Below are 51618 nucleotides of genomic sequence, written 5' to 3'. Positions count from 1 at the left end.
GTGGAAAAGCAACAAGAGACCAAAACAGATCTGTGCAAATTTCTTGGTATCGACAGACTCTTTTATGAACATGGTATGAGTAGTGTGTTCGAATCGAGGGCGAAATTGCCTAGAAAAATTATCGGAGAGGGATGGGTTTCACTCGAGTTTGGCGGCCTACCTCCACCGTTGCCAAAGCCGCCAGATCCAGATGTGTTTGTGGTGAAGAGTGGATTATCCTCTGGTTTGATCGAACTGGCACTATGCCTATTGCTGCCGAAAATTCCTCCCCAAAAGAGAGTGTCTGATGCATGCATTAATTATCATGTTTCACACCTTGCTCTGTCACTCTACTTCAAGTTATGGGACCCTGGTGGACAGTTATGTTATCCTTCACCTTGAGGACAAGGTGAGTCTTTAGGGGGGGAGTATTGTTAGTAATAGGACTCCTAAGGGCAGAAGTTATAGATACTAGTGGTTTATTTAATAATATTATAAATAAGTAACTGTTACTTGTCTGCAGTAATTGCTGTCTACTAGACTTCTATGTAACAGCTATAGGACTTAGTATTATAAATAAGATGCAGAGGAAAAGAAAGGCATTCAGGGATTGGGATAAAGGTTAGGTAGGGAGAGACCAAGCTCTCGAATTCTTGGAGGGGAGAGAACCAAGACTCTCTAATTTCTTGGGATTATATTGTAATATTACTATTAGTTTATATTTTGATATCAGTTCCTATCACATTATTTTTTACTTTTAAAACAGGGTAAGGCTGCGTACAATACACCAAATGGTGGGACCCCTTCCCGGACCCTGCGTATGCGGGAGCTTCAGTGCACCGGGTTGCCCTTTTTTCATTTTTTTTACAAACAAAATTCTTCCATAGGTTTTGGTAAAGTTCAGTTGAAGGAGGAAACAGGATCATATTACACATTTAATAGTTCAATGAAAATTGTATATGCTAAGAGAATAAAAAAAATTGTCAACGAAAAAGGAACGACAATTTTTTTGACAAAACAAAAGGGAATAACATTTTTGTCAGTAAAAAGGGCTTAACATTTTATTTAAATATATGAGATAAGTCAATGACAAGAGCTCTGTATCACAAAATTTCTCTTTTATAAGAAAAAAAAGTTAATAATTGACGAGTCTGTTATGATAGAAGAGATAATTATTTCTTCAGAACAGGTCCAACGAAAATTAAATTAAATATTATATAATTAGTCTGCAAAGGTATTTAACATTAGAATGATGATTTTACTAGCTAGTACAAAGAGAAACTCACTATTATGGTCACAGAGTTGGTCTCTTCGTCAAGCATTATGTTACCATATTGCAAATCATTGTGGCAAAACCCTATCCGTTGATGCGAGCCTGACAGCTCCTTTTCCAAAATAGAGATTTCCTTGTCGACCGTGTCCAAATAAAAAGCTTCCACTTCTTTTGGAGAAGACAAACGTTTGGCCTCACTAAGCCAATTTCTGAAGCATTGAAATAAAATAGTCTGAGAAATGATGTTGAGGTTGAAACTTAACTATTTAAGTAAAGTTTTTAAACAAATGAAACACAACTAAATTCTTATTCTTATTATGTACATACCTCAATGTAGGCCAAAGATTGGCTTTCTTTTCACCAGGCATATCTAGATCATGGAACTCCTTCATTTTGGCCGCTATAAGAGCAGAAATGGATGGATCACGTAGATCAGAAGCTGACAGCGTCTGATAAATTCAGAAGGGAAACATGGAATATATGAGCACATCGAGTTCATAAGTTTGGTAGTTCATTATTAAAAAAAACAATAAATTTATGAACCGTAACACTTCAGGGTGAACAATGAAAAAATGCCTAAATTTGAAGTGATACTAGTTTTATAATGCATCAATTTTATGGTTTTTAATCATTAATCAAACATAATAATTTTCTAAAAGTTAGTTCGAGTATTATACTACAGAACTAAGATTAAAAATAATAAGTGTGCGATTACCCGTGCATGTATAAACTCTTCAACACGTCCATTTGTAAAACGTCCTAGTAGACGAGGTCCCTGACCATTCTTTGACATGTACTCAAATGTCCGTATTTCATCATCCCTATCAAAGAAAATTTCCACACCCTCCCCGTAGATCCTAACAAGAACCTTTCGTGAGGTTTCCTCAGTTGTAGCTGGCCACTTTATTTCAAATACCTCATTTGTCATTGCCCCCTTGAGAGGGATCACCTGTAACGCATTTGCATCTAGTACATCCTCCCATTTACCTGCTAATGATATCAGAATCTCCTTTGCTTCTGCTGGAAGGCGGTCAGCTTTGCTGCTTACAGGGGTTTCAATGGCATCTGGTTTCTCTTCTGCAAGATTTTCTGCAGCACCTTGTTTGTCATCTTCACCTGCTTTGTCTTTCATAGCACCTTCTTTTCCATCATCACCTGCTGTATCATTTGTAGAATTTTCGGCAGCATGTGCTTTATCATTCACTAAAACATCTGAACCACCTAAAGTGTCATTTACGGGGTTTTCTGCACCAACTGCTTGGTCTTTTGCAACATTTACAGGATTTTCTGCCCCACCTGCTTGATTGCTTATAGGATTTTCTGTAGTAGGAGTCGCCTGGTTTACAGGATTCTCAGCAACACTAGCTGCATTGTTTACAAGATCTTCTCCTGCACCCATTGCGGAAGAATCCAAAATTCCAGGTACAGAAATGATTTACTGATCAAATTCCCTTTATCTGTAACTTCAGTACCTGGAAAAGCAAGGATCGTTCAAATTAATTCTTGATCATAACTACAAACTAAAACATTTTATTGCTGTCCCTCTTCCTCCTTCTCCAAGGAAGGGGTAGAAATCATAAAAGAATTAGTTGGTTAATGGCGAGGACTCGTGTCAATTAGAAAATCTCAATATTGTTTAGCACTGAAATTGTTACCAATGATCCACTATCTCATTCATTTTCTAATTATTGTTAAAAAGAAGACAGGCCTAAACTGTACAATAGACGCTCCAACAGAGACGGATACAGGGAGGGAACACATGGGCAGCTGAAGCCCCCTCCCCCCTCTTTCAAGTTCAATAATATACAAATAAACACAACAATTTTTATAGGCAAATGTTAGTATGTTATAAATTAATGAGCTATGTTAGTTTTTGGGGTTTGAACCCTCGTGATAATGTGGAACGCCTATTAGTCAAAGACCTTTCATTTAAGCTTCACACACACAATAATACATATTCTAACGTAACATGTTTCTTCATAGACATTAAGCATAGAATCTAAATTATTTTTATTCACAAGTACTTGGCACATCGGCTATAGTAAATTTGTATTTCTTCACACACAATGTTTATTAGAAGAACAATAGAAAATCCTAGGTCATTTTTTTGTCAAACGTTTGAGCAAATCAAATATGAAAAATGAAATAAATATAAGTTGTCTATTTCAAGTTGTCACACTAAATGTAAAAGAAAATTACAAGAGCAAAATGCACCAATGATTGAATTTGAAGACTCTCTCTCCCCATCAACTTCATTTGAAAATAAAGATTAAAAGAATTGAATTCAACAAATTTATATATACTTTTATAAATGATGTTAAAAATGTATAAAATATTTAGACCTTTTAAATGATGTTAAAAATCACTATTTTCTGCAATTCATCAACGAAACCGGTGATATCAACGATTGAAATGTGATAACAACCACAACTTAAAACCTTGCTCCTCCGCACCGCATTGATTAAAATCCCTGTATCACCAACACTTTTGATTGGAGGTTTATCTCATATCCGACGCGGACACGGACACACATGATTTCTACGAATCATGTCATTTTCTGAAATTATTAACGGTGTCTATGTGTCATATCTGTGTCTGTGTCATTGTCATGTCCAGGTGTCATATCCGGTGTCGTGTATCTTTATATTAAAATGCAGTCCAACAACATATAATAAAAAAATCTGAAAATATCTCTAATTAATTAACCTTAGCATCATAATCCATAATCTCAAATATTATTCATTCAATCATCGTCACAATTGCATTATAATCTTATAACGCAACAAAATAAATTTTCTACTGAAACATGCAATAGAATTCAAACGCAAGAAAAAACAGAGAACCTTCATCATAATCGATAAGCATTGAATCAACGATTATATTTTTGAAAATAAACAACAAAAAATTACGTATTATGAAACCGCTAACCTCAACGAATAAATTTTAGCGGCGAATCAAAAGCGCAAAGCGGTGGCCGGAGATATTGCCGCCGGTGAAGTTGAGAGAGAGAGAGAGAGAGAGAGAGATTGCGTTGTTTAGAGAGAGAGGGAGAAACGGTTACGATGATTTTAGAGAGAGAGAGAAAGAGAGAGAGAGATGAGTTTATATCTGAAATGTGTTTTCTTTGCACCGCCAATGATTTATTACAACGTGGTGTCTGAGTGTGGATGGTGCAATATTTGGATGCTATTGAATTTTTGAGATTTTTTTAGTTAAAATTAGACTTGTAGTTTCCTAAAATTAAATAAAAATTAATGTATTAATTGTAAATTATTTGCCAAAAAATGATATGTCAAAATTATTTTACAAATGTTAAAATTGTTAGATCGGATATATGCATTGTATGGGGTTTCAAATTGCAATCATGTGTTTGATTTTTTCTATAAATAAATGTTAGTAATGTTAATAGTTATGATAGTTTCGCTGATCGAACTCATGATCTCCTCCTACAAACTCCCTTGATCTTCCTTAGTTTATTTATATGTGAGTGATTTAATTTTCTAATCTTCAAAAATACCATAACATTATTTATAAAATTAGTTTACAGTAACAACTAATAATCCCGTCGTTAGAACCTCTCTGGTTCTTCTTGCTTTGTTTTAGTTTTCCCCTTTTTTCTTTTTTTCCTTTTTCCCCCTTTGTTTACCAAAAAAAAAACTAATAATTCTACCACTCCATACTAGTTTTTTAAAATCTTTAAAAAAAAATCTATATCAATGTTATTATTATTTTTTATAAGATATTAGGGCCTAAAATACTACAAGGAAATTGAGCGATGAATGGAAACTCCTGATACATCATCAAGTTACAAATAAGAAAGCCTCAAATTATTTATATATTCTTTGTATAAAAATTATTTATATTTTAAAGATAAATGATATTCGTATAACCATTTTGAAATTCATATTCTCAGTATTCTCTCTTTATTTCAAAAGAAGAGAAAATAAAAAGTTGTTTAAAAAATTATCACAAAACAAATGGTTGTATAAATATCAGTTGTCATTTATCTATCTGTAAAAAAAAAAAAATGTCCTTTCTCTATTTTAAATCATAAGAAACGAGTTTGATTAGCTAAATAAAAACAAAACGAGTTTAATATGTGCATAAGTGAAATCACTTTACATGATTTTGAAGAATCTTCTTTCTTTATTATATTCTCTCTCTTTTATAAGGAATCTTCTATCTATTATTCGCATTTGCCTCTATTACACTGTTACTAAATGCATGCATACATTATTAACTGCATGTTAATAGGTAACTTCTAAGATACACCACACTTCTGTCATTTTAATTGCAAAAAAGGCTCTCTAAATTCACAATACTTTTTATATTTTTAATTTCCAAAACATTTGTGTAACCAGCAGGCTAAGTAGTAAGCACCCTCCACATTTTTGTTGGGCAATCGGGGAGGGTCGGGGTTAATGCTTCGGGACCACATTTTAAGTATAGATGCTATTTATCTCTATTTTAAACTTCAAAGTATAGTTAAGGGTGTGTAAAAATATGATTAACTGCACTATATGAGTAATTTGAACAAACTTAACTTAACCAAAAACACACAGATAAATATTTATTTTCTTAGATTAAAGTATAAATCATTTTGAACAACAAAAAAATAAATATTAATTACGTTGATAAATATCACTTCATCTTCGTTTGAAATGGATCGATTTAGAATTTATTTTTGAATTCACAACGAAGGATATGTTTTAACTACAACAGTCAATTTCAGACGGTGTTTTGTTCAACTATTAATACTATAGAAAAGGTGTGTGTGGTTGTTGCAAATTTGCACGAAGAGAATACTTCAGAACATGATACGATGATAATAGTCTTTGCTTCTTTTCTTTCCTCTCTAAAAAATGGATTTTTTGTTCACAAAAACATTGAAATTTTGTTGAAAAATAATATGGTTTTAACATAAAATCAGTTCTAAATCGGTTAAATTGGACCAAACTAGTACGGGTGGAAATGGGCTAGGCCGGGCCGGGCTTTGCAAGGCCTAAGCCCCGGCCTAGCCCGACCTACTTCAAAAATTATAGGCCTGAGCCTGACCTATTACCTGTCATAGGCTCATTTTCGAGACCTGGTCTGGCCTTTTTACAGGTCTGATGAAGCCTGAAAGCCTATTTAAAAGCCTATTTTATGCTAAGGTCTGACAACACATGTAAGCCTACTCCTAAATATACCAAAACTTATTAAGGCTAAAACACACAAATATGTTCGCTACTAAATAATGAATTCTTACGAAGGTCTAATCACACCAATATATTACTCCCTCCGGTCCTTATTATAAGAAACAATTGACTTTTTTGGTTTATAGAATAATTAATGTATCTTGTTATAAACATAGACTAGATACATCACTTACACAATGAACCTAAAAAGTCAACTTTTTCTTATAATAAGGACCGGAGGGAGTAGCTACTAAATAACCAATCATATGAAGGCTTGTGTTTGTGAAGAAAAAAAACTTCAAAAATATCAATAATGGAAGGTATATTATATATGAAAAGCTTAATAGGCCGGCCTGATTGACTTAATAGGCTTTTTTGCAAGCCTTAGCCTGGTCTGTTTAGTTAAATAGGCCTTATAAAAAGCTTGAGTCTGGCCTTGTTAATAAACGAGCTGGGCCGAGCTAGGCTTTAAATAGGCTAGGCCGTAGGCCCCTGTCGGACGACCTGACCTGTTCCCAACCCCTACAAACTAGTTATGAACCGAACTAAAATAGCTTTGAGAAATTAACTCGTTTTTACTATAGGGTTTTCAAAAACTAAACCAACCCATTAATATGGTCAAATTCAATTCAGTTTATGAACCATGAACACTCTTAAATGGGTCACAACTCTCTTATGTATCCAACATTTTGCTCATTGATAGTCGATGTGGAACAAACTACTCACCCTTAAACTCAACATTTGCTCCTCAAGTGAGAGTCTCCCACATCATATGCTGGATCCAAACATCGCGATCTCACTCCCGCTTTCCCAAATTTGAAGAGTGTGAGGGAACTCATTTACAAACGTGGGAATGGAAAGCTAGACAGGCAGCAAACTCCTCTCACTGACAACTCAATTATTGAGCAGGGACTAGGAAAGCATGGTATTATATGCATTGAAGATCTTATCCACGAGATCTTGACTTTTGGACCACATTTCAAGGAAGCAAACAACTTCCTTTGTTGAAGGCGGTGATGCTGGAAACCGTGAAAATTACATCAATGAGCTCATCAGGAAAATGAATTAAATTGTTGCAGTGTTTAATCATTTTAGGGGAAATCAATATTTTTTTTGTTGGCTTTAGATCAAGTTCAAGATCATTTGGGCATCTAAAATTTTGAAAATAACATATATAACATATTTGACTTTTATGAGACTGATAAGTTATATTTCTATTTTAATGTTTGAAAAAAATATTCATATCTCATTATAATTTTTTTTTAACATATATCTCCCTTTATAGTGCAATTTTTTTTTTCTCTTTTTATGAGTCTGAGGTTTTTTTTAAAAATTCATAAGTGTTGCTATTTTAATTTCAGGATTTTACAATTTGTCAAAAAAAAAATTGAGGATTTAAAAAATTTAATTAATATTTATAACAATCAAATTATAATTTCCTTCTAAAAAAACAATCAAATCATAATTAATGAATTTAAAAGTTAAGATGTTTAAGGATAATTTAAATAGTTTTTTTTTAATATTCCCTTCATTAGAGTAAGTATAGAAAGAGTAAGTATAGACAACCACAATAGCCCCTATAATTAAAAAAAGTATCCAGTGCATTAAATGAACTTTTTTATTTCAAAAAACTTCTCTAGGTTGATTTTTTTATTTATTTAACCATGTCCTTTTCTTTATTTTTTACGAGATCCACATTAAAAAAAGTATAAAAGTTTTGGTCAAAAGAATTATAAAAAGTTTTCAAAAATATATTTCTATTTGAATCTTGACATATGTCATATTTCCATACTCAAATTGTATAAAATCACGAATTTATCAAGTATATTGTGTCAGCATATAATTATTTTGCAGATGTATACAATTATGTGTTTTCACAACAATTAACGAATAAATAAAGTATGAGAAATGCTAACCGATGCCCCTGGTGACCAATTACGCTATTTATTCAAATACTCCCTCTGTTTTTAATTATAAGCAAATTTGACATTTTAGGTTCATTCAATTCATGATGTATGTGGTTCATATTATAGACCACATACATCATGAATTGAATGAACCTAAAAAATATATATTTTACTTATAATTAGAAATGGAGGGAGTATGAGTTTCCCACATTCCAACATTCCTTTTCAAAATTGCTACATAAATCTTGCACTAAAAGGTATTAATAAAGAAATACTTTTATTTACCCCTTAAATATAAACTCAATGAATTTAGACATTGACTAAAAAGCAGAAAACACTAATAGAAAATAGACAGCATACTCACGAAATCTTTGATGCACGGTGGAAACCGCCTAAACCAACGGCGGAAACCACCGAGTCAAACTACTTCAGCCCTAGAAGCACGCATTCCTACGGTTTCTAAGAAAAAACAGAAACTAAGAAGGCAAGGACAAAGAGATAAGTCATCAGAACATTACCTGTGAAAAGGAAGAGGTTGAAGTTGCAGGTAGGAAGCAAAAACTTGGAAGAACTTCGCTTTTGAAAACGGTGGGAAAAAATCTTTAAGTCTCTGAGAAGTCGAAACGCAATGACGTTCCAAACAGCATTTGGTCTATTTATACTCGTTTCGCAAACCACCCAAAAGTCACGAAGTCCATCCGGTGTAGCCCTTCACTTGCGACTCTTCCCCCAGAATGCCGCTTCTACGATCCAGATTCTATCAAACCAATCCATCCGATGGTTCTGATCCTTCACTATGGTTCTCCAAAACGTCAGGATTCAATCAACGGTGATGATGACACCTCGGGACTTCAAACCGAGAACACGCTGGAAATTGTAGGTACTCAAGTGCTACTAATAGATTTCACACGTGTCACTCAGAAACCAATGGTCATGTCTTCTCAACTTCTCCCTCGAGACGTTGGCATTAATTACGGAATGACATCCGACCAAACTTCTGGCGAGGGAATCTTCCTACCTGACCTTGCACAGCCGGGCACGCGTTTGCCAGATTCAACTCCACATACAGGCGAAGTCACCTCGTTAGGGGGAGAACAGTGCTTTGAGGTAGGTGAACCCATTCGACCTATTCTTCCAGCACTCTCAACCAACCTCGCAAACGACCTCCCGGACCAGGGGTATGCTTAAAGCCCGGCAAAACGAGGTCCTTTTCATCCTCGAACAAGGGGACACATATCAAAAAACTTTCCCTTGGGGTCGGCTTCGAACGAGCAGAACCCCTACACTTAAGTCATCACTCTTCATTGAGAGCAACGCCTGGGGGCCTACTTTTCTGGATCGGCCAAAAGGATTCTTGGCCCGTTAACTTAGGCCCAATATCTTTCAAAGCCCAAACTCCACGTTTGGCATTATTGCTCGCAACATACCCTCTCTCCGCGAGGGGGGTGCACGAAGCAAACGAGACCGGTTCAAACGAACCCCAACGTCTCTTTGCACATTCTGCACGTTCCCGCAATAAACTCTCTGGCGGTTACACTTCCCACGATTTCGTAACCGCCAGAGCCAGGTGTGCCTCCTCAACGGCTCTGCAGCTCTCCACCTCTATAAATAGGGGACTCAATACAGTCCCCAAGGTAGAACTCTTTCTTCCTCTAAACCCTCACTCTCTGATCTCTACTGACTTGAGCGTCGGAGTGTCTGCAGGTACACACCCCCCATCCGCTCCAAGAAGCATTCTGATGTATTCCACCACCGTCACAACCACCGTATTCAAAGCACCGACAGCCACCTTCTGATCAGGTACGATCACCAACCTTTCTCTTGGCCTTATCAAAAAAATTATCTACTATTCTATTGATTTGCCCATCATAAATCTTAACTTGATTTTTATCATTTGAAGTTATCTAATCATTCTCATTCCACTTTTTTTTATAAAAAAATATTATTGAATTGAATTTTTAAATCCCCTTATCTCCTCAATTTTTTATTTTTATGGAATATAGGTTATATTTTCTCTCTCGGTAGTTTAGCAATATGTAATTACTTTTTTGATATATGAAAATCAATTTGTATCGTTATTGACACATGTTGATGTATTTTCACATTGATTATTTTTACATTTAATTCAATTGAATTCTCATTTGTCAATCAAAAGCAATCTAAGAATAAGTCAAACAATATACACTTTTAATGTCATTAAAATTTCATTTGTGTTGTTTGTACAACATAAGGACATGTGTCATTGTTTTAGATAGAAGAAGGGAGAATGCCATGTGGATTGGTTATTTCAACCATTCTCAAATGTATGTATGTGTGTCTATATATATATATATATATATATATATATATATATATATATATATATATATATATATATATATATATAGGAGAGGAGATTTAAAAATATTGTTGAAGTGTATTATTTTCTTCTGTTAGAAATAATAAATAATAAATAGTGTTTTTGTATTAGTTTATTTTTAATGGTTTATCCTTCTATTAGTTTCATTCTAATAGTTTAATTAACAAAAAAGTAGCCTCATATTTTCTAAAGAAAATGAATATTTTTAATTAATGTCTTTGATAAAAAATCCGGGGCGTTACAGAGAGAGGGGTAGAGTGCGTATAACCAGGAGATGTTGCACAGTCTGAGATTGATGCTTGATGATTGTAGTCATTCTATGAACGATATTTTTCTTCATAGAGTATTACACGAATGGGATATACTCAATTAGTTCAAGGTACACAGTTCTATAGACTAATTTCGACATGGAGAGAGCGCACATGAGGAGGTCTGACTTCTTGTTAAGTTTTAGAAATGTTGGGGCCCCTCCAAAGTAATTACTCCCTCTGTCTCATAATAAATGACCAATTTGTAAAAAAAAATACTGTCCTAAAATAATTGACTTACTCCAATGCACTTTTCAATGCAGTATTAATTACTTTTTTTCAACTATACACTCTAATTAATACTACTTTTATCATTCTCAATTTAACATCTTCCACTTTGCATTTATGATAATGATGAATGCATCAATACTTGAGAAAGACACTCAAAACCATTTTTCTCTCTCTTTCACTTATACATTTTTTTCTTAATATGCATGAATTGAACAAAAGACTAAATTATTTTGGGATGGAGGGAACATCTTCTCTTGGGTAGATCAGAAAGTAGTCCTCGCTTCCACCTCATTTCGTTGACATCTCAATGTGAGAGCTTAGATGAATTTGACTTTTGAAAACAACAAACTGATGACTTTTAAAAAGTTAAATATACAACTTTTCCACACTTTCCAATATAATATTTTTATATTGGTTTTCTTAACCAATACCTGAAGACATCTGTAAAAAATTTATATGGAGTATTTTTTTCTTCAACATCCCATATTTTAATTATGAACTACTCATTCTGTTCCATTTAAGTGACACAATTGACCATGTCACACATACCAATGCATATGTTTTATTTTTAATATCTTTAACTATCAGTTAAAAAAAATTATGAAAATTTAATATTTTGATAGTATTCATCGAAACGAATCCAACAACATCTTATATGATATTGTTTATCTTTATATATTAGTAGAAAAATATGGTCAAAGTATGTTAGGTCAATATTACACAATGTCAAATAGGTCATCTAATATTGGACGGAGTGTTCGTTTGTCCGCTCTTCTTATTGCTCATGCGTAATTTACGAACAGTAGTTTTTAAGAAATTTTGATTAAAATTAATTTAATTTTGATTAAATTATAAATATATATAATACTTATTTTTTATTTTCATATTGCAACACACAATACTAACTAATGGCTCCCTCAAAAAAAAAAAAAAAAAAACCAATGCCTAAGCCCACAACATTGGCTTTGTTGTATACACAACAATAACGACAGGGTTATGCTTCTCATGAAGATATGGACAGGGAAGGTAAAATATTTAGTTTATTAATAGTTTTTAATCATGAAATATTTGCTTGATTAATTTATTTATCTCTATTTTATAGCTCTATATTATGACAAATTTAATTATATACTTTATAGCTCTATTTTATAATTTTTTGCTTGAGAAAGTTTTGGTTTCTGTCCCCCTTCTCTTACCTTGCACTGTTTTTCTTTTTCCTTGTTTCAGAAGGTTTTGGTTTATGTCCCTCTTCTCTTTTTGTTCTTGTTTCTTTTCATCTATATATTTATAGAGTGTTGCAGTTGGTTCTGCACCTCTTTTTGCTTAAAAAAAAAAAAAAAGAATAGGAGTAAAAAGAATTGTCCCAGTCGATGTGCCAATGACTACCGTTATCACTTTTCTGCTGTCGATCCCTATCTATCTCTTGTTACTTGTTTTCTTCCTTTGTGTTTCCTTCTTATGGTCAACGTTTATTGTTCCACATATTTTGTTTATTGTGTTTTTTTTTTTTTAGGAAATTTGAGGAAAAATAGCTTATAGCTTTTCGTTATTAATCAAAGTCAAAATACATAGAGGTACATCATTAATGACATAGGGACCAGCAAGAGTTTGAGCGACCCCATTCGCTTGTCTCCGACTGAACCCCACCTTAGAGTTTTCGAAAAAAAAGCATTACGGCATCTTTTGCATTCCTTCAAAATTGAACCAAACTCGGACACATCATTGCTACCTTTGTTAAAAAAGTCTATAACTTTCTTTGCATCCATCTCAAAATCTACATTTGTTTATTGTGTTTTCTTCTACCATTATTACAATTTTTTAGGAGTGTATTTTTAATAATTTTTAAATGTTTTTTAAATTTTAAATTATTAAATAATGACTTGTAAATTCATTATTACACAAGGATTGCGCCAAATCATTAGATACTTTGCCATATAATTAAAAAAGGGTCAAATAAGTTTTTGGTCCCTATAAATATCGTGAATTTCGCTTTTAGTCCTCATAAAAAATGTGACATGCTTTGATCCCTATAAAAATTTCAGCACATAGTTTTAGTCATTGTTATTTGTTTAATTATGCTAACACTTTTAAATTTTTTAATGATTTTTTTACAGACTTGTTTAGAACAATATAACAAGCTTCTCTCCCAAAAATTTGCTCAAACTTTGATGTTTGGGTCCAAATTTTCATAATTTTATCTTTACATGTTGGCGTTTAAAAAATTAATATTTAATTCAGTATATGTTAAAAAATATATTTTTTTATAAACAAGTTTTTTATAATGTTCTTAATATATATCTGTAAGCATCCATTCAAAAATTAAAAAGTTTTAGTATAATCAAACAAATATTTTTCTGAGCAAATAATTAAACAAATTTTAATTAAACAAATTTAAAATTAATAGATCCTAAATATGACATTTTTCATGAGAACTAGTGTAATATCCTGCTTATCAGTATCGGAATATTACCCATCAGACGCGTCAGAGGACAAATGTTCATGGAAAGCAAGGGTGATGGAAATGTCTATAAATGGCATAAGTCAGGTATGAGCTAGATATCAGAGATTAAGTGTTACAGAACGTCAAGTACGACGGAAGATGTTTTATGAAATATCAGTCAAGCAGGGGTTTATGTATCAGTGTCAGGTTAAGCGCGACCAAGACGAAGGGCATTCTGGTACTTGCACGCAAAGAGGTATATAAGTGATTTTGGGCCCAAAATCTTCATTTTGCATTGCTCTTTCTCTCTCTAGGTTTTGAGAGAAAGAATTCTCTCCTCCTTCTCTCTAACCCACGCCCTCTCTCTCCACTCTAAATCATCCAAACTTCTTCCTAGTGTGATCAAGCATGGTTTTGGGTGGCTTAGCAAGCAAGGAACTAGTTGAGGAAATATTAAGCATGGTTTTTGGATGAAAGATAAGGATCAAGATTGAAGCAAAATCTAGGGTTTGAGCTTGGATCTTGAAGGAAAGCAAGAAAACATGATTAGGTGAGTTCCATAGATAGTTTACATACCTTTGGTTATGTAAATTCATGTTAGAAAGGATTGATTTATGTTTATGAGGGATTTAGAACCCTAATGTTCTTTTGAGCAATTCTTGTTGATTCCATGTTAGTTTGCCATGAAATATGTTAATTAAAGTCAATATAAGTTGCTGGATGATTATGGTGCATTGCAGGATCAAACTGGACAAGTTTTGGGTCAAAACTAGAAATTTTGTACCTCAGACCCGAAGAACCACGCTATTAGCGAAATCTACCCTAATAGCGAAATTATTCAGGATGAACCACGCCCCAGCTGAGCTATTAGCGCAGCTCTCTGGTTTGGCCAACATGCTTTTGGCCTGCTGGTCCATTCTAGGGTCCGTGGTGCATTCCGAAGCTTTTCTTTCAATGTTTTACAACTTTGTAACCCTAAAACAACATCTAGGCAATGCACCTAACATCAAACGATTCTTGAAATGAAAATCATGGCAAACTTAATAAGAATGACAAGAGTGATTCAAGAGAGTTTTAACCGATATTACTCGGGTAGTGATGAATTAAGGAAGGGCATGAACGTAGAGCCTTGACATAGCTTGTCAAGAACTAGAATAGTTAATAAAGAAGTAGAATGTTATGCATTAGTGATAAGCTTGATAAGTCGCGGAGTAATATAGAGTATTATTCTCGCATATGAGCTAAGTGCCATATGAGTACGGCAAGACATGAATCGATTAGATATCTATTCACGGAATAAGTTAAGCAAGTATATTTTATCTCTAGTTGGATCATATAGGAATCCGAGGTAAAAGAGATAGCATGTATAGATATAACATTCATGTATGCATAAGACCAAGACTTTTATAGATGTAAGTGTCATGTCTCTTGTCATCCACACTAGGTTGGATACAAGAGGTTTCCATGATGGAAATGATTAAGCCGTAAGGGACCCGCATGTCACTTAGTAAGCAAGATGTAGTGGTCGTGTCTCTTGTGTCCACACTAGGTTGGCTCAAGGGGTTTCCATTAGGTGAAACGGGGTTAGCCGTAAGGATCCCGCACGTCACTGCAGGAGTGCCGTTGGTTATATCTTAGATAGGTTTCCATCGGATAGATAGGGATTGCGCTCGGGGTTACTCCACCCGGGGCTCTCCGTAAAATGAACTCAGATAGTATTTGTTTGTTACACGCTTACTTCATCAATGAACCTGACTATGCATATTATTAGACATATTTATGTTATGTCATAGAGCCTTAACGTAGATCGTCAAGAATTAGTAGAGTCTTGACGTAGATCGTCAAGAATAGTAGAGCATAGACGTAGATCGTTGGAACTAGTATGATAGCAAGATAAGGTATGTTGTTAGACACAACGTAAGTATGCATAGAGCAATAGAGAAAGTTATGCCGACGACGATCTTAGTTTCCCCTGATCGTCCGGTTTAGAATTGTGTCATGATTATGTTATGTTTAGGCCTCGATGCGTAGAGCGTAATCTTGGCAAAGCGGTCCTAGATTCCCCTTAACCGCCATGACACGTATAGAAGTTAAGCTTATAACAAGGTAAGAAGAGACTATGACGGCCCTAGTATGCACGACCGTCTAAGTATGCAAGTCCCCACACACGTATAATCAACCGTCAGGTTGTATTGTAGACACGTGGTGACCGTAGGTTTCCCCTTAAGGTTGCCTATAGCTTAGGATTTAGGGGAACTCACTGAGACATTATGTCTCATCCCAATCCTTTTTTGTTTCAGATAAACAGGTTGGATGGCAAGCTAGTAGCCGAATGGATATATCAGCAAGTGTTCGTTCATACCCGCTGCAGGATGATATGGATATGCAAGGACGCATTCATTACATTTTAGAAAAGTTGAGTTACTTTAGTATTGTACGAACGCACATTATTGTATAAGATATTCATTCGAAGTTTTTGTTGTTGTAAATTTTTAATGTATCCAGTACTAAATTAACGCACATGCTAGACTTTCTAGATACGTCTAGTATGGGTGTTACAACTAGTAACTTATTTAACCCTTAAAATAATGACAAACCATCAATTTGTTGTACTTAAATATAGGAGATGGACTAAAATTGGGTGATTTTAAAGTAGGGGAACTAATTTCATGAGAGAGAGAATAGTTGGATCAAAACTGTAATCAAGCCTACCAAATAAAAGATATTTTGTTAATCAATCTAAAAAACGGATAAAAATTCAAAAAGCTTCTAATGATCATACGACCATCCAATATTATACGAACTATAGCTGAACTATGGACATTAACGTGTCCCTCTTTATCTCTTTTACTGCACTTAAAAATAGATCTATATATTCACTTCTTATTATAATTTTTTTAACATATATCTTCCTTTATAGTCCAAATTTTTCTCTTTTTATGAATGGGATATTGTTACTCACTCTTTAAGCATATTCATAACCTTTTTTTTTTGTAAATTCATAAGTGTTGCTATTTAAATTTGAGGATTAAACAATTTTTCAAAAAAAAAAAGTAATAATTTGAGGATTAAAAAATTATATTTATATTTATAACAATCAAATCATAATTTCCTTCGGAAAAAGAACAATCAAATCATAATTAATGAATTTAAAATGTTTAATGAATTTAAAGAATTCATCAATGATCTCTCAACCTACTTTCATTTGATTTGTTCATCAATTTTGGGCTGATTAGTTTTAGCATATCCATCTCGGTGGATTTTGTCTTTTCCATCAATTGGCTTAAGGCTTTTTATCTCACTCTTTTGATTCCTTTCGGTTACGAGTGCTGAATTTTTCCATACACTTTCGGTGGTGAATTTAATTGTTCGGTCAGTTCTGTTGATTGGAGTTACGTTGATTCATCTGCTATGCCGTTCGACTGGCAAGCAGAGTTGTTATTATCGACAGCTGCACCCTCCAAAGCTGCGCCTCCCATGGCACTGCCCTCCACAACGGCGGTTCCAGCACCACAACCACCGCCGCGGTCCTTTGCACAAGCACTTGTCGCATCGCACAGCAAATCCACCAACGACAATCTGCCACAACCTACAATCCGTAGTGAGACTCTCTCTATTTGTATTACTCAGCCAATTTATGAACAGGGGGTCAATGTGTGTAAGAGAAACCTTCGTGGAAGGTTGGTTCTAAACAAAGGAGACAAACCCTATGCGTCGAAGGAAATTGAAGACAAGCTTCGGAAACAATGGAAGACTGCTGCACCTTGGACGTTGCTATCTTTAGGTAAGGGCTTTTATGAATTCTTTTTTGCCACTGAATCCGATTTGCAAATTGTTTGGGCAATGGGAACTGTGAACTTGAAGCTGGGGGTGTTACGTTTATTTGAATGGTCAGTGGATTTTGATATGCATAATCATAGAAATACACATGCACAAGTATGGATCCGATTTATGGCATTGCCACAAGAATATTGGATGGAACGTACTCTACGTGAAATTGCTAGTGCGGTTGGCACGCCGCTAGTTCTTGACAATGCAACCTTGAAAAGACTTTTTGGACACTATGCACGTATATTAGTCGACATTGATTTTTCCAAAAAGATTTTTCATGAAATTCTCGTCGAACGGGAAGGTGGTTCTTATCCTGTGGAAGTCGTTTATGAACGGATTCCGGATTTTTGTTCGCATTGTCAGACACTTGGACACGATGTTACAAACTGTCGTTGGTTGTACCCAAGGAAGGAAGACATGTCTAAGGATAAAGTTGCAAAAGGGAAGACCCAGATACCAGCCAAGAAACCTCAGTGGGTGCCTACTAAAGAGAACCCCTCTGGTATAGGTTCATCCATTGCATTTGCGGCACCTAAACCTACCGAGCCACAAATCAATTCGACTGCTGCTGATGGTTCTACTTTTGCAGCTCCAACACTAGCTCAGACATCCCCCTGCGTGTCTGAGGAGATCCCCCAAGGCTCTTTGCCTTCGCACCCAGTGTTGGAGTTAGCTTCCCCTGATGATGTGCATGCTGACGTGCTTTCGGATGATGTGGAACAAGTAAACTCTGAATCGCGGGAGGAGTTGGTGATACCCCGGATTCAGAATGCACCTATGATGCATCCATCCTCAGATGCCCATGATGATGAGCGTTCTTTTACTGTTGATTTGGAGGCCTCCACTTCTGCTAGGGAGATGTCACAGACTCAACATGATGTAGCACACGATGACGTGCAAACCAGTCCCTAAGATGGTCCTCTTGTTGTTAGATCCATCCCTGACGACACCACCACTTTTTTGGAAATGGAGCGCCTGGCTCAGAACACCAATTACACGGTTGAACACACAGGGACTGATGAGAATGAAGACAGAATTTTGACTGTTTATGAACCACATAGCAATCCGAATGTGCAGCACGACTTGGACCTCTGGATGCGTGTTCGCGAATATGACAAGGCTAATGCAGATAGACCTTTCACTCCGGTCTTATCTCGTAAACAGAAACAACAGGTTAAGAAAAATCTTCAGATTGGTAAGCCACCGCCTTATAAAACCCGCTCTCAGGGAGGATCCACTTCAGGTGATCAATGAATTTTCTTTATTGGAATGACTCGGTGAGTGCTCTGAGCTGATTTACTTGCTAATTTGGGTCATTCGATACAAGGCACAATTTGGTTCTCGGTGTTGCCTCAGACTCTTCAGTCTGACTTCTTTTTGGACCGGAGTGGTTTCCCCTGTTCTCGGTTCCCGTAGTCAGTTGTTTCCTATTTTTTTGTTTGCTGTTTCTTTTCTCTTTTCTTTTTTTGTTGTTTCTTCTGTTTTTTTGAGGGTTTTGACCTAGTCCCCCCTCTTGTACTTTTTTCCCTTTTTCTTCTTTGTTTTTTTGAGGGTTTTGGCCTAGTCCCCCCTCTTGTACTTTTTTCCCTTCTTTTAATAAAATTTTCTATGAGATTGACGGTATAGGATGGGAGTTCTGCGGGGTGCCAACCTAGTTGGGATGTCGTTGCTTCCCCTTGATGCCTGTCCAATCTCCTAACTTAGCAAAAAAAAAAAAAGTATAGACAATAAAAAAAAATAAGTAACCACGTGCAATAAATGAATTCTTTCATTTCAAAAAACTTCAATAAATAGAATTTTTTTATTTAATGATGTCCTTTCTTTTTTTGACCTGATCCACATTTATGCTAAAAAAATTCCAATTTCAAAAAAGTATAAAAAGTCTTGGTTAAAACAACTATAAATAGTTTTTAAAAATACATATAACCATATTGATACTAATTTCTTTTCAAAATATATTTCTATTTGAATCTTGACATATGTCATATTTTCATATTCAAATTATATAAAATCACGTATTTAATTAAATGAATTCTTTAATTTCAATAAATTGATTTTTTTTATTTAATGATGTCCTTTCTTTTTCTTTTTGACCAGATCCACATTTACGCTAAAAAAAATTCCAATTTAAAAAAAGTATAAAAAGATTTGGCCAAAACAACTATAAAAAGTTTTTAAAAATACATATAAACATATTGATATTAATTTCTTTTCAAAATATATTTCTATTTGAATCTTGACATGTCATATTTTCATACTCAAATTATATAAAATCACAAATTTATCTGGTATATTGTGTCGGTGTATATTTATTTTACACATGCATCTAATTACGTGTTGTCACAACAATTAGTAAATAAATAAAGTTATTAGTTTTTTTTGAAAGGAAATAAAGTATTAGTTAAAGTGCAATACACTATTTATTCAAATATTTTCCCACATTCTAATGTTCCTTTTCGAAATTGCTACATATATCTTGCACTAAAATACATTAATAAAGAAACAATTTTATTTGACCCTTAAATATAAATAAAACTCAATCAATTTAGACATTGACTAAAAAGCATAAATAAAGAAATAACATTAATGATATGAAAATTTGAATACTGCCGCATATTCAAAATCAACAATGATTTTGGGCATTAGCTCCTATAAATAGATCACCCTTCCGCTCACTCTCACATCACAAACATCACTTCATTTCCCTCTCTCAAGGTTGTTTTTCTCTTACAAAGAAAAATGGCCAAAACTATAGCATTTTTGCTACTTCTACTCCAACTAGCCTCTTTCATTGCATTTGCTGAAGACACTTTTAATGCGTCTCCTGAAGAGTTTATAACTCGTCACAAACCATCATCTGCTCCTTCCCCTCACTACCAATCTCCTGCTCATTCCCCTCACCACCACCACCACCACCACCACCACCACCACCACTCACCATCACATGGTCCCTCCCCTCACCATCACTCATCATCACCCGCTCCATCCCCTCACCATAAATCTCATGCTCCTTCTCCTCACCACCACAATCACTCACCATCATCCTCTCCCTCTCCTCACCACCACCATCAATCACATTCTCCCTCCCCTCACCACCATCATCACTCACCATCACCTGCTCCCTCCCCTCACCATAAACCTCATGCTCCTTCTCCTCACCACCACGATCACTCACCATCACCGTCTCCTTCTCGTCACCACCACCATCACTCACTTTCACTGACCCACTCTCCTCACCGCAAATCACCTGCTCCCTCCCCTCACCACCATTCTCCTGCTCATTCTCCTCACCATCAATCACATGCTCCCTCCCCTCACCATCAACCTCATGCTCCTTCTGCTCACCACCACCAGCACTCACCATCACCTGCTCCTTCTCCTCTCCACCACCATCACTCATTGACACCTGCTCATTCCCCTCGCCACCATTCTCATGCTCATTCCCCTCGCCACCATTCTCATGCTCATTCCCCTCACCACCATTCTCATGCTCATTCTCCTCACCATCAATCACATTCTCCCTCCCCTCACCACCATCATCACTCACCATCACCCGCTCCCTCCCATCACCATAAATCTCATGCTCATTCTCCTCACCACCACCATCACTCGCCATCACCTACTCCCTCTCCCCACCACCAATCACCTGCTCCCTCTCCTCGCCATCGATATCCTGCTATTTCACCCTCACCACCACTCACCGTCATCTAATCCTTATAACGTGTTTAGAACTTAAACTATCAGTTTTGACAAAAAAAAAAAGAGCTTGAATAATCAATAGTAAAAGAGTGACATTATATGTAATTGATAGTTCTTGTAATAATTCAATATTGAAATAAAGATGTTTATTGCGTTTATTTAATTGTTTTATTGTAATAATATGTTTATCCTTTTTTATCATGAAAATTGTCACATTTCTCGACAGAAAAAGCTAAAGATTTTTTGCAACCATAAATACAGGTCATGTTGCATAAATAAAGAGGGACACGTTAATTCCATGAGAGTGAGATAAAATAGGGAGATCAAAACTTAAGCCTACCAAATAAAAGATATTTTGTTAATCAATCTAAAAAACAAATAAAAATTCTAAAAGCTTCTAATGATCATACGACCATCCAATATTATACGAACTATAGCTGAAATGTGGACATTAACGTGTCCCTCTTTATCTCTTTTACTGCACTTAAAAATAGATCTATATATTCACTTCTTATTATAATTTTTTTAACATATATCTTCCTTTATAGTCGAAATTTTTCTCTTTTTATGAATGGGATATTGTTACTCACTCTTTAAGCATATTCATAACCTTTTTTATTTTTTGTAAATTCATAAGTGTTGCTATTTAAATTTGAGGATTAAACAATTTTTCAAAAAAAAAGTAATAATTTGAGGATTAAAAAAATTATATTTATATTTATAACAATCAAATCATAATTTCCTTCGGAAAAAGAACAATCAAATCATAATTAATGAATTTAAAAGTTAAAATGTTTAAGGATAATTTAAACAATTTGTTTCTTGTATTCCTTTCATTTGTGTAAGTATAGACAATCAAAAAAAAAAAAAGTAACCACGTGCAATAAATGAATTCTTTCATTTCAAAAAACTTCAATAAATAGATTTTTTTTATTTAATGATGTCCTTTCTTTTTTTGACCGGATCAACATTTATGCTAAAAAAATTCCAATTTCAAAAAAGTATAAAAAGTCTTGGTTAAAACAACTATAAATAGTTTTTAAAAATACATATAACCATATTGATACTAATTTCTTTTCAAAATATATTTCTATTTGAATCTTGACATATGTCATATTTTCATATTCAAATTATATAAAATCACGTATTTAATTAAGTGAATTCTTTAATTTCAATAAATTGATTTTTTTTATTTAATGATGTCCTTTACTACAAAATACACATTTAACGTCAAGGGGGTTTTAGTTTTCACATCAGCAGGGAAAATATCTGAAGAGAAAGATACACAGTGTGAATTTTAACATCAGTTGGCATAAGCAAATGAAGGGAATTCCTAATAGCATATACCATTTACATCGGTGCATAATTGAGATGAAGGGAAAAACACGCGGTGGCATTTTCGCAATTTGAGCGAAAACTTTGGCTAACTTATTTCTACATCAGTGGCTGAGAACTGCCTGATGTGAAAACAAATTTTCACTTTACCTTATCCCTTCCTCTCTATCGTAAAAACAAATCTACGCTTTCACTTTCTCACTTCTTCGTCCTCACTTTTTCACTTCTTCTTCTAAATTCCAAAATTCAAAATTGAAAGAACTCACTGCTCACACTTTCTCGTCATCTTTCTCTCGCGCTCTGAATCTCTCTCTATCAAACGAATTTCAAAATGGAACCGATTCAATCCAACGAATTTCACAATGACCCACAAACCCTAATCCCAAACCAACAAGAAGATTCAATAATGGAAGATGCAAACAATTCCTTGTTCGATTCTATGCTTGTTGATTCAAGTTCAAAACTCATTCAAAATGGCTTCACCAGATCTCAAAATTCAGGTTCGAATTTCCCAATTTCAGTTTATAGTTTTTATAATTCACACACAATACAATGAAAATATGTAAAATTTGCTTTTCTTTTTCCCCTCTTTCCAAGTACGATACCCAATCAACGTAGAAAAATGTGTGTTTTTTTTACAATTATTGACAAAAATGTTGGTAAGTAAATTAGGTTTAATTGGGGTTTTAGAATTATTGTTTAGGTTTTGATAAATTGTAAATCTGGGTAGTTTGAAAAATGTAACACTGGAACTAGAATATTCCAAGAATTACAAAAGGACTTAGAATTAATATTATGTATTAATTTGTTAAATTAAGTGTTCACTTTTAATGTATATATTTTGAAGCAGAGGAGTGTGTAATGTTTGTAAATGCGAGAGGGGAGGCGACTAATGAAGGAGCTGATGGAGTGAAGTTTCTGAGTGACACGTTTTTTGACGGTGGCAATGTTTTCCGCACGAATGAGGCGATAGTGGAAGGTGGAGATATATCAGTCAGCTCGGGTGGGAAGTTTTAGTTATAGAATTGATAACCTTCCTCCTGGACAATATCTTGTTGACCTGCATTTTGTGGAGATCATTAATGTAAATGGGCCGAAAGGAATGAGGGTGTTCAATGTTTACATACAAGAAGAAAAGGTGAGCTTTTTCGCAGAATTAATGCTTTTGCATTTGAGAAACTTGTAGCTTGAACTCATTTTTTTAATTGTAATAATATGGCTGGCAGGTTCCATCTGAATTGGATATCTATGCAGCTGTTGGAGTCAACAAGCCACTACAGCTGATTGATTGTCAGGCCATTGTGAAGGATGATGGGGTGATTCTCATAAGATTTGAGAGTTTAAATGGAAGCCCAGTTGTTGGTGGGATCTACATTAGGAGAGCGAGAAAAGAGTCAGGTACTTAATTTCTTCAGTTTACTGTGCTTGATTAGTTTTTCTGGTGGTATTGAAGTTACTCAGCAATTTGTTATTGTCTACGATATTTTGTTATGCAGTTCCACCAGTGCCAAGCGATTTCATTGAATGTAACTACTGTGCTGCACAAATTGAAATTCCTTCATCACAGGTTAGAGGTGTACACTAGTTGATATGTGGCTGTTTGAAGTGTCAAGTATATCATAGGCTCACAACATTTTGTTTTCCTGATTTTAATTGGAATCTTTCAGATAAAAGTTATGCAGACAAAATCTACAGCAAAGTATGAAAATAAGATAAAGGAGCTTACTATGCAGTGCGAGCTCAAAGCAAAAGAATGCTATGAGGATTGGACGTCATTAACTGAAATGAGTAGGAAAATGGAAAAAGTCCAGATGGAGCTTGATCAAGTGACATTTAAGTCACTCACTACAGGTATTGCATGACCTTCGATCAAGAAACATATAGAAATCATAATCTTAGACCTTTCTCAGCTAGATTAATGTGATTTGTCAGAACAAACTGCTGAAAAAACAAGCTGAGAGAACCTGAGGAGTATCTCTAACAGATATGAACTTGATAAGAAGAAATGGGCAAAAGCAATTATCAGTTTACAGGAAAAAGTACAGGTAAATGACAAAGAGTGATGTTTAGAGTTACTAACTTACTATCATTTTTTATAACTCTTAGAAACACATTAAGAGTATTGACACTAAATTTGTTTTGTAGTTGATGAAGAGTGAGCAGTCTCGGCTTTCCTTTGAAGCACATGAATGTGTTGATTCAATCCCTGAATTAAATAAGATGGTTTATGCAGTACAGGAGTTGGGTATGCTTCAGTTACATTGTTCATTCTCCATTTTTATTAATTAAGACTGAAGCTAGTGAAATCCATGTGCATATGTGTTAAAAATTGTGGTACAGGTCACAACAATTTTGTAAAGGGGAATGCGTTGTCGGTGCATTACTTTAATCTAAAGATTAATTAATTACAAATGATGTGTTATATAAGTGACAGCATGCATGCTACCTTTTAGATAGCCATGTTATGTTGTCTATTGTGGAATACATGAGCTTGGACATGCATAGCATGCTCCAATTATGTTTGTTGTACGTGAATTGATTCTTGATGTTTTTATAATATATCAATGTTGATTAAAAGTTAGTCCGTTATAGACTAGAACTCATTTGGGCCATGTCACATTCACCCTTTTGCTATGTTATTCTCTTCGGGAAAAAGATAGGCATCCATTGAAAATATCATATCTTTGATTGGAGCATTCTATGTTATTTTCAGTGACCCTTTTGCTTTGTCTTTTCTTCTCATATCTAGCCACGATAGACTGTTATCAAACTCAGCGAGCCACACTTCTTCTGTTGGGATTCTAAAAATCCAAACCAAAACCGTGTTTGACGAGACGTGTGGTTGCCGGCGACAGAAAATTCAGTGTTCGCTTACGATGATTGACAAGTTATATCGAGAAGGTTTGTTTTCCGATTTATTGAATGATTAGAATGTTGTGATATGATTTTGTTTTATCTCAAAATGATGGTAATAGCAAGGAGCTATGAAGCACTGACAGAACACAGACACCGGACATGACATTGACACACTTACTGGTAAAAAATTGAAAAGACGAATCAATTGAACGTAATCACTTGTGTCGGTGTCGTATCAGACACCAGACACGTTCCCATCAAAAGTGTCGGTGCTACGGTGGCTAGTAGTTTAGTATGCTATTTGTGTTGGTTCAAGATATTTGGATTCTGATAGAATTGATTAATTTAATTTTTATGGTAGATTGTTGAAATGTGATTATAACATCAAGGAGTTTTGAATGCTATTTAAGCTTTCTTAGAAAGTTTGGATTTTAGGAGAAGTGATTTTGGATGATTTTTAGTTTTAAGGTGAGAAAATTTGCTTCTTGTGTCTAATTCTTATGTGATTTTTTTTTTTATTTTTTTGAATTGTTTCGCAGCAAAAAACATTAATTGTCACACCAGGCATTTTGCAAAGCTTTTGTTACATCTAGCATGCTAATACTACTTGCAGGAGTCCATGTCTACTTCTGGTGTGCCGCCCTTGGTTTATGAAAAGGCTGCTACTGCAGTGTACATCGGTTCTATGTTTTTGAAGCACTTGATTGAAAGTGGTATGCAGTTGTATCTATCTTTCGATGGTGATGAAGCTGTACTGAAGAATGTTTTGAGGGGTATGTATTTAAGCGCGTGTTAGATTTTACTTTCGGGATCTTTAGATTAGAAGTGAGAACCATTTTACTTTTGGGATCTTTAGATTAGAAGTTAGAACCATGAATTTTGGAGATTATAACTATCGTACCAGGTATTTATTGGGACCTCAGTATGGAACTCTATTATAGTATTTAGGATATGGAGATTGTAATTTGACTATAATTGTGATTGTCATACAAATGAATGTAGTGTGTACTTCCCATTGTTTGATAAAATTATTTATTGCTTATGTATTCATATATGCATATGTACTTTTTTATATATAGAATTTTGATGTAGCTAGTTTTGAGGATTGATGATGTAAAAATATCAAATTAGAATGACTAATATAACTTTTTGGCATTAATATCCATATTTCTTTTCATTTTTTTAATATAAAAGAAAAGAACATAGTCGCGAGTTGACTTTGGAAATATTTTTAAAATAAGCATAATATTTTTTTTAAAAAAATATATATTTTACATCAGTGGGTTATAGGCTGAAGTGAAAGATACATATCTAACTTCAGTGTCTATCATATAGCTGATGTGAAAATCCTATTGTTAAATTTTAAAGAGAGTATACAACGTCAGTGGAAAAAACGCAAGATGTGGAAAGTTTGTTTTCACATCAGTTCGTACCTCATGTGAAAACATGTGGACATACTACATCACGTCACTTTACATCAGTCGCCAGCTGATGCGAAAAGTGCTTTTCAACTGATGTAAAAAATCATTTCTGTAGTAGATTTCTTTTTCTTTTTGACCAGATCCACATTTACGCTAAAAAAAATTCCAATTTAAAAAAAGTATAAAAAGATTTGGCCAAAACAACTATAAAAAGTTTTTAAAAATACATATAAACATATTGATATTAATTTCTTTTCAAAATATATTTCTATTTGAATCTTGACATGTCATATTTTCATACTCAAATTATATAAAATCACAAATTTATCTGGTATATTGCGTCGGTGTATAGTTATTTTAAACATGCATCTAATTACGTGTTGTCACAACAATTAGTAAATAAATAAAGTTATTAGTTTTTTTTGAAAGGAAATAAAGTATTAGTTAAAGTGCAATACACAATTTATTCAAATATTTTCCCACATTCTAACGTTCCTTTTCGAAATTGCTACATATATCTTGCACTAAAATACATTAATAAAGAAACAATTTTATTTGACCCTTAAATATAAATAAAACTCAATCAATTTAGACATTGACTAAAAAGCATAAATAAAGAAATAACATTAATGATATGAAAATTTGAATACTGCCGCATATTCAAAATCAACAATGATTTTGGTCATTAGCTCCTATAAATAGATCACCCCTCCGCTCACTCTCACATCACAAACATCACTTCATTTCCCTCTCTCAAGGTTGTTTTTCTCTTACAAAGAAAAATGGCCAAAACTATAGCATTTTAGCTACTTCTACTCCAACTAGCCTCTTTCACTGCATTTGCTGAAGACACTTTTAATGCGTCTCCTGAAGAGTTTATAACTCGTCACAAACCATCATCTGCTCCTTCCCCTCACCACCAATCTCCTGCTCATTCCCCTCACCACCACCACCAACACTCACCATCACATGGTCCCTCCCCTCACCATCACTCATCATCACCCGCTCCATCCCCTCACCATAAATCTCATGCTCCTTCTCCTCACCACCACAATCACTCACCATCATCCTCTCCCTCTCCTCACCACCACCATCAATCACATTCTCCCTCCCCTCACCACCATCATCACTCACCATCACTTGCTCCCTCCCCTCACCATAAACCTCATGCTCCTTCTCCTCACCACCACAATCACTCACCATCACCGTCTCCTTCTCGTCACCACCACCATCACTCACTTTCATTGACCCACTCTCCTCACCGCAAATCACCTGCTCCCTCCCCTCACCACCATTCTCCTGCTCATTCTCCTCACCATCAATCACATGCTCCCTCCCCTCACCATCAACCTCATGCTCCTTCTCCTCACCACCACCAACACTCACCATCACCTGCTCCTTCTCCTCTCCCCCACCATCACTCATTGACACCTGCTCATTCCCCTCGCCACCATTCTCATGCTCATTCCCCTCACCACCATTCTCATGCTCATTCTCCTCACCATCAATCACATTCTCCCTCCCCTCACCACCATCATCACTCACCATCACCCGCTCCCTCCCATCACCATAAATCTCATGCTCATTCTCCTCACCACCACCATCACTCGCCATCACCTACTCCCTCTTCCCACCACCAATCACCTGCTCCCTCTCCTCGCCATCGATATCCTGCTATTTCACCCTCACCACCACTCACCGTCATCTAATCCTTATAACGTGTTTAGAACTTAAACTATCAGTTTTGACAAAAAAAAAAAAGAGAGCTTGAATAATCAATAGTAAAAGAGTGACATTATATGTAATTGATAGTTCTTGTAATAATTCAATATTGAAATAAAGATGTTTATTGCGTTTATTTAATTGTTTTATTGTAATAATATGTTTATCCTTTTTTATCATGAAAATTGCACATTTCTCGACAGAAAAAGCTAAAGATTTTTTGCAACCAGAAATACAGGTCATGTTGCATAAATAAAGAGGGACACGTTAATTCCATGAGAGTGAGATAAAATAGGGAGATCAAAACTTAAGCCTACCAAATAAAAGATATTTTGTTAATCAATCTAAAAAACAAATAAAAATTCAAAAAGCTTCTAATGATCATACGACCATCCAATATTATACGAACTATAGCTGAAATATGGACATTAACGTGTCCCTCTTTATCTCTTTTACTGCACTTAAAAATAGATCTATATATTCACTTCTTATTATAATTTTTTTAACATATATCTTCCTTTATAGTCCAAATTTTTCTCTTTTCATGAATGGGATATTGTTACTCACTCTTTAAGCATATTCATAACCTTTTTTTTTTTTTTTGTAAATTCATAAGTGTTGCTATTTAAATTTGAGGATTAAACAATTTTTCAAAAAAAAAAAGTAATAATTTGAGGATTAAAAAAATTATATTTATATTTATAACAATCAAATCATAATTTCCATCGGAAAAAGAAAAATCAAATCATAATTAATGAATTTAAAAGTTAAAATGTTTAAGGATAATTTAAACAATTTGTTTCTTATATTCCCTTCATTCGTGTAAGTATAGACAATCAAAAAAAAAAGTAACCACGTGCATTAAATGAATTCTTTCATTTCAAAAAACTTCAATAAATAGATTTTTTTTATTTAATGATGTCCTTTCTTTTTTTGACCGGATCCACATTTATGCTAAAAAAATTCCAATTTCAAAAAAGTATAAAAAGTCTTGGTGAAATGCTAAAAAAATTCCAATTTCAAAAAAGTATAAAAAGTCTTGGTGAAAAGTCTTAGTTTTTAAAAATACATATAACCATATTGATACTAATTTCTTTTCAAAATATATTTCTATTTGAATCTTGACATATGTCATATTTTCATACTTTTTTTTTTTTTTGATAAGCAAGGAGAATGGACAGGCATCAGACTGCATCATCGACATCCCAACTAGGTTGGCACCCCGAGACACCGCCATCCTATGCCGCCACACTCTAAGAAATTTTATTAAAAAAGGGGGAAAAATATATACAAATAGTGGGGGGACTAGGCCAAAACCCACCAAAGAAACAACAAAAACGAACAAAAAACAGAAACTAAAACAGCCACAGAACAGACTAAGGAAATTTGTAATTAGGCAACCCACATCTATCTCTAAAGAAATCAAACCGTAAGGCACCTGGAAGAGTATCAAGCCAATTAGTGCCAACCATAGAGTGTCCCAAATTTGCCAAAAAGTCCGCACAACAGTTACCTTCACGGAAAATATGAGAAGAAATCACCTGAATCCCAAGATTACGAGCATTATGCCACCTGTTACGTAACAAGATAGGGACGAAAAGAGGGTTTGTAAAAATCAATAAATCACTCGTGGAGTCGCTCTCCAACCAAATATTCCTCCAACCATGTTGGGCAGCAAACTCAATCGCATAAATAATAGCCAGAACTTCCGCATAGAAAACAGACTGACACCCAATATTACAAGCAAATGCACCATGAAATGTCCCAAGGGAATCACGGAACAGCCCCCCACACGCTGCTAACCCACCCACAACTGAACCATCCGTATTAACTTTTAACCATGGCGCAGTTGGAGGCTTCCACAACACCATAACAATTTCCTTAATTGTACGACAATGCGGAGAAACCGCAAAGGAATCAAGAAAGGCCAAATCAGATGGAAGGCATTTACCCTTAGAAGCATTGCCTGTCATAGCAATCATGGAGTGAATACGTACCTTAGCCGAGTGTAAAGAAGGTGTACCTGTGGAATACCGCAAAGAATTCCTTGCCCACCAAATAGTATGCAGCGTATGCAAGACCACAGCTAGATAAATATCAGATACCTGAGATGAGCATCTAACCGGGCGACAGGAGAGAAGAGAAACGGCTGAAGTGAGATCAATAGTGCAACCAAGCTTAGAGCCAATCCAGCCCCAAAGATTCATGGCGAAGTGACACCGGAAAAAAAGATGATCAGAAGACTCATCCGATGACATACACAGGTTACAAACCGAAACCACCATACAACCACGTCGAATGAGATTATCATCAGTAGGCATTTTATCATGTTGAAGCCTCCAAAAAATACAAGAATGCGAAGGAGGAATAGGTGGACTCCAAATATAATCTGCCCAAGGCAACTGCAAAGATCTCGGACGAAGAAATTCAAAGGCCTCTTTCGTAGTGAGTCACCCATCCGAAGAGTGACACCACACCAACTTGTCTGGAAGCGGGCTAGTAGGTAAAATAATAGCATTAACACGATTATGGATGTCCCCAAATTGAGAAATTCCCGATGGCAGCCTCCAAGAGCCGTTAATAAGAACTTCCGACACCTTTCCTTTCATATGAACATGTAAAACCGGGTCAAGATGAATTAAATCCACCAAAGGTTCACCAAGCCAATTATCTGTCCAGAAATTAATATTTTCTCCCGTTCCAATTACCCAAAGTGTACCTTTATTCCCGACCAAACGGATGATTTACAATAGCGCATAAGAGGTTGCCCTTGACGAAGATAACGCTTCTCAAACATATCCGACCATTGGGTGCTTTTAGTCTTAAAATCCCAATCCAATTTAAGAATTAGAGCTTCATTTAACAGACGTGTAGACTTAAGATTCAACCCACCTTCAGCCCAAGAAAGACACATAGTGCTCCATGAAACCGTACAAATTTTCCTCGTAAGCACGTCACCGCTCCAAATAAAATTTTTTTATCCATGAATCCAGCAAACGCAGCAATCTTTTAGGCCACATATACACATGAAAAGAATAGACAAGCATCCCATGTATTATAGATTTCACCAACTGCACCCTTCCCATTATAGATAGGACGGTTCCTTTCCAAGTAGCTAACTTGGCTTTAATTTTGTCCGTAAATGTTCTAAAGTGAATCACCTTTGGTTTCCCTTGAAAAATAGGACAGCCAAGATACATGAATGGGACAGCACCAACACTGAAACCTAACATATTAGCAATCATGTTTATCCTAGAAACAGACATAGAACCAGTAAAGAAACGACTCTTTGCATTGTTAACAACTTGACCAGAAACCTCCGAATATTTTTTAAAAATATTAAGAAGCTCCCGGATATTACTCTTTAGACCTGTGCAAAAAATCAAGATATCATCTGCATATAATACATGAGTAGGGAAACCAATACCACGACAATAAGACATAGGGGTGAGCCGCCCTCGGTCTCTTGCATTAGAAAGCGCCCTGCTTAGAACTTCTTCCGCCAAACAAAATAAAAGAGGGTAAAGAGGGTCCCCCTGACGAACCCCACGGGAACAAGGAAAGAAACCCACAGCCTTGCCATTCACCAAGATAGATAACCGCGCCGACTGAAGGATAGCAAGGATCCAATTAATAAAGGTTGCGGAGAAACCAAAATTATTAAGCACCATCACCAAAAAATTCCAATCCAAAGTATCAAAAGCCTTGGAAATGTCGACCTTAAGGGCAATATTTCCCCCATACTGTCTTCGATCAATTGAGTTAATAGCCTCAGAAGCAAGAATAACACAATCTGAAATGTTACGGTCACGAACAAACCCCCGTTGTTCAGTAGAGATAATAAGAGCAGCAATTCCAGCCAACCTATCCGCAACAATCTTGGTAATAATTTTAAATTGAAAGTTAGCAAGAGCGATAGGACGGTAGTCTCCCATAGAACCAGCACCTGGAATTTTTGGAATAAGCACAATCAAATTAGAATTAAAATTAGGGGGCAGCGAACCACCTAGAAAAAATTCTTGAACGGATTACACGACATCAACGCCAATAATATCCCAAAAAGCTTGATAAAAGTGTCCACCAAAACCATCTGGACCCGGTGCCCCATCTCCATTAAGAGCAAAAACCGCTTCTTTAATCTCTGCCGCTAGTGGAAGGCACAAAAGTTTTTGATTATCCACATCCGACACCAACAAAGGAATATTCTCATCAACCAAAGTATTTTGAGTACAATTATTATTCATGCTGAAAATTGCCTCAAAATAAGAAACAATATGCTGCTCTATATCTGATGGATCAGTCAAAGTATTGTCTCCATCCTGTAAAAAAGAAATAGTCTTAGTTGCTGCCCGGATTTTGGATACCTTGTGGAAATACAAGGTATTGCGATAACCACTAATAAAATTCTGATCTCTAGCCTTTTCTTTCCAAAGAAGTTCCTGAAAATTTAAAGCTTTTGTTAGTAACAATTGTGCCTCAAGGTCCTGTGCATAGAGCTGGTCTGAGAAGCCCTCAGAATCAATTAAAAGCTGAATGCGGTTTACTTCATCCATAGCCAATTTAACTTGCATATCAATATCACCAAACACTGATCTATTCCATGACTTAAAAGCATTTTTTCAGATTCCAGAGCTTTGCCTGAAACCGAGACATCCCTTGACCTCGAACTTGCTTAGACCAATTATCAATAACCACTTGACGACAATCTTCATGTTCCGCCTAAACTTTAAAAAATTTAAAAGGAGAGGCGTGCTTCACAGTTGAAAAAATAAGAGAGAGCAACAGTGGATTGTGGTCCAATTGATGCCGCACCAAAGCCGTGCAAGAAGAAATGCGCCAAAAATTCATCCAATCCTCATTACAAACCGCTCTATCTAGGCGGAGAGCCACATTTTCATTCCCAAATCTGCCATTAGTCCAAGTGAAAAAAGAACCCAAAGTAGGCAAATGATGTAAAATATTAGCATTAGACCAATTCAGAAAATCTTCGCAAGACATGGTGGGTGGAGGGTGCCTCCCTCTTTTCTCATGAGCACCAAGAATAGCATTAAAGTCACCAACAAAAAGCCATTGCCCTTGAAAACACCCTTGAAGATGTGTAAGATCAGCCCACAGTTGTTGGCGTTTCAAATAATAATTACTAGCATAAATTGAGGCAATATAAACAGTAGACTGAAAGCATGAAATTTCCAGAGCTATACACTGATCCGAAACAAATATAACAGTAGCTAGGAAATCATTACCCCAAAGAACCCAGAGATTAGGCAGTAAAGGACTTCTATTATTAATGCAATATTTAGAAACGTTGATAGATGGCCAAAACCAAGCTGGTACTTGATGAAAATTAATCATAGGTTCATCAATCATCATCAAAATAGGTTTGTGAGACAAAAAGAAATTTTTTAAAGCAAGGCGAGTATCAGGATTACCGATACCTCTGACATTCCAATAAAGGAAATTCATTGAACAGACTTCTGATTTTCACCCCGTGCACGGGATTTAGCTGACGGCTTTGGTATAACACTTTGAACCTTAATCTTCTGCTTTTGATTTCTTGTAAGAACCTGCTTAATACCCTTAGAAGCTGCGGCTTCAGCTTCAGCTGCTGATCTTGCATCATAATCCCGCACTCTTGCCCACAAATCCATGCCATCCTGAATATTTTTACTAGGGTGAACCTCTTGCCTTTGTAAAACAGCTTCCTCTTGCACTTGCGCATCTAAAGATGATTGCAAGCAATTAGTACCAGCAAGTACCTCAATGGTGTCTGTCAGGAACCCATCTAAATTATCAACAGAAGGCTGGGCATAATTTTCTTGATGGTCCGGAAAATCATCAGACACCTCTCGCATGCCAACATGCTCAACACTGGATGGTCTTGGAAAAATCTCACGAGCACCCTTGGGACTCTCCTCCAGCTCCCGAGGGCTCACATGATCAAGTTCCACACCATCCTGAAGCGGTTCAGAAACATCATCGACCGTTGGGTTCTCCAAATCCCCCCGCGATGTCTGAGTTATCTGTTCCACTCCTTCAGGTCGTACGTCCTCACGCCCAAGAGGGGATGAATGTGTGATACGCTCAATAGAGACATTGGGATCCACCAACACCTCCCTATGACTCACATGATTGTGACCCACATAATCCAGATGCGTGTTAGTAACTGCAGACACCTTGGGGTTCTCCAACACCTCTCGAGATGTCTGCTGAGACTTTCCCGCATCTACAGGTTGCACGTCAACGTGCTCATCAGGGGAAACAACCTCCTCCAACACCGGTCTAGTCACATCTAACTCCTCAGTCTCAATACGATCAATATGGTCAAAAACATTATGAAGCGGCAAACTGAAGGAGCTTGTGGATAAATCTTTCAACGGAACTGCAGTAACCGGAATAGATTCAGAAGCATTGCTAACTGGTACTGATGAAGCCTGTGGTATCTGAGGAACTGGTACCACCTGGGTAGTAGTAACAACTGTAGACTTGACAGGGAGCCACACTCCATTACCTCCAATGGCTGAAGTGGATGCGCCCCTAGCTTTAAAATGCGGTGCTTGCGAGGGCGCAGCAATAACTTCTTTGACCGGTTGTTTCCCACGATTCAATCTTTCCTGGACTGCTTGTGGTTTTAACCATCGACAAGTAGTGATGTTATGTCCAATAGAGTAACAATGATGGCAAAATAAAGGCAGTCGCTCATACTGAATTTCCACCATGAAAGCGAAACCATCACGTTCAACGAGAACCTCATCAAAAATTTTCTTCGATAAATCTACGTCCACCAAAATGCGAGCGTAATGACCAAAGGTACGGTTTCTAGTTGGACCATCAATGTCAATCGGAGTTCCAATTGCACTTGCTATTTCCTTCAGAGTTCTCTCCCGCCAATACTCTTGCGGTAACTCCACCAAACGTATCCAAAGTGATACATGAGTTTGTTTCTGTGACTGGAATTGAAAGTCTTTACTCCACTGTGAAAATCTCAACAAACCCGGCTTAAGATTAACCGTACCAGCAGCCCATATTTTTTTTAAATCTTCAGCCGAGTCAAAATGAAAATCATAGTACCCTTTACCTAGCGGGACCATCTTCCAACTCGCTGTAGTCTTCCACATTTTCCCAATTTTAGTACTGAGATCTCTTGCCGCATAAGGCTTGTCTCCTTTGTTGAGGGTCAAGCGAGCCCGTAACGCCTTCTTACAGTCCTCCAATCCCTTTTGATATTCTTATTGGCCAATTTTTATGCTTAAAGCGTCACCTTTGATGCAAGGTGTAGGGAAAGGAACATCATCCGATACAGCAGGCCCAGCAAGTGCAGCTGCAAAAGAGAGGGTTTGAGCTGGAGCAGCCTGCATTGCAGTATTAGAACGCACCAGAGCATTAGAAGGAAAGGAGTCTGAAACGCACGGCCATTGGAACTCAAATGCCATGTGTGAGACTGTCAAACAGAACCGGTTCTAGTATCAAAGCACACGTTGCTCGACCTTTGTAATGCTCGAAGGCATTAACGCGGTTGCGCGACACCAATTGTAAGAACCAGTATCAGTATAGACGTAAGGGAGAGTGGTGCAATCAAGAGAAGAAAACAGAAGAAGCAGCTGAACAGAATGAGAAAACGAGATGCAGAAATAAACAATCAGAGTTTTTAATTATGAGAATTGCGTGATTCAATCTTTGCAACCCCCGTAGGAATCATCACGATTGCGCTATCTCAAAAGGAAGAAACTCGATGATTGCAATCAATCTGAACCTTGTTATTGCAATCGAACCAGAATAACACCGGAACCCTATCTCAGATCACCGGAACCCTAGCTCACCGGAGCCCGAAGAAAATTATTGAACAAAATGGAGTTGATTCAATATATCCATTAGTAAGAGTTCAAGAAATTTAATTGTTTTATTTAATGATGTCCTTTTTTTTTACTGGATCCATATTTATGCTAAAAAAATTCCAATTTCAAAAGAGTATAAAAAGTTTTGGTCAAAACAACTAAAAAGTTTTTAAAAATACATATAACCATATTGATACTAATTTCTTTTCAAAATATATTTCTATTTGAATCTTGATATATGTCATATTTTCATATTCAAATTATATAAAATCACGTATTTAATTAAATGAATTCTTTAATTTCAATAAATTGATTTTTTTTATTTAATGATGTCCTTTCTTTTTCTTTTTGACCAGATCCACATTTACGCTAAAAAAAATTCCAATTTAAAAAAAGAATAAAAAGATTTGGCCAAAACAACTATAAAAAGTTTTTAAAAATACATATAAACATATTGATATTAATTTCTTTTCAAAATATATTTCTATTTGAATCTTGACATGTCATATTTTCATACTCAAATTAAATAAAATCACAAATTTATCTGGTATATTGTGTCGGTGTATAGTTATTTTACACATGCATCTAATTACGTGTTGTCACAACAATTAGTAAATAAATAAAGTTATTAGTTTTTTTTGAAAGGAAATAAAGTATCAGTTAAAGTGCAATACCCTATTTATTCAAATATTTTCCCACATTCTAACGTTCCTTTTCGAAATTGCTACATATATCTTGCACTAAAATACATTAATAAAGAAACAATTTTATTTGACCCTTAAATATAAATAAAACTCAATCAATTTAGACATTGACTAAAAAGCATAAATAAAGAAATAACATTAATGATATGAAAATTTGAATACTGCTGCATATTCAAAATCAACAATGATTTTATGCATTAACTCCTATAAATAGATCACCCCTCCGCTCACTCTCACATCACAAACATCACTTCATTTCCCTCTCTCAAGGTTGTTTTTCTCTTACAAAGAAAAATGGCCAAAACTATAGCATTTTTGCTACTTCTACTCCAACCAGCCTCTTTCACTGCATTTGCTGAAGACACTTTTAATCCGTCTCCTGAAGAGTTTATAACTCGTCACAAACCATCATCTGCTCCTTCCCCTCACCACCAATCTCCTGCTCATTCCCCTCACCACCACCACCACCACCACTCACCATCACATGGTCCCTCCCCTCACCATCACTCATCATCACCCACTCCATCCCCTCACCATAAATCTCATGCTCCCTCTCCTCACCACCACCATCAATCACATTCTCCCTCCCCTCACCACCATCATCACTCACCATCACCTGCTCCCTCCCCTCACCATAAACCTCATGCTCCTTCTCCTCACCACCACGATCACTCACCATCACCGTCTCCTTCTCGTCACCACCACCATCACTCACTTTCACTGACCCACTCTCCTCACCACAAATCACCTGCTCCCTCCCCTCACCACCATTCTCCTGCTCATTCTCCTCACCATCAATCACATGCTCCCTCCCCTCACCATGAACCTCATGCTCCTTCTCCTCACCACCACCAGCACTCACCATCACCTGCTCCTTCTCCTCTCCACCGCCATCACTCATTGACACCTGCTCATTCCCCTCGCCACCATTCTCATGCTCATTCCCCTCACCACCATTCTCATGCTCATTCTCCTCACCATCAATCACATTCTCCCTCCCCTCACCACCATCATCACTCACCATCACCCGCTCTCTCCCATCACCATAAATCTCATGCTCATTCTCCTCACCACCACCATCACTCGCCATCACCTACTCCCTCTCCCCACCACCAATCACCTGCTCCTTCTCCTCGCCATCGATATCCTGCTATTTCACCCTCACCACCACTCACCGTCATCTAATCCTTATAATGTTTAGAACTTAAACTATCAGTTTTGACAAAAAAAAAAAAGAGAGCTTGAATAATCAATAGTAAAAGAGTGACATTATATGTAATTGATAGTTCTTGTAATAATTCAATATTGAAATAAAGATGTTTATTGCGTTTATTTAATTGTTTTATTGTAATAATATGTTTATCCTTTTTTATCATGAAAATTGTCACATTTCTCGACAGAAAAAGCTAAAGATTTTTTGCAACCATAAATACAGGTCATGTTGCATAAATAAAGAGGGACACGTTAATTCCATGAGAGTGAGATAAAATAGGGAGATCAAAACTTAAGCCTACCAAATAAAAGATATTTTGTTAATCAATCTAAAAAACAAATAAAAATTCAAAAAGCTTCTAATGATCATACGACCATCCAATATTATACAAACTATAGCCGAAATATGGACATTAATGTGTCCCTCTTTATCTCTTTTACTGCACTTAAAAATAGATCTATATATTCACTTCTTATTATAATTTTTTTAACATATATCTTCCTTTATAGTCCAAATTTTTCTCTTTTTATGAATGGGATATTGTTACTCACTCTTTAAGCATATTCATAACCTTTTTTTTTTTGTAAATTCATAAGTGTTGCTATTTAAATTTGAGGATTAAACAATTTTAATGCGTCTCCTGAAGAGTTTATAACTCGTCACAAACCATCATCTGCTCCTTCCCCTCACCACCAATCTCCTGCTCATTCCCCTCACCACCACCACCACCACCACTCACCATCACATGGTCCCTCCCCTCACCATCACTCATCATCACCCGCTCCATCCCCTCACCATAAATCTCATGCTCCTTCTCCTCACCACCACAATCACTCACCATCATCCTCTCCCTCTCCTCACCACCACCATCAATCACATTCTCCCTCCCCTCACCACCATCATCACTCACCATCACCCGCTCCCTCCCCTCACCATAAACCTCATGCTCCTTCTCCTCACCACCACGATCACTCACCATCACCGTCTCCTTCTCGTCACCACAACCATCACTCACTTTCACTGACCCACTCTCCTCACAGCAAATCACCTGCTCCCTCCCCTCACCACCATTCTCCTGCTCATTCTCCTCACCATCAATCACATGCTCCCTCCCCTCACCATCAACCTCATGCTCCTTCTCCTCACCACCACCAGCACTCACCATCACCTGCTCCTTCTCCTCTCCACCACCATCACTCATTGACACCTGCTCATTCCCCTCGCCACCATTCTCATGCTCATTCCCCTCGCCACCATTCTCATGCTCATTCTCCTCTCCATCAATCACATTCTCCCTCCCCTCACCACCATCATCACTCACCATCACCCGCTCCCTCCCATCACCATAAATCTCATGCTCATTCTCCTCACCACCACCATCACTCGCCATCACCTACTCCCTCTCCCCACCACCAATCACCTGCTCCCTCTCCTCGCCATCGATATCCTGCTATTTCACCCTCACCACCACTCACCGTCATCTAATCCTTATAACGTGTTTAGAACTTAAACTATCAGTTTTGACAAAAAAAAAAAGAGCTTGAATAATCAATGGTAAAAGAGTGACATTATATGTAATTGTTAGTTCTTGTAATAATTCAATATTGAAATAAAGATGTTTATTGCGTTTATTTAATTGTTTTATTGTAATAATATGTTTATCCTTTTTTATCATGAAAATTGTCACATTTCTCGACAGAAAAAGCTAAAGATTTTTTGCAACCATAAATACAGGTCATGTTGCATAAATAAATAGGGACATCGTTAATTCTATGAGAGTGAGATAAAATAGGGAGATCAAAACTTAAGCCTACCAAATAAAAGATATTTTGTTAATCAATCTAAAAAACAAATAAAAATTCAAAAAGCTTCTAATGATCATACGACCATCCAATATTATACCAACTATAGCTGAAATATGGACATTAACGTGTCCCTCTTTATCTCTTTTACTGCACTTAAAAATAGATCTATATATTCACTTCTTATTATAATTTTTTTAACATATATTTTCCTTTATAGTCCAAATTTTTCTCTTTTTATGAATGGGATATTGTTACTCACTCTTTAAGCATATTCATAACTTTTTTTTTTAAATTCATAAGTGTTGCTATTTAAATTTGAGGATTAAACAATTTTTCAAAAAAAAAAAGTAATAATTTGAGGATTAAAAAAATTATATTTATATTTATAACAATCAAATCATAATTTCCCTCGGAAAAAGAACAATCAAATCATAATTAATGAATTTAAAAGTTAAAATGTTTAAGGATAATTTAAACAATTTGTTTCTTATATTCCCTTCATTCGTGTAAGTATAGACAATCAAAAAAAAAAAGTAACCACGTGCAATAAATGAATTCTTTCATTTCAAAAAACTTCAATAAATAGATTTTTTTTATTTAATGATGTCCTTTCTTTTTTTGACCGGATCCACATTTATGCTAAAAAAATTCCAATTTCAAAAAAGTATAAAAAGTCTTGGTTAAAACAACTATAAATAGTTTTTAAAAATACATATAACCATATTGATACTAATTTCTTTTCAAAATATATTTCTATTTGAATCTTGACAAATGTCATATTATCATACTCAAATTATATAAAATCACGTATTTAATTAAATGAATTCTTTAATTTCAATAAACTTCAAGAAATTGAATTTTTTTATTTGATGTCCTTTTTTTTTTTTACTGGATCCATATTTATGCTAAAAAAATTCCAATTTCAAAAGAGTATAAAAAGTTTTGGTCAAAACAACTAAAAAGTTTTTAAAAATACATATAACCATATTGATACTAATTTCTTTTCAAAATATATTTCTAATTGAATCTTGACATATGTCATATTTTCATATTCAAATTATATAAAATCACGTATTTAATTAAATGAATTCTTTAATTTCAATAAATTGATTTTTTTTATTTAATGATGTCCTTTCTTTTTGACCAGATCCACATTTACGCTAAAAAAAATTCCAATTTAAAAAAAGTATAAAAAGATTTGGCCAAAACAACAATAAAAAGTTTTTAAAAATACATATAAACATATTGATATTAATTTCTTTTCAAAATATATTTCTATTTGAATCTTGACATGTCATATTTTCATACTCAAATTATATAAAATCACAAATTTATCTGGTATATTGTGTCGGTGTATGGTTATTTTACACATGCATCTAATTACGTGTTGTCACAACAATTAGTAAATAAATAAAGTTATTAGTTTTTTTTGAAAGGAAATAAAGTATTAGTTAAAGTGCAATACGCTATTTATTCAAATATTTTTCCCACATTCTAACGTTCCTTTTCGAAATTGCTACATATATCTTGCACTAAAATACATTAATAAAGAAACAATTTTATTTGACCCTTAAATATAAATAAAACTCAATCAATTTAGACATGACAAATACTACCCATACCCCAAATAATCCAAGTTACACCCCAAAGTTACTAATATACCCTTTATTCATGTTCACTGCACATTAATTATGTATACGTAAATTCAATTTACATAGTGTATGTAAACTCAGTTTACGTAGTGTATGTAAATTCAGTTTACGTAGTTTATGTAAATTCAGTTTACACGAGTTAAGTAAACTGAGTTTACATACACTACGTAAACTGAGTTTACATACACTATGTAAACTGAATTTACATAAGTAAGTTAAGACTGAGTTTTTAGTTCATGTAAACTGAGTTTACGTAGTTTATGTAAACTGAGTTTACATACACCAAGTAAACTGAGTTTAGGTGTATGTTATTCCTTTTTAGAATATGTACGTAAACTAAATTCACGTGAGACCTATATGTAAACTTAAATTATGTTACCCTTCTACGTAAACTTAAATCAAACAAATCGATGTCGATAGACAAACGTGAAATTAACAACAACTATAAACATCCATGGTAAAATTAACAACATCGAATAAATCATAGAGCAAACGATAAATAGAAACTCGAAGAAATTTATGAAATTCTCTTACTTGTATTAATCGAGTACGTATCAATGGAAGAGATGTTGATTCAATTGACGATTTTAGTAGGTATTGATTGCATATCCATGGTGGTTTGTGGGTTAAAAAGGGGTGAGGGTTCAAAATGATAATAAAAAAGGGTTTTTAGAAATTTAGATGAAGAAGGCAATTTTGGTATTATTGTAAAAAATTTAATAAATTTGGGTGTAACTATCATTATATGGGGTGAAACTAGAAAGAGTCTTTAGACATTGACTAAAAAGCATAAATAAAGAAATAACATTAATGATATGAAAATTTGAATACTGCCGCATATTCAAAATCAACAATGATTTTGGGCATTAGCTCCTATAAATAGATCACCCCTCCGCTCACTCTCACATCACAAACATCACTTCATTTCCCTCTCTCAAGGTTGTTTTTCTCTTACAAAGAAAAATGGCCAAAACTATAGCATTTTTGCTACTTCTACTCAAACTAGCCTCTTTCACTGCATTTGCTGAAGACACTTTTAATCCGTCTCCTGAAGAGTTTATAACTCGTCACAAACCATCATCTGCTCCTTCCCCTCACCACCAATCTCCTGCTCATTCCCCTCACCACCACCACCACCACCACCACCACTCACCATCACATGGTCCCTCCCCTCACCATCACTCATCATCACCCGCTCCATCCCCTCACCATAAATCTCATGCTCCTTCTCCTCACCACCACAATCACTCACCATCATCCTCTCCCTCTCCTCACCACCACCATCAATCACATTCTCCCTCCCCTCACCACCATCATCACTCACCATCACCCGCTCCCACCCCTCACCATAAACCTCATGCTCCTTCTCCTCACCACCACGATCACTCACCATCACCGTCTCCTTCTCGTCACCACCACCATCACTCACTTTCACTGACTCACTCTCCTCACCGCAAATCACCTGCTCCCTCCCCTCACCACCATTCTCCTGCTCATTCTCCTCACCATCAATCACATGCTCCCTCCCCTCACCATCAACCTCATGCTCCTTCTCCTCACCATCACCAACACTCACCATCACCTGCTCCTTCTCCTCTCAACCACCATCACTCATTGACACCTGCTCATTCCCCTCGCCACCATTCTCATGCTCATTCCCCTCGCCACCATTCTCATGCTCATTCTCCTCACCATCAATCACATTCTCCCTCCCCTCACCACCATCATCACTCACCATCACCCGCTCCCTCCCATCACCATAAATCTCATGCTCATTCTCCTCACCACCACCATCACTCGCCATCACCTACTCCCTCTCCCCACCACCAATCACCTGCTCCCTCTCCTCGCCATCGATATCCTGCTATTTCACCCTCACCACCACTCACCGTCATCTAATCCTTATAACGTGTTTAAAACTTAAACTATCAATTTTGTCAAAAAAAAAGAGCTTGAATAATCAATAGTAAAAGAGTGACATTATATGTAATTGATAGTTCTTGTAATAATTCAATATTGAAATAAAGATGTTTATTGCGTTTATTTAATTGTTTTATTGTAATAATATGTTTATCCTTTTTTATCATGAAAATTGTCTCATTTCTCGACAGAAAAAGCTAAAGATTTTTTTTTTTTTGAAGAAAAAGCTAAAGATTTTTTGCAACCATAAATACAGGTCATGTTGCATAAATAAAGAGGGACACGTTAATTCCATGAGAGTGAGATAAAATAGGGAGATCAAAACGTAAGCCTACCAAATAAAAGATATTTTGTTAATCAATCTAAAAAACAAATAAAAATTCAAAAAGCTTCTAATGATCATACGACCATCCAATATTATACAAACTATAGCCGAAATATGGACATTAACGTGTCCCTCTTTATCTTTTTTACTGCACTTAAAAATAGATCTATATATTCACATCTTAAAATTCTCACGTGCTTGACATAAGAACGTCTTTTAATAGTATAATAATAATGATCATAAATATCTTTTAACACAAAAAACTTCATAATGATCAATGGACCATAGTGATTCTTGGGTATGACATTTAATTCCATTATTAAAAAAATTAAAAGTCATAGTGAATTTTTTGTTGGTAAATTTTTTTTATGGTGAATGAATGTTAATTTTGTATAAGGTAGAAAAAATCTTAGAGATAAAAGAGCACTCACTAAGTTATTTAGTATTTACATTTGCATACCTCCAAAGATACTAGAAGGGCTCAAAACCCGTAACCTTTAAATTTAACGTATGTCTTTACACTGCTAGACTAAACCCTCTTTGATGGTCGGTATAGGATAGAGATATGATAGAATATGAAATTCGATAGAGACATGATATGATATAGACATGATAACAAAAATCTTATCATGTGTTTGATTGGTACATGATAACAAAATATCATTATAATTATATAAAAATCTTATCATGTGTTTGATTCGTACATGATAACAAAACTTATACATGATATGATATAGACATGATAACAAAAATCTTATCATGTGTTTAATTAGCCCCCAATGCCAACTTTGACTCGGTCTACGCTGACATGGCACCCTAAGCGAGGTGCCCCGTGTTATTTTTTTTATTTTTTTTGTCTTGGGGGGCCAAAACTGCTACAGATGCAGAACTTAGGGGTCTGTTTTGTAGTTTTTTTTATTAGGGGGCCAAAATTGCAATTTTATGAAAGTTAGGGGGTTAAAATTGCAATTAAGCCTAAAAAATATTATGAAAGCGAATAAAATCAAAAAACTAAATTTTAAGATTTTTTTTTTTTTAAAAATGACATCCAAATACTTTCAAAATAGTTAATCATAATGTTGATACTCCAAGGAGGAGTCTATACTGGATTTAATCATTAAATTAGTATAAGAGCAACGACACAAGTAAGGTTGATAACACATCTTTACTTAAAATGTATAATAAGCATGTATTTTGTTAACTTCACATAACACATCTATGTTTTGCTATTGTCAGATCTCATCAAAGACCATAAATGAAGGAAATGGAAATAATGAAGGTTGGATTAAAAAAATAGAATTAAAGCAAATGATATAAAAAAAAACTAAATTTTAAAATAAAAGAATCAAGAAAATGACAAAAAAAAAAGATCATTATAATGTTGGGACTTATGTATCGGCCTAAACAGGATAGGATAATCACATTATGCTAAGAGCAACCACAAAAGTGAGATTGACACCACATCCAAATTCTCAAGGTATTAAGTATATGGGGTCATCTTACTTATATGTTCATCACCTTATGCTCTTCAATCTAATGTGCAACTTTAACTTAGATATGACATATTAATATCTATCATTTAAGCAACTTGGGTAAGTCTGGTGGTATTGACTTGGGACCCAATGCTAAATTGGCTGGGCTAATTTAGCTTATTTAAAAAATAATAATTATCCCTTAAGTTTGAGACTCTCTGCATATGATCTGGTAGCACAACTAAATAAGACTAGAGAAGGTGTAACATGGTAAAAAAAAGTGGGTTGGTGGTGATTTAATGAAGGAAGATTTTTGTTCCTTTCCTGAAAATGGAGAAAAGAAGAGAAAAAATAAACTAGAAAAATTGAGAAGACATAAAAGGAATTTGAAATGAAAGAAATAATAAGAAAAAAGGGGTTTATGCGTTGTCAGTGAATATAGAGAATAAAGTAGTTGTTGGACGTGTTTGTTGAAGGAGTTGTATATTTTTGGACAAATTTTTTAACAAAAAATTAAAATAAAAAAATCACATTATTTTAAAAACTTTAACAAGCATGTATTTTGTCAACTCAGCAGAACAGTATCCAGTTTTTCTTTGTCAAATCTCACCAAAGACCAAAAGTGAAGGATTTTAAAATAATAGAAGTGGAATAAAAAATATAACCTGAAAGCGAATGACTTCCAATAAATAAAATTTGAGATAAAAAAAATCAAGCAAATGACATCCAAAAACTAACAAAAATGTTTATCATAATGTTGGGATAATATTGAGATTCCTGGTAAGCCTACCTACACTGATATGAATATTTATATTAGGCCAATATCAACCATACAAGTGAGATTGATACCGTATTTTAACACAAAACCATAAGGCATTAGGTACATGGAGCATCTCACTTATATGTTGTTGAAAATTTACTCTTTCATCCAATGTAGAATGTACAGTCACACTTGACATATTAACATATCTTAATCAAGTGTGCGACCATCCGTGCATGCAATTATGTGACAGTCAATTAATGTCAAACAGAGACACAACATGTTCAAAAACGTGGGCTGGAAGTGGTTTCTTGAAGGAGTTGAAGGTTTTTGGGTAAAAAATTAGCATTTTAAAATGAGTTTAGTAAACATGTATTTTGTCAAATCACAGTCGTTATAAAGATTCTTCTATTTTCAAATCATTCAAAAGACCAGGCGTGAATGAGTTTGAAATGATAGAGGTTGAATAAAAATAGCATGAAAGCGAATGACATCTAAATACTAATTTTTTAGATAAAATAATTAATAAATGACATTCAAACACCAGCAAAGTAATTCATCTTAATGTTAGAATGATAGATGGAGCCTAAATTAGGTTGGATCACTGTATTAGGCTAAGAGCAACCACACAGGTGATATTGACACCGCATGTTAACTCAAATTGTCTAATAAGTATGTATTTTGTCGACTCAACATAATGCTTCTACAATTGTTTATACTGTGACCCACCGAAGACCAAAATGAAAGAATTTAAAATAATTAAAGTTAGAGAAAGACATTGCATTAAGGTGAATGACATCAAAAAACTTAAATTTAATATAATAAAATTAAGCAAATGACATCCCAAAACAAAAAAAATATCATTATAGTGTTTGGATTTCAGATAAATCCTACAATGGATTGGATTGTCACATTTGAATATGAGAAACCTCATATGTAAGATGAAAACCACATCTCCATCCGAAACCTAAAGACATTAGGTATATTGGCCATCTCACATATATGTTGTTCAATATCAAAAGTAGAAGTTTCACTCACACATGACACATTAACATCTCTCTCAACATCTACTCTTACATAAAATGTGAAACTTTAACTCGAATTTGACACATTAACATCTCTCCATTAAGTGTCAGACTCTATGTGCCCGTGATCGATAACCGAAATAAGTGAGAATGATACCACTCCTACTCCACCAAAATGTTGAAATAGGATATAATACAACTGTTGTGCATTTTGAGCGAGCCAACACTGATGTGGATCCACACGTTTTAAAAAATAGAAATCAGATAAGTGAGAATGATACATCTTCATCCGAAAGGCTTAAGTATGATTTATTTTTTTTTACTTATTTGTTGTTCAACCTGAACTCTTTTATCCAATGTTAGACTTTAACTGACATTTTCTTCATCTTAATATTATCTCCATTAAGTATGACGATATTCTAGCCCGTGCTTGACACGGGTGTCCATACTAGTTTATAACAATCAAATCATAATTTCCCTCGGAAAAAGAACAATCAAATCATAATTAATGAATTTAAAAGTTAAAATGTTTAAGGATAATTTAAACAATTTGTTTCTTATATTCCCTTCATTCGTGTAAGTATAGACAATCAAAAAAAAAAAGTAACCACGTGCAATAAATGAATTCTTTCATTTCAAAAAACTTCAATAAATAGATTTTTTTTATTTAATGATGTCCTTTCTTTTTTTGACCGGATCCACATTTATGCTAAAAAAATTCCAATTTCAAAAAAGTATAAAAAGTCTTGGTTAAAACAACTATAAATAGTTTTTAAAAATACATATAACCATATTGATACTAATTTCTTTTCAAAATATATTTCTATTTGAATCTTGACATATGTCATATTATCATACTCAAATTATATAAAATCACGTATTTAATTAAATGAATTCTTTAATTTCAATAAACTTCAAGAAATTGAATTTTTTTATTTGATGTCCTTTTTTTTTTTTACTGGATACATATTTATGCTAAAAAAATTCCAATTTCAAAAGAGTATAAAAAGTTTTGGTCAAAACAACTAAAAAGTTTTTAAAAATACATATAACCATATTGATACTAATTTCTTTTCAAAATATATTTCTATTTGAATCTTGACATATGTCATATTTTCATATTCAAATTATATAAAATCACGTATTTAATTAAATGAATTCTTTAATTTCAATAAATTGATTTTTTTTATTTAATGATGTCCTTTCTTTTTGACCAGATCCACATTTACGCTAAAAAAAATTCCAATTTAAAAAAAGTATAAAAAGATTTGGCCAAAACAACAATAAAAAGTTTTTAAAAATACATATAAACATATTGATATTAATTTCTTTTCAAAATATATTTCTATTTGAATCTTGACATGTCATATTTTCATACTCAAATTATATAAAATCACAAATTTATCTGGTATATTGTGTCGGTGTATGGTTATTTTACACATGCATCTAATTACGTGTTGTCACAACAATTAGTAAATAAATAAAGTTATTAGTTTTTTTTGAAAGGAAATAAAGTATTAGTTAAAGTGCAATACGCTATTTATTCAAATATTTTTCCCACATTCTAACGTTCCTTTTCGAAATTGCTACATATATCTTGCACTAAAATACATTAATAAAGAAACAATTTTATTTGACCCCTAAATATAAATAAAACTCAATCAATTTAGACATTGACTAAAAAGCATAAATAAAGAAATAACATTAATGATATGAAAATTTGAATACTGCCGCATATTCAAAATCAACAATGATTTTGGGCATTAGCTCCTATAAATAGATCACCCCTCCGCTCACTCTCACATCACAAACATCACTTCATTTCCCTCTCTCAAGGTTGTTTTTCTCTTACAAAGAAAAATGGCCAAAACTATAGCATTTTTGCTACTTCTACTCCAACTAGCCTCTTTCACTGCATTTGCTGAAGACACTTTTAATCCGTCTCCTGAAGAGTTTATAACTCGTCACAAACCATCATCTGCTCCTTCCCCTCACCACCAATCTCCTGCTCATTCCCCTCACCACCACCACCACCACCACCACCACCACTCACCATCACATGGTCCCTCCCCTCACCATCACTCATCATCACCCGCTCCATCCCCTCACCATAAATCTCATGCTCCTTCTCCTCACCACCACAATCACTCACCATCATCCTCTCCCTCTCCTCACCACCACCATCAATCACATTCTCCCTCCCCTCACCACCATCATCGCTCACCATCACCCGCTCCCACCCCTCACCATAAACCTCATGCTCCTTTTCCTCACCACCACGATCACTCACCATCACCGTCTCCTTCTCGTCACCACCACCATCACTCACTTTCACTGACCCACTCTCCTCACCGCAAATCACCTGCTCCCTCCCCTCACCACCATTCTCCTGCTCATTCTCCTCACCATCAATCACATGCTCCCTCCCCTCACCATCAACCTCATGCTCCTTCTCCTCACCATCACCAACACTCACCATCACCTGCTCCTTCTCCTCTCCACCACCATCACTCATTGACACCTGCTCATTCCCCTCGCCACCATTCTCATGCTCATTCCCCTCGCCACCATTCTCATGCTCATTCTCCTCACCATCAATCACATTCTCCCTCCCCTCACCACCATCATCACTCACCATCACCCGCTCCCTCCCATCACCATAAATCTCATGCTCATTCTCCTCACCACCACCATCACTCGCCATCACCTACTCCCTCTCCCCACCACCAATCATCTGCTCCCTCTCCTCGCCATCGATATCCTGCTATTTCACCCTCACCACCACTCACCGTCATCTAATCCTTATAACGTGTTTAAAACTTAAACTATCAATTTTGTCAAAAAAAAAAGAGCTTGAATAATCAATAGTAAAAGAGTGACATTATATGTAATTGATAGTTCTTGTAATAATTCAATATTGAAATAAAGATGTTTATTGCTTTTATTTAATTGTTTTATTGTAATAATATGTTTATCCTTTTTTATCATGAAAATTGTCACATTTCTCGACAGAAAAAGCTAAAGATTTTTTTTTTTGAAGAAAAAGCTAAAGATTTTTTGCAACCATAAATACAGGTCATGTTGCATAAATAAAGAGGGACACGTTAATTCCATGAGAGTGAGATAAAATAGGGAGATCAAAACTTAAGCCTACCAAATAAAAGATATTTTGTTAATCAATCTAAAAAACAAATAAAAATTCAAAAAGCTTCTAATGATCATACGACCATCCAATATTATACAAACTATAGCCGAAATATGGACATTAACGTGTCCCTCTTTATCTTTTTTACTGCACTTAAAAATAGATCTATATATTCACATCTTATTATAATTTTTTTTAACATATATCTTCCTTTATATTGCAAATTTTTCCCTTTTTATGAATGTGATATTGTTACACACTTTTTAAGCATATTCATAACCCTTTTTTTTTCTTTCTTAAATTCATAAGTGTTGCCATTAAAATTTGAGGATTAAACAATTTTCCAAAAATAATAATAATAATTTGAGGATTAAACAAATTTATATTTATATTTTTTTTGAAGAGGCTAAAATGGAATATATTACTCAATCAACAAGTTCCTCCTAGCACAAGGTGAACCAGGAAAAGAACAGGAATCACAGACATATTTACAGAAAAATGGAAACAAAAAAACAGATAAAGAAACAGCATTAGCCTATGCCCAACATAGTGACCGGATTAAGCCACCAACCATGGTAGTTGACAGCAAGATTAGGGAGTTTCGCTTTCAACCTCATAAAAGAATGAGACTTGATCTTGTCTACAATCTCAATAGTTGGACATTTTTTATCATTAAATAACCTACTATTTTTTTCTTTCCATATTTCCCACGTAGTAGCATACCAAATCAGATGCAACATGATGAATTGCGTCACCATAGAACAATTACCACCAACAGAACCAAACTAGATGAGGTAGTATGCGGCTCATATGGAAGGACTGAGCAAACACCCAACCACCGATGAACCAAATGCCAGACATCCCCAAAAACATTATAATGCAAAAATAAATGTGTAGATGATTCGAGCGAGTCACAACCACCAACGCATAACCTATCATCAGCAGCTATATCTCCACGACGATACATGCTCCAAGCAAAGAGAACCACCTTCAACAGAATATCCTTATGCCACAGAACCTTTGTAGAGACTGCAGTGTCAATATGATGATGTTGGGTCATGTTTTTATAAGCACTCTGAACCGTGTAAGCATTACTCGATTCCAAGTTCCAAAGCCATCTATCCTCCTTATCAACATGCAAATTCACATTTTGAAGCAATAAACAGAGTTCCCCCACGACCTCCTCCTCCCACGTAAACAGCCCCCGCCTTCACTTCCACGCCTCAC

The 51618-nt window shown here is 35.1% G+C and overlaps 5 protein-coding genes and 1 pseudogene across 6 annotated transcripts in view; 4 read left to right on the top strand and 2 right to left on the bottom strand.

The window, feature by feature from the left end:
- Positions 1-530, top strand: part of LOC146935551 (uncharacterized) — a 1089-nt gene extending 559 nt beyond the window's left edge. Inside the window, exon 1 of the mRNA XM_085750717.1 lies at positions 1-530. This exon is cut by the window's left edge and continues 559 nt beyond it. Within this exon, the coding sequence (XP_085606843.1) occupies positions 1-381 (381 nt within the window). The 3' untranslated portion in view covers positions 382-530.
- LOC146935550 (putative choline kinase 2) overlaps positions 1-4367 on the bottom strand; it is a 7714-nt gene extending 3347 nt beyond the window's left edge. Inside the window, exons 1-4 of the mRNA XM_085750716.1 lie at positions 4181-4367; positions 1968-2724; positions 1580-1701; positions 1266-1461 (exon numbers count right to left, since the gene is read on the bottom strand). Of these exons, the coding sequence (XP_085606842.1) occupies positions 1266-1461; positions 1580-1701; positions 1968-2651 (1002 nt within the window). The 5' untranslated portion in view covers positions 2652-2724; positions 4181-4367. The remainder of the gene's footprint in view (positions 1-1265; positions 1462-1579; positions 1702-1967; positions 2725-4180) is intronic.
- Positions 4368-17085: 12718 nt separating this feature from the next.
- Positions 17086-18417, top strand: LOC146935549 (uncharacterized). Its single transcript, XM_085749064.1, has one exon. It carries the CDS (start codon positions 17086-17088, stop codon positions 18415-18417), a length of 1332 nt encoding a protein of 443 aa, XP_085605190.1.
- A 4306-nt stretch (positions 18418-22723) lies between these two features.
- Positions 22724-26447, top strand: LOC146935548 (kinesin-like protein KIN-14R; annotated as a pseudogene). Its single transcript, XR_015030277.1, has 9 exons — positions 22724-23039; positions 23390-23677; positions 23766-23937; positions 24036-24106; positions 24207-24390; positions 24472-24584; positions 24685-24784; positions 25253-25440; positions 26009-26447. The product of XR_015030277.1 is annotated as a kinesin-like protein KIN-14R (transcript).
- A 3467-nt stretch (positions 26448-29914) lies between these two features.
- Positions 29915-34001, bottom strand: LOC146935547 (uncharacterized). Its single transcript, XM_085749063.1, has 5 exons — positions 33405-34001; positions 32626-33142; positions 31537-32484; positions 31258-31430; positions 29915-30940 (listed from the first exon to the last, which is right to left on the bottom strand). Exons 1-5 carry the CDS (start codon positions 33999-34001, stop codon positions 29915-29917), a joined length of 3261 nt encoding a protein of 1086 aa, XP_085605189.1.
- An 8653-nt stretch (positions 34002-42654) lies between these two features.
- LOC146935546 (uncharacterized) lies at positions 42655-43787 on the top strand. The gene has a single exon (XM_085750715.1). It carries the CDS (start codon positions 42708-42710, stop codon positions 43641-43643), a length of 936 nt encoding a protein of 311 aa, XP_085606841.1. The 5' UTR covers positions 42655-42707; the 3' UTR covers positions 43644-43787.
- The last annotated feature ends 7831 nt before the right edge of the window (positions 43788-51618 follow it).

The sequence above is a fragment of the Medicago sativa genome, chromosome 3 (genome assembly GCF_051527215.1).
Source record: "Medicago sativa cultivar Bolivia chromosome 3, Bolivia_mono, whole genome shotgun sequence".
Taxonomy (NCBI): Eukaryota; Viridiplantae; Streptophyta; class Magnoliopsida; order Fabales; family Fabaceae; genus Medicago; species Medicago sativa.
This window is presented reverse-complemented; position numbering and strand designations above follow the sequence as displayed.

What these genes read in the sequence shown, in the direction of transcription:
- LOC146935549 (XM_085749064.1), top strand. Translation starts at nt 17,086, where the DNA reads ATGCCGTTCGACTGGCAAGCAGAGTTGTTATTATCGACAGCTGCACCC.
- LOC146935547 (XM_085749063.1), bottom strand. Translation starts at nt 34,001, where the DNA reads ATGAATTTCCTTTATTGGAATGTCAGAGGTATCGGTAATCCTGATACT. An exon ending in TGGGGCACCGGGTCCAGATG is followed by an intron (nt 32,485 to 32,625) that starts GTTTTGGTGGAC and finishes CAAAAATTCCAG; the next exon opens with GTGCTGGTTCTATGGGAGAC. An exon ending in GTGGCCTAAAAGATTGCTGC is followed by an intron (nt 31,431 to 31,536) that starts GTTTGCTGGATT and finishes CTTGGGCTGAAG; the next exon opens with GTGGGTTGAATCTTAAGTCT.
- LOC146935546 (XM_085750715.1), top strand. Translation starts at nt 42,708, where the DNA reads ATGGCCAAAACTATAGCATTTTTGCTACTTCTACTCAAACTAGCCTCT.